Here is a 60,948-nt window from a genome sequence, read left to right on the forward strand (position 1 = left end):
TTTATTTCTATCTTCTTCCTTGCTCAATTTGCTTTCCACTATGCCTGCAGTTTAAACACTGGGAGTTTAAACCATTTTCCCCTCCATAGACAAGGCTGGGAGGAAGCAGGTTCCCCTGGGATTAACATAGCTGCTTATGATGGTTGTACTCTACCAGGGACTTCCAGGGGGTTTATCTAGAACGGAGCCACAGGTCTTGCAGAGCTAGCTAGACGAGGATCCTTCAAACCATGCTGACTAACAAGTAGCATGTCCGTCCTTGGTGGGGTTTTTCCACAAGGCCTTCAGACACTTGTCCTGTAGGCCTCCTGGCATTTATTGGCCCAGGTCTGAAGCTTAAGCATGACCCTGAATGTCCCTTTCCCACTCACCATTCCGGCGTCATCAAGTCTGTGGATTCCACCTCCTAGCTATTGCTTGACTCTGTGCACTCTTGTCTGCCTTCAGTGCCACCAACCCGTCCAGGTCACCCTTGCCTCTATCTGGACCCTGGCGATAGCCTCCCAATGCATCTCCCAGCCTCTAACGTTGCCCGTCTCCAATCCATTGCCCACGTGGCAGCCAGAGTGACCATTTTAAGCACAAAATGGACCTTGCCCTTTCTCTGGCTGGCTTCCTATAATGCCTTCTTGCCTCTACACTCCTGGCCCTCCCTCCCCTCGCCCTGGTGCACCCCACCGCTGGCCTTGCTGAACCGTCCCAGGCACACGCTGATGTAGCCCTCCCTGCCTCTGCCTGGACAGTCCCTCTCGCCCACCCAAGCCCCTCCCACTCCCCTTGCCTGGCTGACTCCTCCTCATCGTCAGGTGTTACCTTTGACATCACTCCCCTTGGTCCCCCTGATCTGGACACATGTGTCTCCTCTCCGTGCTCCCGTCCACATCCTGTGGTGCGCTATCCATGGCGCTGCATTGCGATTGCTTGTCTGATGGTCTGAGGGGATCGTGGACTGCGTTTCTTCGGGGCAGGACCAGAATCTCAACGGCCGCTGTGTCCCCAGCCTCTCGCACAGTGCCTGACAAATAATCGTTATTAGAGCAACAACAGCAGTTGTGATGGTTGCCATTTATTGAGCGCTTACTGCATGCCAGGTGCCGTGTTAAGGGCTTTACGTGGATTACGGCATTTCATCTGTGGGGTGGAGGCTGCGATGTGCTGCCCGGTCCCCCTTCATGCACGAGGGACAAATCCCCACTGCTGGGAGTGCTGCAGGAAGGCCAATCTAGGCTGTCTTTGGGGACTGGCCGGCCCGGCTGAAGAAAACTGCCTTGGCCGAGGTCACACCTCTTTCCAGGGACAACCTGCAGGCAGTGACTGATCTACCAAGGGGCATAAGGGCAGTGACTGATCTACCAAGGGGCATAAGGGCCCATCCGACTCAGGATGGGGCTAACGGGCTATCATAGCTCCCCAGCGCTCCCTGGGGTTGCTGCTGCTTCCTTTGGGACAGATCACAGCTCCACCTCTCCCCCAGCCCAGTCCTGCTTCCTGTGTTGCTAGAGAGAGAATTCCCTGCTGAGGTCCTGCTTGCACACTCTCAGAGTCTGCTTCCTGGGGACACAAACCTGGAACAATGTTCTCGGCACCCTTGTGGGTGGGCGTTATTGGGACTCTCCTTTTACAGACGAAGTAACTGCAGTTTAGAGCTGACACAAAGCTCTTGATTTGTGGAGGTGGGATTTGAATTGAGGCAATTGACAGTTGGAGCCCACGCTATTAGCCAGGCACTCAATAAACGTGATAAGTAAATCGATGGCTTAGTCCCACTAGTCATCGAGGAAAAAAAATGGAAAAAGCTATAATTGAGAAACAAAGCTTTGAGCACATGATTTTTCTCAATGTGGAGGAGACAAGAGCCGCAGCCGGCTGCCCTGGAAGGTCAGAAATCAGCCCTATCAGTGATGTGTCTGAGCCGGGCTGACTCATAGCACAGGTCACAGGCAAGGGACTCAAGCTATAATGATGAGTTTGAAATGAAAATGTCACCCAAAAGTTTCCCGAGTCTGGATGATTTAATCCATTTCTAATGGAACACATGAGCTGGCAGCAGAGAACAGCCAGTTCTCCCCGATCTGTACAAAACGCTGATCGTCCCAAGTCATTTTCGTTCGCCTTTGGGATGTTGTCAGAAATCAGCAAATGCAGCCATGCCCACCCTCACCAGCCATCCCCTCCCAGGGCGTCCTTCCACTGGGGGCAGCATAGATAAGGGGGGCCAGGGCCACCTGGAAATGAAGGTCATGGGCCCCCTCTAACGTCCTGATGACCAAGCGTATCTGGAGAGAGGGGCCAAGGTGGGAGGTGTGAGCACCAAGGGGGATAGGTCTGGCTATCCTGGGGGCACTTGGATGACAAGCTCTATAAATACACCCTGGGGGAGGTGGAGAGGGAAAATCAATACAGTGTAGGAGCAGAGTTTCAGATTGCAGCACTAATTTTGCATCTGTTTGTTATTAAAAGTTAAAGTCTGTGCCTGCTCAAGCCCAGCCTCCCTGTACTCTCTGACCTTGTGTGGCAGGTACATCCTGTAACAAGCATCTGGGCCTTTAATCATAAACTATCCTGTTTTGCTATTTTACTGTCTACTTTCTTCCCTGAAAGGATAGCAGGAGCGGTGGAACTGGGGACTTAGGCATTAGACATTAATTTTTTTTTAATATTGGGCACTCTCAGGTCCTGATGTCAGCAACCCTAGGAAGCATGGGCCATTCTTTCTTTTTTCTTTCTTTCTTTTTTTTTTTTTTTGAGACAGAATCTCACTCTGTTGCCCTGGCTAGAGTGCTGTGGCGTCAGCCTAGCTCGCAGCAACCTCAAACTCCTGGGCTCAAGCGATCCTTCTGCCTCAGCCTCCTGAGTAGCTGGGACTACAGGCATGCGCCACCACGGCTAATTTTTCTATATATATTTTTAGTTGGCCAATTAATTTCTTTCTACTTATAGTAGAGACGGGGTCTTACTCTTGCTCAGGCTGGTTTCGAACTCTTGACCTTGAGCGATCCTCCCACTTCGGCTTCCTGCAGTGCTAGGATTACTGGCGTAAGCCACCACGCCTGGCCGAGGCATGGGTTTTTATTAAACCCTTTGCATGCTTGCAGAAACAGGCTTAGAGATGTTGGCTAACTTGCCCAAGTTCAGCTGATCAGTAGGTAGAACCAGGATTTGAAACCAGGTCTGTCTGATTCCATGGCCTATGCTTAACCACAAGCTACAGCCTTTGGCTGCATCTCCTTCCTCAGTGGGCCCTCGCTGAGCAGCTGTACTGGATTAAATAGTGTCCCCCACAAATTCACGCCCACCCAGAGACTCAGAATGTGACCTTACTTTGCAGGTGTGATCAAATTCAGATGAGGTCATAGTGGATTAGGGTAGGCTCGTATCCAATGACTAGTGTTCTTACTAGAAGAGGAAATTTGGACACAGAGACACAGATACAGGGGAAAACACCCTGTGGGGTGATGGAGGCAGAGACTGGAGTGATGCTTCTCCAAGCCAAGGAACACCAGGGATTGCTGGCAACCGCCAGAAGATGGGAGAGGCAAGTAGGAGTCTCATCTCCACTCTCCCGGAGACAGCATGGCCCTGCCCACTTGTTGATTTCTGACTTCCGGCCACCAGGTCAATGAGATAATACCTTTCTATTGCTTTAATCCACTCAGTTTGTAGTGCCTTGTTACAGCAGCCCTAGGAAATGAATATAGCAGCCATACCAGCAATCTTTATTGCCCAATTCCAATGTCACTTCTGTGATCATAGTAAGAGCCCTCCTTTGAAAGGAGCGCGATTGACAAATTGCCTCATTTTCATCAAGTGCAGAGGTCCAGTGGGAGACTTTCTTGATTCTTCATCTCTCTACTAGGCAAAAGTTAACCCTCTTGCCGTTTGAGCAACCGTCTCCCCTGAATAGTAATAAATTCTCCGCTCATTTGAAATAAAGTTCTTAAATTTACTTTTAAATAAGTTTTTTTCCTTCTACCTATTAAGATCGTCCAAATCTTAGGGTCAGTTCTATCAGTTCTATTACCCCAACTAAATATAAATGAAAGGATAGCTTGTCAAGCGAAAACCTAAATAATTACAGAAATGTAGGAAGGTAGTGAACAATGTCTAGTTACCTGTTCACTCATTCACTCCAGCAAACATTTGAAGCCGGGCTCTGGGATTACAATGGTGAACGAAACGCAGGCTTGGCCCCTTTCATGATTTATTTGGAGGTGAGAACCCTATGAACAGCTAAAGTACCTTACAACCTGGTAAATGCTATTGCAGAGAAACAGATAAAAAGATAGAAATTCAGCCTGGAGAACCTGGGAAGGCTTCAGGGAGGAACGGAAACTTGCATTGAAGAAATATGTGTGAATCAGTAACACACACACAGAATACAGAACTAAAGGTGCTAAAGGGTAGTGTTAATAGTTATTAGTTCACCAGGGCAGCTGTAGCAAAGTACCACAAACTGAACAACCGAAATTTATTGTCTCACAGTTCTGGAGGGTAAAAGTCCAAGATCAAGGTGTCAGCAAGGTTGGTACCTTCTAAGGGCTGCAAGGGAAAAATCTGTTCTGTGCCTTTCTCCTGCTTCTGGTGGCTTGCTGGGCATCACCCCAATTCCTGCCATCATCTTCACATGGCATTCACCCTGTGTGCCTGCCTGGGTCCAAATGTCCCCCTTTTTATAAGGACCCCAGCACAAGTTGTACTGGATTAGGGGCCCACCTTACTCCAATTTGACCTCATCTTAACTAATCACATCTGCAATGGTCCTATTTCCAAATAATGCCATATTTTGAGGTCCTGGAAGTCAGGGCTTCAACATGAATTTGAGGGGGACACAGTTCAACCCATGGTAGGTACTCAGTGAAAAATAAGCCTCCCTTACTTCCTCTGATGTTCCCCCACTTCCCCAGTTCCCTGCTTTAGAGGCAACTAATGTCCCCAGGTTACAGGTGTTCTTCTAGGGGTCTTCGATTCATTTACCAACATATGTGTGCACTTTCTTCTCGCTCACAAATGTTAGCACACTACATGCACTGGTGTCTACCTTACTCCTTTTACTTAACAATATCCCTGTGAGGGCTAGGCGTGGTGGTTCATACCTGTAATCCTAGTAGTCTGATAGCGTGAGGCAGGAGGATCGCTTGAGTTCAGGAGTTCAAGACCAGCCTGAGCAAGAGCAAAACCCTGTCTCTACTAAAAATAGAAAACCTATCTGGGTGCAATGGCCTGCACCTGTGGTCCCAGCTACTTGGGAGGCTGAGGCAGGAGGATCACTTTAGCCCAGGAGTTTCAGGTTGCAGTGACCTACAATGACGCCATTGCACTCTACCCCCCAAAAAACAAAACAAAACAAAAAACAATGTCCCTGTGAAATTTTCCATATCAGTCCATGCAGAGCTTCCTTATTCTTTTAAGTGGCTGTATAGTACTCTACAATTTATTGAACTGATTCCCTCTTAATAGACATTTAGATAGTTCCAAGTCTTCTGCTATTGTTTGTAAACAATGCTGCAATGTACATTTTTGTGCACACATCATTTTGCATGAATCTGTGAGTACATCTGTTAACACCTGGAAGTCATCAGGCCAGTGCATTTTAAAATTTGAGTTATTTTGCCAAATTCCTCTCCAAGGAGGTCAAAGAAGGTCAGCCTTGCAGCAGCATTTTTCAGAGTGCATATTCCCTATGATCATATTGGACTGTGTTAGCTAACATTCTGATCTTTGCCAATCTGATATATTCCCTTTGTGCTTTTAATTTGCATTTCTATTCTTTTTTTTTTTTTTTTTTTATGAGACACAGTCTCATGTTGCTTGGGCTAGAGTGCCCAGCCTAGCTCACAGCAACCTCAAACTCCTGGGCTCAAGCGATCCTCCTGCCTCAGCCTCCCGAGTAGCTGGGACTACAGGCATGTGCCACCATGCCCGGCTAATTTTTCTATATATTTGTAATTTTCCAGCTAACTTCTTTCTATTTTTAGTAGAGACGGGGTCTTGCTCTTGCTCAGGCTGGTCTTGAACTCCTGACCTTGAGTGATCCTTCCGCCTCGGCCTCCCAGGATTGCTTGAGCCCAGGAGTTTGAGGTTGCTGTGAGTGAGACTGACACCACGGCACTCTAGTTCGGGCAACAAAGTGAGACTCTTGTCTCAAAAAAAAAAAAAAGAAATAAAATAAATCTCTCCCTACAAAACACATCCCATTGGTTCTGTTTCTCTGGAGAACCCTGGTTCATACAACTACTAATGGGTTGCAGGATCCTCAAGGTCAGTGGTCCCCAACCTTTTTGGCACAAGGGACCATTTCATTGGAAGACAATTTAATATTTCCATGGACCGGACGGAGGGAGGATGGTTTGGGGATGATTCAAGTGCATTACATTTATTGTGCACTTTATTTTTATTATTATTACATTGTAATATATAATGAAATAATTACACAACTCACTGTAGGTTGGGGACTCCTATTCATGGTGATGTCTGATTGTAACATCAGGATGACTGAGATTCCAACTGAGGGAAGCTTCCAGTCAGACAGAGCTTGAACAGGAACTGTACTGGAGACTTGAGCAGGATTCTGAAGCAAAGTCAAGGTTGACTGGGTGGAGGAGGGAGGAAGGGACTTCTAAGTGGGGAAACACATTTGTAAGGACAAATGTATGGAGCTAGGCCCAAGCAGGAGACCAATCTTGTGGGTCACAGGTGCTCCTAGCACTGGATCTTCTCCATGGCAGCTGTCACAGTTGCAGCTGGACACTTGCTAGTGACAGTATGTGTTCCATGTCTGTATCTCTCTCTTTAGACTATACACTGGTATTTTTTGCACTTATACATTCCCCAGTGCCTACTTAGTTCCATTCTTAGCACAAGTTGGTGTTGAATAAATATTGTGGAATGAATGAATTCACTTTGCCCTCCTAGTGAATTACATAATCTATGGCAGAATTCTCTACCCTATTCTAAAAGGTGTCAAGAAATAGGCAATGATGATTATAAGAATTGCATTTTCCTAGTGGGGAGACCATTTTATTTCTTTCTATTCAAAATATGTACTCATAAATATTTCAGACAATGCATAAAAAAATATAAAATAGAACATCTGTAGTCTCATTGCCCAGAGATGAGATGCAAACGAAATAATGTTAAATCACCATTGACTATAAAATGTTATTATTGACACTTTTTTTTTTTTTGAGACAAACTCTCACTCTGCTGCCCTGGGTAGAGTGCAGTGGCATCAGCCTAGCTCACAGCAACCTTAAACTCCTGGGCTCAAGCGATCCTCCTGCCTCAGCCTCCCTAGTAGCTGGAACTACAGGCACACGCCACTATGCCCGGCTAAATTTTTTCTATTTTTAGTAGAGGTGGGGTCTCACTCTTGCTCAGGCTGGTCTTGAACTCCTGACCTCAATTCCATCCTCCTGCCTCCGCCTCCCATAGTGCTAAGATTACAGGCGTGAACCACTGCACTCAGCCTATTGTCACATTTTCAGATCCTTCCTTGTTTTTGAACCAAGACTGGTATTTATGGAGCAGTTGCTGTGTGTCCAAGGTGTAGGGTCTGAAACACAAAAGTAAACAAGACAGTCAGAGGGCATTCTTTCTTGTCTTCTGAAAGTTTCCAGTTGATTTAGAGAAAGTTCTACAGACTCTGGTGTTTCTGGGTCATTTCTTGGCTGCTGGATATACACTCTTATTGTGGCTGTGCTTGAAAGCACATTTTTCTTTACCCAAGTTGTGGTAAATGAACCTCTCAAAACATTTCTCCAAAGCCATTTCCATTTCATAGAAAATGGGTTGTTAAACTTTGAAGGGCTCTTGTCATTGCTTCCCTTAGACCTTTCTGGAAACTCAGCCTTCTTAGTTTAATGATTTTTCTAAATCGTTGTTGTGTCTAAAGATCACATTCTTTTGCTGGGAAGCAACTATTCACACTGACAGGCAAACTGGCTTAGTTTTATTACTCTTCACAAATAAAAAGAAGCATTGTTATCAGTAAGTAGAAAGGAATATTTAACACTATGTTCCTTGTTTCTGTTTGGGTTTTTTTAAATGTTACAATTTTTAAGCACATAAATAATATATAAAACATATGCTTGTTTGAAAATGTATTTAAATTTTTAAACAATTGTGTAAAGGAAGCATTTTATCCAACAAGTCCTGATCTGGCTTTTTTTTTGTTTTGCATTCTCAAGTTGTTCTTATAGGCTTTTATAGGGTTCTTCATAGGGGCTAGGCCTGAAGCTTAATCTGCTTGCATCTGGGGAAAACTTTTTATGATTTTCCAAAGTTCCTCTGTTTCCCACATTCATTTTATTCAAAACCTGTGGGTTACCCATCCAGCTATCTTGTATTGCTGCTGGCCACAGGATACCAAGCTCTGCTCATGAACTGAGCAAGCAGTCTTTGCCCTCGAGGGTTCTGTAACCTCTGTACCTCTGGGAAAAGCCCAGTGGCCTAGAGACTACTCCAGGCCCCAACAAAGGCTGGTAAAGGCACATTTTGGAAGTTGGGAAAAGCATTTGCTGGTTAGTGCCAGCTCACCGTATGTGCAACATAACAAGGCCAAGTCGTACTCGTGCTGGACTCAGTCACCAGCTTGATGCAGGAGAGGAGGCAGTGATTTAGGTCTTTCTCTTTGTTCTTTCCTTTCTTGTTAACAGAAAGGGCAGAACCAGATTTGGTGATTATAATCTTTAAAAATTTATTGTTTTCTCTCTAATTACAAAAGCAATTTGTATATACTCTATCAAAGTTGGAAAATACAGAAGCCACAGCAGAAAATAAAAATCTCACAAATGGGGATATTTTTTTTCAAGAGACAGGGTATTGTTCTAGGCTGGTGGAGCACAGTGCTGTGATTATAGCACACTACAGCCTTCAACTCCTGGGCTCAACTGATCTTCCTGCCTCGGCTTCCCAAGTAGCTGGAACAACAGGTGTGTACCACAACATCCAACTGATTAGAGAGAGAGAGAGAGAGAGAGAGAGAGATGGGGTCTTGCTATGTTGCCCAGGCTATATTGAACTCCTGGACTCAAGCAATCCTCTGGTGGGAACTTTTAGAGAGACAGGGTTAAGGTTGACATCAGGAAGAGCTTGCTGACTATTAAGAGAGAGCTCCTGGTCACTGGCAGTATTAGCAGATCAGAGGAGTGGATGATCAGCCTCTCTAATGATTTCTGGCTCTGATTTTTGTGACAGGGGCAGCCTGTCCTCAGCCTACTGGGTTCTAAACAGCATGCACCTCCCCCTGGCCACCACCTCCACCACAGAGCAAGGGCAGAGTGATGCAGGGCTCTGCAGAGTGGTGTTTGCAGAAGATGGTTGTAGATTCCAGGGAGGGAATCATCTGTTTGTTCATTCGTTCATTTATCCACTCAGTCTTTAAATCTTTACTGAGTGCCTACTATGGGCTGCACACCACACCAAGCTGTGGGGATATTCTGTGAACAACACAAACCCTAGACCAAGCTCCTACAGGGACATTAAAATTGTATAGGTAAATATTTAATCACAAGCATTAACATTGAGAAGGAGCACAATAAGATACCTTGAGAAATTAATCAGGGAGGGAACTATTGTCTTAGAGGAAGGGAGAAACCACTCCACAGCATGTGGAGGGTCTCCCCACTGCTCCTGAGTAGAGCCCAAGCTCTTCCCAGAGCCCACCAAGCCCATCGCAGTGTACCCCAGCTGGTCTTGCCAGCTTCCTTCCCTCTGCCCTGCCCTGCGGCCCCACCCGCAGGTCTCACCTTCCCTACACATACCCTGTGTGGGTTTCTACCCTTCTCCCTTCTGTCATCTGTAAACTCCATCTCACCCTTCAACACCTGGCAGAAGTCTTTTTGGAGGAACTCCCCCCTCTGCCCCAGGTAGAGGGAGTCATCCCCTCCAATAGTGCCATGGGTGCACTCCTGGTGTAGGCTTATCATGCACTAATTATTTGGTTATCGGTATCTTCCTCTCTAAACAGAGAAGCCAGGCATCAAGTCATGTGTCCTCATTTTTCTTTCCTCTCCCCACCTGTGGACCTTCCATCCAGCACAATGCCTGGTGAGCAGTAGCCCTACTTCCTGAGCTCTGTCCCACCTGCTGTCCCCTCTTAGCAAAGCTGTCCTGACCGTAGCCCTGAGCTAAGGTGCCTATGTTTTGTTCCATCTGAACTTTCCTCCCCCATGTCCGGGCTAGGAGTGAATCCTTGGAAGCCAACATAGGCTTTGGCATGTGACCTGTGATGACTTGAGAAAAAAGATGAACCAAGCCATCAGGCTCTGCTTTTAGGAATGTGAACTAAGAAACATGGGAAGAACTGGCAGGAGCAGACAGGAGGGGTGTGGCTGAGTCACATGAAGAGGAGAGAACAGGCGTGAACTTGGGGTTGCCTGCCGCTGAAGTAGCCAGGGCTGCTGTGGCTCCTCCTCCTCGTGTGACCAACAGGATAGTGCAGAAGGGATGGTTGTGACTTCCAAGGTAGATCATAAAAGACATTGCAGATTCTGCCTTAGTCTCTTGAATCACTGCATCTGGGGGAAGCCAGTGGCCGTGTTGTGAAGACGCTGGAGCAGCACTGTGAAGAGACCCACGTCAGAAAAGCTGAGGCCTCCCACCAGCGACCAGCACCGACTTAGCAAGCGCGTGAGTGAACTACCCCGGAAGTGGATCCACCTGCCCCAGTCAAGCCTTTGAGCACTGCAGACCTGGCAGGCATCTTGACTGCATGACACATTGAACCAAATCCACTGCCTGCAAATTCCTGACCTAGCTGTGTGAGATGATAAATGTCTGCCACTAAGTTTGGGGAGTATTAGGCAGCCTCAGATAACTAATATACTTTTTTTTTCCTGTTACAACAAAAATTCCTTGTATTACCTTGGTGTAACCACTTGCTATTTACTCACTATTGTCTCATGTGGTTGGTGGCCCATCTACATACTAGGGGCAGTTTAATGCCCTGGAATTAGTATCTGCTCCACTAGAAGCATAGAAGAGGAAGAAATCTCTCTCTCTCTTTCTGTACTATGTATACCAATAACAGCATTACATATGAGGGCTGTCCGGACACATGGGTACAATGGCTGGACACTTTCCAGACAGCCCTTGTATGTTTGCTGTGTTACCATTTTTGAAGTGCTTTTCATGCGCATGTCATTTGACTCTCTTAGCAATCGATATGGTTCTACTGTTCTAGATCTCGGATGTATTCACAGCTATACATTAACTTTACACTGAGGACTTTTGCATTAATGCAGGGATAGAGCACATTTTACAGTTCTTTCACTTGTATATAGGATCAATAGGTTCATTTATTCAACAAATACTGAGTTCCTACTATGTATAGGGAGTGTGAAGACATAGAAAGAAAGCAAAAATTAATCTTACCTTCAGAGAATTTATAATTTAGTAGGAACATTAAAGCATGCACATGAATAACTAAAATGCTATGCAGAAATGTCAAAATCCCTAACACCTGGGACTGAGAGTTGGCCTGTTCTGGCTGTTGTACTAAAAGCTTCACATGGATAATCTTCCCTGCTACAATCTGATACCCGTGAGGGCAGGGATTCGTCCTTAACTCCAACACTCAGAGCTGTATTTGGCACATTTTCTTACATTTGGCACGCAGTTAATATTTGTATAATGAATCTCATTGTATCCTCACAACCTTATGAGAAAAGCGGAGTGGTTAGTGTGTAGGTTCTAGAATCCCTCTCCTGGATCTGGATCCTGCCTCCGTTACTTGCTGAGAAATGATTGTGGAAAAAATTACTGTCTCTGTGACTCAGTTTGTGGACATGAAAGATGTGGATAACAATAGTATCTGGCTGGGTGTGATGGCTCACGCCTATAATCACAGCACTCTGTGAGGCCAAGGCAGAAGGATCACTTGAGGCCAGGAGTTCAAGACCAGCCTAGGCAACATATCTACAGCCAGACCCCCATCTCTACAAAAAATTTAAAAATTTAGCCGGTCATGGTGGCACATGCCTGTAGTACCAGCCACTTGGGAGGCTGAGGTAGGACGATCACTTGAGCCCAGGAGTTTGAGGTTACAATGAGCTATGATGATGCCATTCTGTAGCCCAAGACACTGTCACTGAAAAAATAAATAATATAGTACCTAGTTATAGTGCCTAATAATTGTATCTCACAGAGTTATCATGAGGCTGTCGTGAGATACTTTAGGTAACATGCTTAGAACAGTGCCAGACACATGATCAAGACTAAAGTATCAACTCATTACTGTCTCTATTGGGATTCCCATTTTACAGACAAAGAAATGGAGGCTTGGAGATGTTCACTAAGCCATGACCATGCTTTTAACTGTGTCACTCTAATATCTCCAAAAAAGGTGGTAAAGGTAGGCAGACCAAGATTGGTGTCCGAGTATGTTCTTGTAAAATAAAGATAAGGAAGAATTAGTTTTCATCCAAAGATGATGATCAAAGTGGACGACCTCTTGAAAACAGTCTGTTCTAAACCAAGGCCAACTGGATTCCAGCCACAGGTTGCTTTTATCACTTCCCCTCTTCGAATGTTGGCTGTTTCTGGCAGAGAATGCCCACTGGGATGGGGGAGATAGGATTGCTGTTGGCATGGCCATTTTTGCACGGCTCACCAGGCAGTTTATAGCACAATTTAGAAACACCAGGGACAGCAGGATTACTAATCATGCTGTCTGCTGATGTAAACTCTATTTAGGTACAATAATGTTTTTAAATAACCTCAAATACAATTAGCACCCTGAGGATGGGCTAGTTGAATGACTACAGAAATATCATTCAGATAGTTCATTAATCACAGAGCACCGCAAACAGAGCCTACTGCAAGGCAGGGGGTGTGGGGTTGATTCACAGGGCTGAACCCTGTGGTTCACAGGGCTGGCCCCCAGGGGCCAGAAGGGTGCTCATTTCTCTCTCCTCCACCAGCATCACCAGGTGGCACTCTTGACTGGCAAAGAGAGACCCTTCCCTCCTTGCCATCTCCCTAGCATCCATGGGAAAGTATGGCACGGGAGGCCCAGAAATGCATGCCAGGGGCACATGGCTTCCAAAAGCCCCACTCCTCTCTCTCGCTGCTTACTGCACCCACAACCAGCAACAGAATCTCAGAGAGCTCCAACAGGACAGGCAGGTGGCTGGTCACTCACTGAGTTAATGAATCTGTTGTCTTTGCCGTCTTCAGGTGTTGAGCACTGCATGGAAACAATGTTTAGGGACAAAAGGGCCCCCTGCCCAGCTGCCTGGGGAGCACCTGCTGGAGGAGCTTGAGTCCTTACTACACAGGACAGAAGGGGCCACCCTGCCAACTTGGCTGGGTGCATTGCCAACATATGGGGGGTTTAAAAATTGGCTAAGGTTGTAAAAGTGGGACAGGCATGGTGGCTTATGCCTATAATCCCAGCACTTTGGGAGGCCAAGGCGGGAAGATCACTTGAGCCCAAGAATTCGAGTTATAGTGACCCATGTTCTCACCACAGTGCTCCAGCCTGGGTGACAGAGAGAGACCTTGTCTCAAAAAAAAAAAAAAGTTTGTAAAAGTGTTTACAAAGCATGTAGGAGTCCTGTCGCTTTAGACAAGTCACTCTTTGAATCTTGGTTTCTTCATTTGTAAATGGGGTTAGTAGTAGCACTGTCTTCTCAAAGAGTTATTGGAGTCAATGACCTAAGGAATGTAAAGTTTTTAGCATAATGCTTGGCGAGAAGCCAGGGCTCAGTAAATTTGCAGGTTATTCTTGTCATTTGGCTTCACGCACATGCTCACAAAGGGCCTTCGGAGGAGAACAGATTCAGACATCTATTTCTCCCCAGCACGTACCTCTGTCAGCATTCAGGCATCATGGTCATTTGGCCAGCCTTGTGACAGTGCTAAAGACTGACTACTCAGAGTTTTTCTTTGGAAAATCAGTGACAGTAGCATACTATGTCCTGCCTGGCAAAGGTCCCCAACAGCCCCAGGTTAGAATTGGTAGGCCCAGTCTGGCTCGGTGGCTCACACCTATAATCCCAATGACTTGGGCGGCTGAGCGGGGAGGATCACCAGAGGCCAGGAGTTCAAGACCAGCCTGGTCAATATAGTGAGACCCCCATCTCTACAAAAAAATAAGAAAAAATTAGCATGGCACAATGGTGCGAACCTCAGGAGGCTGAGGCAGGAGGATCGCTTGAGCCCAGGATTTTGAGGCTATGGTGAGCTATGATTGTGCCACTGCACTCCAACCTGGGTGACAGAGCAAGACCTATCTCTAAAGAAAAAGAAAAAAATAAGGAAAAAAGAATTAGCAGACCCCTCTTCCTATCTTGTTTTGGAAAAAAAAAAAGCATTCTTTAAGAGAAATATAACTGAGCCTAGCTAGATGTACTACCCTATTTTTCTAATTTCCTCCAAAGTGAGTGCCAGACATTTCTGGGCCAAAAACAGGATTAACATTTCTCAGCCTAGTAAACATACCCATCTGGATTCAGCACAGGGAGCGTCAGCGCTACAACCGTTTCCTGTAATCAGCTTGAATGATCCAGGCTGCAAGCTTGGAAATTAAATTCTAGAAGTGTTTTTTCCATCCTGGAAGCTGTTTCAATTACAGCTTCTTTCAGATGAACTTCAGATAAACGGCAAACTTACAAGCCCTGGCACTGATGTCATGAGTCTGCACAATGGGAGGCTGGCCCTGACACAGGACGAGGCCACCTGGAGGCTGAGAGCACCATGGCTGGACAGAGCAGCATACCTGCGAGGACCACCTGCAGCACAGATGCGTGGTGAGACTCAGAACCACAGGGGAGCCAAACGTGGCCCCATCCTTAAAGACTTATGGCCCAGTGGCAGAGATGCAGTCCCAGGTCAGTTTCACGTGATGGTCCAGGATGGTGCTAAACCCTGGTGCTGTGAAAGCATCGGCTCAGCTCGGGGTTGAGGAAGTGACCCCCTGACCCAAAGCTCCATGATTAAGTATAGCTGTGTGAAGATAGGTAGGAAGGGCATTTCAAGCAGGGGAAAGAGAAAGTAAAGCCCCAGAGGTATAAAACAGGGTGTGTGTGTGTGTGTGTACACTTGCACACCTGTGCACACACACATGCTATCCCAGCCAGTCCACTATTCAAGTGCAAAGAAGGGAGTGCCAGGAGACTAACCGGGGAGACCTTTGCCCTTCATTTGCATTTTTAGCATCAGAAAGTCCTTTGGAAACTGCCCTAAGATCTTGTGTTCAAGACACCAGATTTCTAGAGCTTGAGATTCTGAGCCCAGTGAGCCCTCCCAAGATTTGCAGAGGCCAAGCCTTTACATTTCCAAGCTCCATCTTCAGATTGCAATGCGGCCTTGGTAATAGAATCTGGGTCCAGTAAGGGGGTGGGGCATAGCGGCCAGTCCACGGAGACTAAGGAAACAGAGCCCGGGGGGAAACTTCGGGACACAGCAGTCAATCCCGGAAGGTCTTCAGTCTCAGACGTCATTAGGGCTGTGGCAATGGGTGATCTGACAGCAGATGCCACCTTGCTGAATGCTCCCCCAGTGTGCAAATGAGAAGAGAGGCTCTTTTGGTTCATGAAGCAGGAGCCTGTACCTGTTCATTTCGTATGTGCTCCACGATGTGGGTGAAGGATGCTTAATAAGGGAGCGCTCAACGTATCCAACCTGCAACCTCTGGCCACCATCAGCTCACCTGCAGTAGCCCCAGCGTGGGAATTAGTAGAGAGCCAGGCAGACCCGAGGTCAAGTAAGTCCTGACCTTGCAGTTTTCTGTTGGACTTCAATCACTTAATTTTACAAAGTGCCAAATTCTTTGCTATTAAAACAGGGACAATCAAGCTTAAGGGTTGTTGCGGGTATGGAATGAATGTGCCTGTGAGGTCTGGCATCACAATGAGTGTTTAATAATAACAGGCTTTATCCAGGTGCTGTTGGATAAAAGGTTGCAGCTAGCGGCTAATCTTGAATTTTTCAGGCTACGTCGGAGGGCAGTGCCGCCCTTCAGTGTGGAGGCGTCCCTTACTGTCATGGCGGGCAGCAGGGTCAGCCTGCCCATAATCACACCCGTAGGAAAACCAGGGTCAGCTGTTTCTGAGGCCTCTGACCAGCCTCTCCCGCTTCCTACTGCTGCAGAGCTCTGCCTCTGGGTCTGGATTCCTGACCTCCTTCTCCACACAAGGCTGTGGGAAAGCACCCATGGCTAGCAGTGACACCCCTGGGTTTTTTGTTTTTTGAGACAGTCTCACTCTGTTGCCTGGGCTAGAGTGCCGTGGCATTAGCCTAGCTCATAGCAACCTCAAACTCCTGGGCTCAAGCAATCCTCCTGCCTCAGCCTCCTGAGTAGCTGGGACTACAGGCATGCGCCACCATGCCCGGCTAATTTTTTCTATATATTTTTAGTTGGCCAATTAATTTCTTTCTGTTTAAGTAGAGACCGGGGATGGTGTCTTGCTCTTGCTCAGGGTGGTTTCAAACTCCTGCCCTTGAACAATCCTCCCTCCTTGGCCTCCCAGAGTGCTAGGATTACAGGCGTGAGCCACTGCGCCTGGCCGACACACCTGGGTTTTCATTCACTGCAGTAATGGAACTTGTCACTGAACATTCTCATTACCTGTCTTGGTTTGAAAATCCCAGAAGAAGGGAAGATTTGTAACTATGTAAGAGTTTGTTTTTTATGACAGAGGTAATTCAGATTCAAGGTTTAAGAAAAACCCCACCCCAATGGTATAGGACGCTGAAGTTGAGTTATTTGGCTTCCCCTGGCCTCAGTTTCCTTGTCTGTAAATGAGAGATAATATCTTCTTCGGGTTACTGTGGAGATTAAATGAAGGCATAGAAGAAGTGCTTGGTGCAATGCTTGGCAGAGAACAAGCACCTGATATATGTTAGCAATTATCATTATAGCCATTGTACCTCTAGAGAGGATTTAGAGACTCTTTCTAGAAATATGCCATGCTTATGAGAAGATACATTTACACATGCATGCAAACAGAGAGATGTTACACTTAATACTTTGCAACTTGCTGTTTTTACTTAACAATAATTTTAAGAATGTTTCTATATTAATGCATGTGGATTCCCCGCATTCTTTTTAAATGATTGGGCAGGATTTTGTTGAATGGATGTACCATAATTTATATCACCTAAGGGAAACATTTAAAATATATAATTGTGGGCCGGGTGCTCACGCCTATAATCCTAGCACTCTGGGAGGCCGAGGGGGGCAGATTGCTCGAGGTCAGGAGTTCGAAACCAGCCTGAGCAAGAGCAAGACCCTGTCTCTACTATAAATAGAAAGAAATTAATTGGCCAACTAATATATACAGAAAAAAGAAAATTAGCCGGGCATGGTGGCGCATGCCTGTAGTCCCAGCTACTCAGGAGGCTGAGGCAGAAGAATTGCTTGAGCCCAGGAGTTTGAGGTTGCTGTGAGCTAGGCTGACACCACGGCACTCACTCTAGCCTGGGCAAAAAAGTGAGACTCTATCTCAAAAAAATAAAATAGGCCGGGCGCTGTGGCTCACGCCTGTAATCCTAGCTCTTGGGAGGCCGAGGCGGGCGGATTGCTCAAGGTCAGGAGTTCAATACCAGCCTGAGCAAGAGCGAGACCCCGTCTCTACTATAAATAGAAAGAAATTAATTGGCCAACTGATATATATATATAAAAAATTAGCCGGGCATGGTGGCGCATGCCTGTAGTCCCAGCTACTCGGGAGGCTGAGGCAGGAGGATCGCTTGAGCCCAGGAGTTTGAGGTTGCTGTGAGCTAGGCTGACGCCACGGCACTCACTCTAGCCTGGACAACAAAGTGAGACTCTGTCTCAAAAAAAAAATAAAATAAAATAAAATAAAATAAAATAAAATAAAATAAAATAAAATATATAATTGTGGCTGGATACAGTGGCTCATGCCTGTAATCCCAGTACCTTGGGAGGCTAAGTCAGGAGGATCTCTTGGGGCCAGGAGTTCAAAACTAGCCTGGGCAACATAGTGAGACGCCCCCCCAACCCATCTCTATGAAAATAAATAAAATTTCAAAAATTTTAAAAATGAAAGATAAAATATATAATGACATATTTGTTCAGTAGTTTTATATTTGAAAGTGCATGCAAACAACCATTTGAAGAACTCAAACACATTTTCAAAATTTACAAATGTGACAAATTTGACCCACATTGTGTACAGCCAGCGCTGCTGAGAGACCGCTGGAACCTCAGACGGAGAGCATGTCGGCCGCACTGGACATGCCTCATGAGGCAGGTGAAAAGCAGTGTAGGTTACTATACTTATTTCCAGATTAATTTGGAACAGAATGGAACATTAAAGGAGATGTAATAGTTGTTTGTTCAAGCTTTTAACTACAATATAAAAGGACCAGTGGTTTTACTATTATATTTTCCATTTGGCTTCCCAGTACCTCGAATTAAATCAGTGTCCTGCTGTTCGGAGGTATTTTGAAATGTGCCAAGTCTTAATCGAAGTGGAAGTGCCTGAAACCAGAGTTAATACCAGGAGCAACAGGGAGCCGAATTTATGGAGGTAAACTGTTGCTAGCTCTGCGGTTCGGCTCCTTTTGGCTCTTGGGGCCAATTGAAATTCCGACAGTAGACTGGAGGGTTGGGAGCCCAGCTGGGCTGGGTCAGAGGAGCAGCTCTGGTGAATCTGCAGAGCTTTGGTTTCCCCTGGAACACAAGAAACGAATTGTGCTACACGGTCCAGGGGCCTAGGTCGGACAGCCCCTGGCTTGCCTTCCACCAGTAACTACGAAGCCTGCTGACTGTGCCGGACACTGTGCTGGGAGCTGGAGTCACAGTGGACAACGGGATAAGCGGTCTATGGGTGCCTGATTCTGGCTGGGGACACTGACACAAACAAGCGAGCAAACAAAAACAAATAGAGCTTGTAATTAGTACCATGAAGGAAATAGAGTGACGCATAGAGAGTAAGTAGGAAAATCTACTTTCCATAGGAGACTAAGCAGGGGACCCATGAGCTGCAATTTAGTAGATAAGAAGGGCCCAGCTCTGGGGAAATGAAGGCAAAAGGCGAACAAGAGCACAGACCCTGGGCTGGGAAAGAGGATGGTATATTTGATGAACTGAGAAAAGCCCAGGAGGCTGAGCCACAGTGAAGAAGAGGAGAAGAAACTAAGCCAACAGTAGCTATATCTTGCAGGGCTGTCTAGACCGCAGCAGGAAGTTTGGATTTCATTTTAAATGCCATGAGAGGCCACAGGAGATTTTAAGCTGAAAGTAGCATAGTCCCATTCCTATCTTTTCAAAAAGATCACTCGCTGCTGTGCGGGGAATGCACTGGAAAGGTGGAGACCAGCGGAGAAGGAGGCTGCAGTCTTCCCCCCGAGAACGGTGCTGGTGATGCCGGTGGAGGCAGCAGCTCCAGCAGCAGATGGTCAGCTCAGTTCTCAATCCCTGAGCAGGCCAGAGCACAGACGGTCTCCAGGGACTCCCAACTGACTCGCTCCCCAGCTACCTACTGGACACTCGCTCAGTACAGAGGCAAACGCCTGGTGCAGTAGGGGTCATGGGACACATTAAGACAAGACACCTGTCTCCCTGGGGAGACCAAACACCCCCACATGACAAATTAAATGGTAAGATGCCAGGTCGCAGGCCCTGGTGACCACAGGCACTAGAGTCAGAGGAAGCAGGTGAAGTGAGAAAATAAGCTTTTTGATTGACTTATGGTTAATAACTGGGAATAAAAGGATATTACATCAAATCAAATATTAGGGAAGTGGAAGGGTGAGTGAACAAAGAGGTTACTAGAAAATTTTGTAACCATAATAGTGTTAATTGCTTTAGGCAAGATACCAGGTAAAAACAAAAACCATTAATAAAATAATGTGGGGAAAATGATATTTGCATGCACTCAAATGTTTACCTCACAGGTTACTTACTAATGACAAAGGGTAAAAGGCATCTTTACAAAGGAGAAATCTGGTGGGCATCATTTCAACCAAGTGATCGAACTTAACATCACCAACAATGGGACGATCCAACATCACAGAGCTTCTAATGTGATGAATTGAGGACACGAGGTCACCTGGACAGTATTCCTACCAAAAATATTTGCCCTGAATCTAACCAATTATGAGGAAAAAAGACAAATCCAAATTGAGGGTCTGAACTTTTAATAAGTGCCCATGTAATTAAAGGATAAATACAATGCAAACAAATTCATGTTTTAAAGAAGAATAGGAACACAAAGTTAGTCTAGTTACATTACCGCTGGAGGGGAGACGATGAAAGGAGCATTAGATTGACAGATATTGGGTGTGGGTGATGCATTCATTCTTAGGTGGTGTGGTGGGTTCCTACGGGTTTATTTTATTCTTGACAATGTCAGATGTTACATATGAGAGGAGCATTAGATAGACAGATATTGGGTGTGGGTGATGCATTCATTCTTAGGTGGTGTGGTGGGTTCCTATGGGTTTATTTTATTCTTGACAATGTCAGATGCTATATATATATTTTGAGTAATGAGTTACGGATTACATCATGCTTTTGTTTCTTTTTACATCATGTTTTTAAAAGACATTTTGGGCCGGGCGCTGTGGCTCACGCCTGTAATCCTAGCTCTTGGGAGGCCGAGGCGGGCAGATTGCTCAAGGTCAGGAGTTCAAAACCAGCCTGAGCAAGAGCGAGACCCCGTCTCTACTATAAATAGAAAGAAATTAATTGGCCAACTGATATATATATAAAAAAATTAGCCGGGCATGGTGGCGCATGCCTGTAGTCCCAGCTACCCGGGAGGCTGAGGCAGAAGGATCACTCGAGCCCAGGAGTTTGAGGTTGCTGTGAGCTAGGCTGACGCCACGGCACTCACTCTAGCCTGGGCAACAAAGTGAGACTCTGTCTCAAAAAAAAATGCCCCTTCATTTTAGCCTGAGCAACAGTGCAAGACCCTGTTGCAAAACTAAACTAAACTAAACTAAACTAAACTAAACTAAACTAAACTAAACTAAACTAAACTAAAGCAACAACAAAAAAAGAAATGCCCAAGTTCTACCTTAGGCCTATCACTTCTACTTAGACCTAGTTCTAAAGCAGATGCATGTACAGAGTGGCAATGGCAGGTAAATGGAGTTCCTGACCATTCCCTCAAAACCCCAGTGCAGATAGAGTGGGTAAGCTGGGCTGGACCCATAGGTGCCCTTTGTGTCCCAGTCGATTGGGCCATGACGCCTGCGTACAGGTTCCAAGGTCTAGTGTTTACTTCCCCAATGCTCAGACTTGAGTTTCAGATTTTGCTGCTGTGAGATGGGAGGGAAAGTTTCACACAGGCCCATCACCATCAGGGAGAGTGGACCCAAAGAGCGAGACAGAGAGCCCTAGAGCCCAGTGAAAAGCTGGCGCAGGTCTCAGGAGAGAGGGGCAAGAGGAGGAAAGGCAGGGTGGTCCAGCAGCGTCCAGGGAGGGAGCAGGCTGCCTGTCCCCCTACTCCTGGCAGGTAGTGGGGATCAGGAAGGAGCCACATCCTTATCGAAGGTCCCTTTTACTCAGTTACTCTGCCCCCTGGCAAATGTAGCCCACACCAGAGGTGCTTCTCTTAACCGTGGGGTAAAATCAGGTGTGGGTTGGGAGGAGGACAGGAAGGGACCCTGAATTGCTTTGGGAGGTCAGGCTGCTCCAAACAAGGCAGCTCCAGTTTAATCTTTAAAAAATTAAATTAACACAGTTCCTGGGGCTTAGTAGGTGTTGCTTGCCTTGCTCTCCCCTCCCCTCAAGGGGCCAACCGTCCCCCAGGATGCAGTGTTTCCCGGACCTCTTGGTCATCACGGCAGACAGGGGCGGTGGTCAGCAGGCTGGTGGCCAGCTCCTTAGGGACGGAGCTCCCTCTGCTGGCCCTCGAGCTGGAGCCTCCAGGCCGCTGAGCAACTTCAAATTCTTGTCGTAATAATCTACAACAACCTGTTTATCACCTAGGACGATTGCCAGTCGCTGTAGATGGACAGCGCTGATATGGAGTGCCGAGAGGGCTCTCTAACTCCTGGCCTCGGGGCACACTTCTTAATCTCTCTGTTATCTCATCTTTAAAGTGGATATAATAATGGTGTATGGTACGGTGGCTCACGCCTGTAATCCTAGCACTCTGGGAGGCCGAGGCAGGCGGATAGCTCAAGGTCAGGAGTTTGAAAACAGCCTGAGCAAGAGTGAGACCCTGTCTCTGCTAAAAATAGAAAGAAATTAATTGACAAGTAAAAAATACATATATAAAATTAGCCGGGCATGGTGGCGCATGCCTGTAGTCCCAGCTACTCAGGAGGCTGAGGCAGCAGGATTGCTTGAGCCCAGGATTTGAGGTTGCTGTGAGCTAGGCTGATGCCACTGCACTCTAGCCCAGGCAACAGAGTGAGACTCTGTCTCAAAATAATAATAATAATGCTGTATATCAATCAGGGTCCAGTGAGAAAAACAGAAATTATAAGACAGATGCTCCTCTACTTATCATGGGACTTCCTTCCAATAAACCATTGTAAATTGAAAATATCCTCAGTTGAAATTTTCAGCTGGGTTTATCTGGACCGTACCCCTGTCATAAATCAAGGAGCATACTGAATGCTATCACTTTTGCACCACTGTAAAGCTGAAAAACCATCAACAGGGACCACGTGTAGTTGAGGTAACAGAGAGAATGTGGGGGAAATCATTATCGCGTGTTGGGGGACTGAAGGGACTGCAGGGGTGTTTGGAGGTCACAGACGGTAGGTAACTGCAGGAACCTGGAGAGTCAGAGCACAGAGTTTGTCATCTGCACAGAGTAGAAAGGAAGGCATGAGCCCCTGGGAACAGCTCTCTGCTGCCCCAAAGAAGATAATAGTGATCACAACCGGGAGGAAGGGAAGTGTCAGGGGGACTTATCTGGATAGGAGATGCTGGCCCTGCAAGGGGGTCCCACACTGTGCCCCCCGCAAGGAGTCCTGAGGGCACGGCGAACTGCTGCGGCAGTGCTGGGGAAAGACCTGCACCTGTGTCTCAGAGCCAGGAGGAGCCTCATCTGTGTCCAGCAGGACGCAGGCAGCACACTCGAACCGGGGAATTGAAAATAATTTAATCAAGGATCTACTCACCAAAGTGTAGGCAGGGTTGAATAACAGCAACGTGGAAGGGCTGGCACAGTACTCTGGGACTAGTAACAGCTGGAAGCTGTTAACTACCATTCTTAGGGCTGACTGAGCCTAACTCAGTTAGGCTGAGGGATAATAGGACCTGCTGGGCTGTATGGCGAGGGCTGCCTGGCAGAGGTGGTAACTTGGTGCACAGCCAGCCCACGGTGGCCTCCCCGAAGGCAGGAAGCTGGGGCATGCATTGTCTGTTGATTTTTTTCCTCCTTCTTGCCAGGACTAGGGTTGATTACATGGAAAATACTTACACTAAAAGCTTATTGTTGTTTTTCTGAAATTCAAATTTAGTGGGGAGTCCTAGATTCTATCTGGCAAATCTAGCTGGTCCTCCCGTTGGCTGAGCCCAGACAAAAGCCAAAGCATAGAAAACCTGCAGATGCAGCCATGTAAGTCACACTGAGTTAATCCTATAGGCAATAGGGATAATCAAAGATTTTCAGGAACGGAATTAATAAAACAAATGCTTTATTTAATATTCATAGCAACATTATTCATACTAGCACAAAACTGGAAACAGCCCAAATACAGATTAATAGAAGAATAAATAAGTCATATTGTTTATGTGATGGAATATTATACAGCAATGAAAATCAACTACAGCCATATGCAACAACATGGATTTTTTGGTTTTAATTAATTAGTCTCAGTTTATTGGGGTCTTCTTTGGTATAAATTTCTTAAGTAGTAATATTTAAAATCTAAAAATCAAATCATATTTAATTTGTTTAGGGTATATCTTAATTAGAATTTAACAGATACATAACTTTAAGATAATTACTATATCACAGAATTATTTCCAATCTCTAGGTGTAGTTAATGTATTTTGTAGGCAGCTGTATCCTTGACTTTTGTGTTTCTTCTCAAATAATCATGTAAAATAATCTTTACATGACTGCCTCATTTATTTTATGTTTTCCTATTCATTTTTTAGTATATTTTTATGAAGGTATAATATACATATGGTCATGTAACTATCACAAAATCTTACTATAAAACAGTTCCATCATACCCCTAAATTTCTTAGACCTATTTGTGGTTACCTCCTCTCCCAGCCCTCAGTCCCTGGAAACCACTGATCTGTTTTCTGTCCCTACCATTTTTCCTTTTTCAGAATTTCACATAAATGAAATCCTACAGTATGTAGCCCTTTGAGTCTGGCCTCTTTCACTTAGCTTGGTGCGTTTGTTTTTCCATGTATCAATATTTCATTCCTTTTCGTTGCTAAGTATTATTGCATTGTATTGATGATATACTACGGCTTGTCCATCCAGAGGTTTAATGGCATTTGGAATATGTATCAGTCAGGATTCTCTAGAGGCTCTATCTATCTATCTAGAACAAATAAATGAATGAAAAGAATTTATTTTAAGGAATTGGCTCCTGTGTTTGTGGCAGCTGGTAAGTCCAAAATCTATGGAGCTGTGGGGCAGCCCAGCAAGTTGGTAACTCAGGGTTTCTTTTCTTTTCTTTTTTTTTTTTTTGAGACAGAGTCTCACTCTGTTGCCTGGGCTAGAGTGCCGTGGCATCAGCCTAGCTCACAGCAACCTCCAACTCCTGGCTCAAGCGATCTTCCTGCCTTAGTCTCCCGAGTAGCTGAGACTCTAGGCATATGCCACCAGGCCTGGCTAATTTTTTCTGTATATTTTTAGTTGGCCAATTAATTTGTTTCTATTTTCAGTAAAGATGGGGGTCTCACTCTTGCTCAGGCTGGTTTCGAACTCCTGACCTTGAGCAATCCTCCCGCCTCAGCCTCCCAGAGCGCTAGGATTTCAGGTGTGAGCCACCGCACCCAGCCTAACTGCCTTTTGCCATTTATGTTTTGGTTGCCTGATTTTATGAAAAGTAGGGTCTTTTGTCATCTACAGGACACTCTCAGGACTGAAACCCAATGTGTGGGAGGAAAGGGTTAGCTTTTTAAGTGGTGCAGCCATGCTGATGCTTTTCTTTTCCTATCGATTAATTTTAATTTTTCTCAGATCTATATACATATTTTAAAGAACCAAATATATCTTATTAAGAAAACCAGGCCAGGCATGGTGGCTCACACCTGTAATCCTAGCACTCTGGGAGGCCAAGGCAGGTGGATCGTTTGAGCTCAGGAGTTTGAGACCAGCCTGAGCAAGAGCAAGATCCATCTCTACTAAAATATAGAAAGAAATTAGCTGGACAACTAAAATATATATATATATATATATATATATATATATATATATATATAAAATTAGCTGGGCATGGTGGCACATGCCTGTAGTCCCAGCTACGTGGGAGCCTGAGGCAGGAGGATCACTTGAGCTCAAGAGTTTGAGGTTGCTGTGAGCTAGGCTGATGCCACGGCACTCTAGCCCGAGCAACAGAGTGAGACTCTGTCAAAAAAAAAAAAAAAAAAAAAATAGAAAATCAGAAATTCCACTCCTGGAACTTCTTTTATTTCCTGTTCAAAGAGTCATCTACTCTCAAATCTTAACTGAATTTTTAGTATTAACCTCCCTATCTTTATTTTTATTTTATTTTTTGTAGAAATGAGGGTCTCACTATATTGCTCAGGCTGGTCTCGATCTCCTGGCCTCAAGAGATCCTTCCTTCTTGGCCTCCCAAAGTGCTAGGATTATAGGTGTGAGCCACCTTGCCCAGCCTAACTTTCATTTTTGAGGAATTAATAAATGTCTTATTTTCTGTTCACTTGGTTTTCTATGTACTTATCATTAACATATCCCCAAATTCTCCCTCAGTTGTTTGCTCTCCTTTCAATAAGATTAAATAAATTAGATATTCTTTACATTTCATTTTCTTGAAGAAATCTCTCTGAGACTTTTATTTTCACAGACTAAGTTTTGAAAGAAAAAATAAACAGCCAATTTAAAAATTGCAGTAAAATAATACATAAAATTTACCATTTTAATCATTTTAAGTGTACAGTTCAGTGGCATTAATTATATTCAGACTGTTGTGCAGCCATCAGCACTCTTCATCTCCAGAACTTTTTCTCATCTTCCAAAACTGAAACTCCATACTCATCAAACACTAAGTCCCCATTCCCTGGGAACACCATTCTACTCTCTGTACCCATGAATTTGACTATTCTAGGTACCTAATGTAAGTGGAATCATATAATACTTGTCCTTTTGTGACTGGCCTATTTCTCTTAGCATAATGTCTTCAAGGTTCCTCCATGTGGTAGTCAGAATTTCCTTCCCTTTCAAAGCTGAGTAATATTGCATTGTATGTATCTACTCCATTTTGTCTATCCATTCAACATCCATTGTTGGATACCTGGGTTGCTTCTGCCTCTTAGCTATTGAGAATAATACTGCTATGAACATAGTCTTGGTCTGTTCAGGCTGCTATAACAATACATTAAACTGGATAGCTCTTAGACAACAGACATTTATTTCTCATGGTTCTAGAGGCTAGAAGTCCAAGAAAAAGGCACCGGCATGATTACGTTCTGGTGAAGGTGCACAGACGGTGCTTTCTTGCTGTGTCTTCACTTGGTGGAAGGAGAACTCTCTGGGGTTGCTTTGTAAGGACACTGATCCCACTCATGAGGACTCCACTCATGACCCAATCACCTCCAAAGGCTCCACCATCTAATACTATCACTGTGAAGATTAGGTTTCAACGTAAGAATTTTGGGAAGACACATTCAGAAAATAGCAACAGGTGTACAAATATCTCATTGCAACCCTGCTTTCAATTCTTTGGGGTATATATCTAGAAGTGGAATTGCTGGATCATATGATAATTATATTTTTAACTTTTTGAGGAGCTGTCATACTCCTTCCCACAGCAGCGGCACCATTTCACATTCCCACCATCAGTGCACAAGGGGTCTCATTTCCCCACATCCTCGCCGACACTTGTGATTTTCTGCTTTTTGGACTGTAGCCATCCCAGTGGGTATGGTGCTCTTTCCTTTTGGTTGTTCCTTATCAATTTATTTTAGGGGGGGTAGTTCCTTTTCCTCTGACTTCTCACATGTTGGTGTTCCCTAAGATCCTCAGCCCTATTCTCTTTTATGCCCACCCCAGGGGAAACTTTCTCTAATACTAAGACTTAACTACACCTACAGTTTTATTACTGCCGAGGCCTGTCTAGGCCTCTATGTGAGCTCCACAGTTCTATATCCATTTACACACTGGGCAACTTTAAATACAGGCCCCATCAGCCAGTACCAAACCAAACTAACTTTCCCTACACTCTGGTCTTTCTCTCATATTCCCTGAGTCAGGAAAGGTCTCATGATCTGGGCAGCCAACCAAGCCGTTAACATAGGAGTTCTCTTACTTTCCCCTTCTCCCGTCCTTCTGCCCTGTCATCTCGTATCCATAACCTTCTGTCTTTTCTCGTTGTTGCTGCCTAAACCCACTCCATATATACCTTCTTCTCTCTTGCCTAGACTATCGAAATTATGTCCCAGTAGCTCTCTCAGCCTGAAAGCTTTGATCCCTATAAAACTCCTTACTACTTCTTGAGTTATCCCAGGACTATACAGATCTGGTGTTACTCCTCTGCTTGAAACCCCTGACTATGTATGGAAGAGTAAGGGACTAAGACTAGCCAGGACACTCCTAAAGAAGAGCAGGATGAGGACTTATTATAAAGATTGGGTTCGATACTGGTACAGGCATAGACAAGTTGGCCAATGGAGTGGCACAGAGAGCCCAGAAACAAACCTGCGCAAACTGTGATACGTGACTCTGGTGGCCAAGAAGCTGTGCTGCTCAGAACCTGCTGCAAGGAGTGTGGTTAGTGGACAGCCTCCAAGTTGCTGCCTCTTCATACCCATGGCAGCATTCATACAGAGACCACACCAGATCAACTGGGAAGGGGCAGCTGTTCAATAAATAGAGTTAGGAAATAAAGGTTATCCATATGAAAAAATACAAAATTGGATCCATACCCTACACATACAATTTAACTCCAGATAGATTCATGGCTCAAGCATCAAAAGCAAAGTTTTAAAAGTCTTAGTAGTTATTATGAGTATCTTCTAGAGTTTATAATTTAAACCTTGAGGTAGAGAAATATTCCTTAAACAGAGACACACACGCACATACACACAATGAATAAATCTGGCCATTTTAAAATTAAGAACTGTCGTTCATCAACCCCCCTCCTCCAAAAAACAGAGACAGACAAGTTACAAACTAGGAGAAGAAATTTGCATTGTATATAACTAACAAAAGATTAGCTTCAAGAATTCCTACAAATTGGCCAGATGTGGTGGCTCATGCCTGTAATCCTAGCTCTCTGGGAGGCCAAGGTGGGAGGATCACTTGAGCTCAGGAGTTCAAGACCAGCCTGAGCAAGAACGAGACCCCGTCTCTACTAAAAATAGAAAGAAAATTAGCTGGACAACTAAAAATTATATAGAAAAAATTAGTCAAGGATGGTGATGCATGCCTGTAGTCCCAGCTCCTTGGGAGGCTGAGGCAGTAGGATTGCTTGAGCTCAGGAGGTTGCTGTGAACTAGGCTGACGCCACTGCACTCTACTCAGGGCAACAGAGTGAGATTCTGTCTCAAAAAATAAAACATAAAATAAATAAAAATGAAAATAGAAAAATTAGCTGGGCATTGTGGCATGCGCCTGTAGTCCCAGCTACTTGGGAGGCTGAGGCAGGAGGATTGCTTGAGACCAGGAGTTTGAGGTTGCTGTGAGCTAGGCTGATACCACAGCACTCTACTCAGGGCAACGGAGTGAGACTGTCTCAAAAAAAAAAAAAAAAAAAAAAAAAAAAAAAAAAAAAGGGCCGGGCGCGGTGGCTCACGCCTGTAATCCTAGCACTCTGGGAGGCCGAGGCGGGTGGATTGCTCCAGGTCAGGAGTTCAAAACCAGCCTGAGCGAGACCCCGTCTCTACTATAAACAGAAAGAAATTAATTGGCCAACTAATATCTATATAAAAAAAAAAAATTAGCCAGGCATGGTGGCGCATGCCTGTAGTCCCAGCTACTAGGGAGGCTGAGGCAGTAGGATCGCTGAGCCCAGGAGATTGAGGTTGCTGTGAGCCAGGCTGACGCCACGGCACTCACTCTAGCCTGGGCAAGAAAGTGAGACTCTGTCTCAAAAAAAAAAAAAAAAAAAAAAAAAAAGAATTACTACAAATCAATGAGAAAAGCACATATAACCTAATAGAAAACTAGGCAAAAGATATCAACAGACATTTTTCAGAGGAAACACATATGGATAATAAAATATGAGGAGATGTTCAATTTCACTGATTAGGTAAATACGAATTAAGATCACATTGAGCTAACACTTTGATTGATAAAAATGTAAAAAACCTGAGAAACCCAAGCACTAAAGAGAATGTGCATCCACTTATAGATCTTCCTAAACAATGCCCATGGGAGTACAAATCCATGTATCCACTTTGGGGAAAATATTCACTAAAACTGAATATTTTCACTAAAACTGAAAATATTCACTAAACTGAAACCTTGTAATGTGACAATTTTGTCTTTAGGTATAGACCCAAATACACCAAAGAAAAGCTCTTGCACATCTATAACTGAAGACAGGTACGAAAATGTTCATAGCAGCATTATTCACAATAGTAAAAACCTGGAAGCAACCCAAATGTCCATTAATGAGAAATCAGGCAAAGTGTGGTATATTCACACACTGAAATATCATATAATAGTAGAAAGGAATGAACTATATATATAAAATATGGTTGAATCTTATTCATGTTTCGTGAGAAAAAAGTCTCAAAAGATTACAAAGCATAAATTGTCTTTGTAATAGACTTTATATTTTAGAGTAGTTTTAGGTTTACAGAACAGTTGTGCAGAAAGCAGAGTTTCTATATACACGCTCCTCCATTACAAACAGTTTCCCCTATTATTACCATTTTACTTTAGTGTAGTGCATTTGTTGCAATTGATGAATCAATATTGACACAGTATTATTATTTACACTAAGATGCACTCTATGTTGCACAGTTCTATGGGTTTTGACAAATGCATAATGTCATGTCCCCACCCTTACAGTATCATACAGAATAGTTTCACTGCCCTAAAAGCTCTCTATGCTCCACCTAATTCATCCCTCCTCCTCCCCTGGAACGCCTAGCACCACTGATTTTTTTATTGTCCATAGTGTTGCTTTTCCCAGAATGTTATAGTTAGAATCATAGAGTATATAGCCTTTTCAGACCAGATTCTTTCACTTAGTAATAGGCTTTTGAGATTATTCCATGTCTTATTGTGGCTTGATAGCTCATTTCTTTTTATCCATTGTATGGATGTTACCACTTTGTACTACAGTTTATCCATTCACTTAATCAAGGATATCTTGGTTGCTTGGTCGGAATCAATTGCCCCTTGAATTTGGGGCAATTATGAATAAAACTGCTGTAAAGATTTGTGTGTGGGTTTTTTTTTTTTTTTTTGAGACAGAGTCTTGCTTTGTTGCCTAGGCTAGAGTGAGTGCCATGGCGTCAGCCTAGCTCACAGCAACCTCAAACTCCTGGGCTCAAGCGATCCTTCTGTCTCAGCCTCCCAAGTAGCTGGGACTACAGGCATGAGCCACCATGCCCGGCTAATTTTTTCTAAATATATTAGTTGGCCAATTAGTTTCTTTCTATTTATAGTAGAGACGGGTCTCGCTCTTGCTCAGGCTGGTTTCGAACTCCCGACCTCGAGCAATCCACCCGCCTCGGCCTCCCAGAGAGCTAGGATTACAGGCGTGAGCCACCGCGCCCGGCCTGTGTGTGGGTTTTTATGTAAACATAGGTTTCAACTCATTTGGCTAGATACCTAGGAGTTATGTCTAGCTTTGCAAGAAATTGCAAAACTGTCTTCCAGAGTGGCTGTACCATTTTGCATTCCCACCAGCAATGAATGAGAGTTCCTGTTGTTTTACATCCTCATCAGCATATGGTATTGCCAGTATTCTGGATTTCAGCCATTCTAATAGGTGTGTAGTGGGCATATTCTTTTTATTAAGTTAAAAAATTCAAATGCACATGTGTATAAGGCACACACTGTTTAGGGCTATATATATGTATATGTGCGTGTGTGTGTGTGTGTGTGTGTAATAAAACTTTGTAAAAGAAAAGCAAGAAATAGTGAAGACAGGATTCAAGATGATGGTTAGCCCAGATGAGAGGAGTCAGGAAGATGAGTTAATGTGTGTAGGAGGCATACCATATATGTAAACTGCTGTCACTATAATGTTTTTAGGGTGGTGGGTTTATAGCTATTACTACAATATTAAAAGTAACTAAATTAATAAAAGTGGGTGAAGTAAACTAGATAATAACCCACTAAAGATGTCTATGTTCTAATCCTCAGAACTTGTGAATATTATGTTATGGTAAAGGAACTTTACAGATGTGATTAAGAATTCTGAGGCCCGGTGTGGTGGCTCACGTGACAAGGCAGGAGCATCACTAAGCTCAGGAGTTTGAGACCAGCCTGAGCAAGAGCTAGACCTCATCTCTACTAAACATAGAAAAATTAGCTGGGTGTTGTGGTGTGCCCCATAGTCTCAGGTACTTGGGAGGCTGAGGCAGGAGGATCACTTGAGCCCAGCAGTTTGAGGTTGCAGTGAGTTACGATGATGCCACTGTACTCTATCAAGGACAACAGCATGAGACTTTGTCTCAAAAAAAAAAGGTAATATAATAAATTCATGTTGTTTTAAGCCTCTAACTTTGCAGTAATTTGTTACAGCAGCAACAGTAAACTAATAGAATGGTCCAGGTATGGATCAATGAATTGGATTATGATTAAATCTAGTTGTACACGTAGGTCCAATTAAAAAAACAGATAAAACCTCATTGAAGGCCAGTTGCGGAAGCTCACGCCCCTAATCCTAGCACTCTGGGAGGCAGAGGCGGGCGGATCGCTCAAGGTCACGAGTTCGAAACCAGCCTGAGCAAGAGCAAGACCCCCGTCTCTACTATAAATAGAAAGAAGTTAATTGGCCAACTAATATATATAGAAAACATTAGCCGGGCATGGTGGCGCATGCCTGCAGTCCCAGCTACTCGGGAGGCTGAGGCAGGAGGATTGCTTGAGCCCAGGAGTTTGAGGTTGCTGTGAACTAGGCTGATGCCACGGCACTCACTCTAGCCCAGAGAGAGAGACTCTGTCTCAAAAAAAACACAAAACCTCATTGAATGGTTCCTCACTGTCTAGAAGATAAAGCTGAAACCCTTCAGAATGATATAGACCCTTGACAACATAGTTTTACAAGGCCCAGGCCCCCCTCTCTAGCTTTAGCTCTCAAGACGCCTATTTCATGCTGCACCCCCTTCGCCCATACCTTTTAGCCATAGGTCTTGTCTTCTGAATCCTTTTGCTATTCCCACTGATTCTTAAGGGGCTCAACTCCTTGGCAATCTCCATGGTATTCCAGGTTGAAATCTCCTCCTCGGCAAATTGACATTAAACCTCCTGCTGTGTGGTTGACTGGGGCTACAAGATTGGATTCAGTAGTACCTGCTGCACAGCCACTTGCAGGGTAGGTCCCCAGTACGTTTGCAGAACCACCTCATAAGACATTGTTAACTGGGGCTGTTAAGCTCTGGCAATAGGCTGGAAGATCGTTCTTTCCCCTCACCCTTCACCAAGCTACAAGAGTAGATACGAATTCAATAATGTTCTTCTCAAGGTGCTTGGGGTGGGGGGAGCTTAACACATTCTGCAGGGCTGCAGAGCTAGTTTCGCTTTCCACAGCTTCAGGCACAACTGCATTCCCCATCCACATGGCTGATGTAAGTGCAAACTTAAATCTCTGCTCGTTTCTGCCCAGCGATTTCTTTTTTAATTCTAAGAATTAAATAAGGGGGCAAGGGTAGGAGGGAAAGTCTTTTTTTTTTTTTGAAACAGGGTCTCGCGCTGTCCCCCAGGCCAGAGTGCAGTGTCATTATATATAGCTCAAACTCCTGGTGATCCTCTCACTCCAGCCTCCGGAGTAGCTGAGACGACCAGCCCGCGCCACCACGCCCCGCTAATTAAAATGTTCTCTTTGTAAAGCCGAGTAAGGCTTTGTTGCTCAGGCTGGTCTCTAACTCCTGGGCTGCAGCGATCCTCCCAACGCGCTGGGATTACAGGCGTGAGCCACGGCGCCCAGCCTGCAAGTCACTTTAATGGAGGACTGCAATTTTCAGCCCCTTATCCGATGAGATAATGGACAGGGAAACATGAAACTTGTAAAGCAATTTACAAGCAGGGTAGCTAGGCTAGGAATACATTTGCGGGGAGAAAGCGCTCAAAAGATACAGCCGGCCCTTGGCCCGAAGTCCGCTCCAGCCCCTGCCGGTCCCCACCGGGCCAGCCTCTCTCCCGCCCGTCGCGCGAGGCGGCGGTTGATGACCGCGGGCCGGCCGTTCCGATTAACACAGGAGGGCCGGAAAGGCCTACAAGCTCGGACACCACGCGGAGGCCGAACACTGCCTGAGCCGCAGTTGAAGAAACCGCTCTTGGGCTGGACGGAGGCGGAGCAGAAGCTCAGGCTGAGCCAACAGAAGAGCCTTAAAATGCGGGGAGCAGTACTAGGACAGCCCCCAGCGCGAGGCACTCTGGGACTTGTAGTTTACTTCCCGACGGCACCTTCCCCACTTCGTCTCCCCGCCTTTCAACGTCGCCTTTATTCTTCCTTTCCCTCCCACACGCTGACTTCACGGTCGCCGCACGTCCTCACGTACGCCTACACTACCCAGAAGTCTCTTCTTCGCGTCCCAGCGCGGGCGGGCGCCGGCCGTCTCCTTTGGACTACAGTTCCCAGAAGTCCTTTGGAGAAGTGCTTCCCTTTCTCACTTCGAGGACCACAATTCCCAGAGACTTCGGCTTCCCGGCGTTTCTCGTTTTACCCGATCTCTTCTGGAGCTGGCTGGGCTTTGGCCGGCCACCAGGCCCACGGCGACGACGTGGCCCGTCGTGACCAGGCACAGGGTTTCCTCAGCGCCCTGTTTTTGTCTCCCTTCAGTTATCCCCCTCGCAGGCCGTCGCGGCCAGCCTGAGCGGTGACCTGGCGGGCCGCGCCTGCGCTCTGCCCCGTTTCCTGCCTGGCTGGTGGCGGCGGCCATTTTGTTCATCCTCCTCCTCCTCCTGCTCCTCCTGGTTGGAGCGCAGTGTCCGGAGCGGGCTGGGGGGAGAGAGCCCGAGAGCAGGGTTCGGTACCTTTTCCTCTGTCCCCAGCCGGTGCCCGGAGCCCCCCTCCCCTTCCTCCCCACCCCCTCCCCTCCCCAGCCCTGCCCTCCCTCTTGTCCCGGGATCGCTCCGTCGCACCCACCATGATGGAAGACGACGGGCAGCCCCGGACTCTGTGAGTACCTGAGACTGGGGGTGCCAAGCGCCGAGAGGCCCGGGCACCGTGGGACGCTAAGGGAGGGAGCAGGAGAGAGTGGGCCAAACCCGGGACTCTAGGCGGCTCCCTGGCGAGGGTGGCGTGGACGCTAAGTGCATTCCTCATCTGTCCCCTTTTCCTTGGGAAGGAAGCCCTCCCTTCCCCCAAACAGTCACTTCCTGGGGTCTGGGGCTTGTCTCGACCTTTTTCTCTCTAGCCTTTCTTTGCACACCTTCCCTAGACCAGGTTTCTGCACGGCTGAGGCTGTCAGGCCCAGGAGAGCTCCCGCTCCCCCTCTGCTTTTGGGGGGGCCTGGGCTGGGCCCGGAGCTGCCGGTCCCTACGGGGCAGGGCCTGGTGGGGGTGGGACCGGGGGTGGGACTGCGGCTGCATCCCCTGCGGGCCGAGGAATTAGCACTGACACCCTCCACGTCCACAGCTCGGGTTGCTCCCAGCTCTTCACCCAAGCTAAACTCTCCAAGGAAGCCGGGCACTCTTCCACTCAAGCCCCTTTTCTCTTTCTGCCCCACGTGCCCCCGCCCACGCTGTCAGGAAAACCCGCCTAGCGCCCGCTACTTTTGAAGTGCAAAAGAGATGCCTCTTGCCGCCCGAGCATCTTTCCCTTCTTGGATAACGAAGTTTACTTTGAGCGCTCCCTACACTAAATTGACAACCAGTTGTTAAACTCCTTTTGCTCTCTTGGTGTTGCCTCTTCCTAATCTGTTTGTGCGTCGAAACCTTCAGAGTTGGCTGAAATGATGTTTTCATCCGCTATTCGATGTGTGTCCTTTGGGCGCTTTTTCTCCTTGTGTTGCTGTTGCTTTTTACCTGAAGCCCAATCTAATGAATGAATTTCATCTTCCAACCATTTAATTCGAGTTTCCATCCTTTCCCAATGAAGAGTGATGACTCAGCATTTGTGTTCCTTTCCGGATAGTGTGGCACTCCTTTCTTTCTCTTGCATTTTTTTTGAAGTCTGAGTAATTTCTAATTAAATGTTTAAATTGGGCACCTTCAGTTTTCCCAGCCTCTCGAGGCTCAGCACTCCTACCTTTAAGCACAAGGAGTCAGATCGTTGCTTTGTTTCTCTTGCCTCTCCTGGTATTGATATGATCATAGTTCACTTGGCTCTGCTGTCTGATGGGGAAATTACTTTTTTGGGGAGTAAACGAAGGTGGATGGGCACTCAGGCAGTTTGAGTAGCTTCTCATCTCTTCACTCCTACCAAAGAAAGTATGCTCAGTAAAGAAGATAGATGTTCAATATTGATACACATTTTTTGTAGCCTTGAACTCTTTTTATTCCTGTTTCTCTAATGTTCTTACTAAAGTATTTGCTATCTTGTTTTGAGAATTTAAGGCCACCTTAAGCACATCAAATGCTTCAATGAAAAGCTTGCTTAATAGAGCTTTTATATTTATGTTTTATGTTGTCTTCTATTTCTGCCCTCTCTTCCAAGAAAGGAGAGAATTGGGACACACTTGAAATTTGTCCTTAAACATCTGTTGAAGCTGAGGCTTGGTGTTTAGTTAGCAATGTGTACTTTAATGGAAGCATCTGGGAAAGCTAGATTCAATGCCTAGCTAGCATGTATTTAACAAAGATAAAAGTTACATTGTATCTAAAAATCTGAAATGTCATCATTGCATCATAATAGCTACTGAATAATTGATAAATTCTCATGGCACATGTCTCATTAACTGTATCTATCTGTTCTTTATAAAGAGGAATTTCTGGTTTTGTCATGCAAAATAATATGCTTTTCCAATATTCTTTGTCTATCTTTGCATCTGCCTTGTCTTCATCTCTATCAGATCTCCAGTAGACTAATAAACTAACTTCTTTGTTACTTATTCCCTACCTCTGTCTTCTCCAATCTCCTGTTCTTTTCTTTGAAACACTTGTTTTCTATGTTTACAATTGTCTAAAAATGTGACAGGTAAACGAGTGAGTAAATAAACATCTTAAGCTCTGTTGTTTCTGTATGTCAGTACATGTTTACTATTGTCTTCCTTTTTCCTTCTCCCACTCTTCTCCATGGGAAAGGTTTTCTTAAGACAAGGACTGCTACATCTTCCTAGGTCTTACCCCTGCAGCACTTAGTTCACTGCCTGGAACATAAGAGGTACTCGAATATTTTTACAATGATTATACTTCTTTTGTTAAATTAGTATTAAGACCTTTTTTAAAAATCCTGATTGAATTATGATTATAGGCAGACATACTGTCAAACGTGTTGCAGTCTGTTGATTTTTATATATTTTTTAAACCTTCAAATGAAAAATCTTGAGATAAGAGCAAATGTTTCATAGTTGGGATTTTTATCATAGAGTTTAATAAAAAATAATGCATAGTAGTTTTTTTTAAAGTATACCTTTTATATATTACTCCTCAAAGGGTTCCTTTAGTTACAAGTAACATGATGAAAACTTTGAACGTGATTTTAGAGGTTGATACCCAGTAGAGTTTTGTTTTGTTTATGGAGCTCCTATATTTCACATTGTGACCTATGGATTAGGTTTTCAAGTGGCTAGTATGTTTTAAAAGAATGTACTCTTAACAAAGCTTATCTTAAATTGTTTCCTTAAAATGCCTGTGTGTTACTAGTGAGGTTTTTTTCCTGCAGACACACACAAGCTAAGACATATGGTTCTATCTTCAGAAAACAATATGGTGTTTATAGCCTAGGTAGGTCTTTAAATATTCATTACCTACAGTATTACTAATTTATTTGATGGTATTTAAAGTGGTATAGAATTGCTTTGATGTTGAGCCTAAATTTTTATTTGTCATATAGCTGCTTTAAAGATCTGTTTTCTGATGTTCTTCATTCTCATTTGACATTTATTTTGGGGTATTATGTATTGAGTAACTTATGATCTAAAAAAACAAACAAACAAGATCATGCTGTGTAATACTGATGTTGGAACTGGACTGCCTGACACCTGCCTTGTGGGACACACGCTTCAGGCTTGTGTTGTGTGCAGCTTTGTAGTGCAGTGATTTGATCCATGGTATATCTGAATCTACAATACAACACTAAATTGTAATAGTGTTCTTTAGCTGCATACCAGGTTAAAAAAAAAAAACAAAGAAAAATTGTAGTGTTCTATTGTAGTTTATTTTATTTTATTCATCTATCTGGTAGAACAAAACCAGTAGGAATTGGGATAATACCATGTTACGCAATGCCTTCCTTTAAGGCTGTTCTTTCTTCCTGATAGTCAAAAGGAGGAAATAAACCAATGATACAGAGTAAAAGCTGAACATCTAGCAAAGCAGAAAAAAAATACCATAAAATCTTTTAAAATTGATTAGCTATACCATGGATTTGGCTATATTGTGGCTATAATCAAGCCCTTTGTTCAACTTAATCATATTTTTTGTTTCTTAAAGTGTGTGTATGTGTGTGTGAGTGAGAGAGAGAAAGAATATATCTCCTATATATTAATTTATAGTTGGTCAACTCAGTTGTACCTCCTGTACCTTTCCTCCACCCTGTTTCCTAAAATGAAGTACTATACTGACAAATCAAACAATTAATTAGAGGTCTATTGAAGAATATTGTTGCAAAATCTCCTCTTGTATAGGAACTTGTCAAAAACAAAAGCAAGAATGTTACTGTTATGGAAATTTAGCCATAGTATTTTGTGTAATAGAGCTGGTAATTTCAGCCTTGATAGGGCTACTCTTTTCAGAGTGAGAGCACATTCAGTGTTGAAAAAGTATCATTAGTCTTCTGAAAGACATGTTCTTAACTTAAAATTCTGCCCAGTTGGAAGTAGTTTGGCAATGTGAACTTTTGCCTCCTGTGAAACTGCTAAGTTTCTAGTCTCAAATTGGATTTTTAACCCTGATGTTAGGGATAAAGGTGTGATTTCAGTTTTTAATGCATTAGTTCCTACAGTTCCTGTTCTTAGAAGACAAAATAAACTCTAAGGTATGCCTTTTCTTTTTTTTATTTTGTCCTTGACGTAAAAATGGTTTTGGAAGTGTTCACTCTCTGACTTGACTTCTCAGTCTAAGAATTCCAGTCATTTGTCTTTTTTTCTGTTTTTTGGTATATGTCCTTTAGGTAGAAATTATATATTTAAAAACTTGGAACTTCAGAATAGGTTGACTACCTCATAACCAGAGCAGAGAGTTAAGTGTAGAAACTATAATTTGGGGGGAGGGGGGGAATCAAAGATACTGATTTTTATATCAATATACTACCAAGAGATGATCATCTTACTAGGCCCGGCATTGACCTTTGTCTTAAATATTTTTGTATTTAATTTTGGGACAGATTATTTTATGATAATGTAAAGGTACTTAAACACTATACTACAGTATTTTAAAAGCTATAAAAATGTGTCTGTATTATGTGTTGTGATACATGAAGGCAAATGTAAATACACGAGTTATAGAACTGAGAGTAAAGGAAAAGCAATCTGAAATTTGGATGTTAGAAATGAGCTAACCAGTCCTTTAGGCGAGATGAGCATAATGTGTAGATGACCGAGATCACTTGTCCATTTTCCTTATAAATAGGTCCACCCTGTACAAAAAGAAATTATTCCATAGATAACAGGCTCATTTCTATGAGGTAAGAAGGGACCAACAGTTGTCTATGGCTAGCTCGTAATACTATAACCTTTCACTACTGCTAGAAAAAGTGTGTCATTGCACTGGCCTACTGACAGGTCAGTTCTTTAATTATGAGGAAAAGATGGCATAGTGGCTGGCGAGAATTCTACCACTGAACCACCAATGCTGCCAGCATAGTGGATTTAAACTAGTTTGTCCCTTCTTTATGCTTCTATTTAATATTAGGCATGTGTTTTAATCTTAGAGCATGTACACTGAGGTTATTAGTATTCATTGAATTGAAATTCTTAAGTGGAAAATTGCTACTCATTCTTAATTGAATCTTTTTGGTTTTTTTACTTAATGTTGGCTTTCTCAAGAAGTTTTTTCCTTTCAGAGTGTTCCATCTTATATATTTAAAATGGCAACCATGTTGCAAGGCTTATTTTGGTCTTAGTACTCAGTTTCCAGATGTTATATATTATAGTTAGCAAAATAAAACTTATATCCTTTTACTTTCCAGAAGAAACTGTGTTAACTTTTACAAATATTGTTTGGTTGATGAGGTTGTTCATAACAGATGCAAATTTGAGGAATTATACCCCGAGTACCAGAAAGACTTAAAATTTGGCAATTTATTGAGATAAATTAAGGTAAATTCATAATACAGGATATAAACCAAGGTGGTCATGTCTAGGTGGTGAAGTAGTGTTTTTTCTTTTCTTTTTTTTAACTTAACTGTATTTAAAATCTTCATATACATTTAATTTGTAATTAAAGAAAAAACCCAAATCTTTAAATACCCGTAGTCAAAAGTATATCTGGATTTGTATTCATTTTTCTCCAAATTTCTAAAGAAATCTCTATATTTACTTTATTTGTTAAATATATAAAGATGTATTTTGTTGATTCTGATGCATTTTTAGACTAGGAAATTTTAATATTTTACTCAGCTCTCCTAAAACAAAACAATGAAGACATCATTGCTAACAATCTTACTAGCCAAAAACAAAACAACATAAACCCAGTACCTTCTGTGTGTTTTGCTGTAACTTTAATTCTGTTCTTCATTCATGTAATTGCTTTGGTTGGAAGTCTTAAGATAAACTCACTTTATATCTAATACCCTATTATGATCAGGTGTTTTAATGAATCAGCATTTGTGTGTTTGTGTGTGTGTGTGTGTTATAAATTATTTAGATTTAGAAAATACAGTTACTGAGACTAGTTTAAATTTTTAACAGTTACAATAAGATGAGAAAATATCTAGGGTACAGAATAATATACCATTGGGGTATCCCAAGGTCGCATTGATTTGTTCTTTATAATGTCTTTTGAAGTGGTATTTTAGTGGCCTAAGAACAATGGTTGGTTTCTTGATTGAGTTAATCTTATTGTCACAGGATCAGGCTTAATTGGAAAAATTTTATTAAAGACAGGAAGTTAAAATGAAATAAAAGGTGATGAATTAATTGATAATGCATTGAAGCTACAGCTGAAAGAAAATTGTTGATAATGTGTTTTTTTTTCTTCTTGTACAGATACGTAGGTAACCTCTCCAGAGATGTGACAGAAGTCCTTATACTTCAGTTATTCAGTCAGATTGGACCCTGTAAAAGCTGTAAAATGATCACAGAGGTAAGATCTTCCCAGTTACATGTGCTGTCAGTTAGCATGATGTTTAACATTTCAAGATACCTGGGTAGATTTGCAGCATTTTAAAAACTCATTTTAAGCCTCAAGTTATTTGGTGGAGAGATTTGTGTTTGTTGTGTTGACTTATTACTTTGATTTGGCAGACAAACTAGGCTTAGAACGGAGTTTTATTTGAGAGGGCAAAGTTTCTGTGCTGTTAATCTCAAATGGTCATTCTTTATAATGTAATTATCTTCACGTGATTTTGCTTTTTAAAAAGTTGTTAGAGCTCATTTTAGAGCGGTGAAAAACTTGATTGTATTTCATACAATTTCAGTAAGAATGTTAACAATTTAGAGTGCACATTTAAAGTTTAGGAATTGATGTATGAAAAACAACATTAGGTTATTGTTGTCATAGTGCAGCAGCATGCATCTTGTGTGTCTATAGTAGATACTAAGGACTGAGCAACTTTATGTAGATAGGCATTTCAATTGTTAGAGTAATAATTTTGTTGTCTACTTTTCAAAGAAAACTTACTTTTTGTACTTTTCCTGGGTAAGACTTTGTGTGTAGCAGTGCCCAATGACTCATATTTTGGTGGTTCTTTTTTTCCTTGTCTTTTTGTTTATTTATTCATCACTATTTGTGTGTGTGTGTACTATTTACCGTGTACCAGATAACTACGGTAAGTGCTAGGGTTATAGTGGTGAATAGGGTAGTTCTTAGCCCCATAGAATTTTAGTCTGGTGGAGAGACAAAGAAGTTAACAGGCACTTAGGATATAGGATAAATGCTTCGAAAGCAGAAAGCTTAGAGTGCTGTAGGAGCACATGTGTATCCAGTGCAGTCTTAGATCAGGGGAGGTGGCTTGGATGACTCAGAGCCAAGACTAAAACCTAAAAGGATAGTAATAGTAACTGACTAGAAAGAAATTTGACAAAGAAAGAATTCCATATAGAAGAACATTAATCCAGGCTGGCAGAACAGAAGTGTTTGTGAGAGAAAGAGAAGGGGAAAATAGAAGCTGTAGCATGGATGGAGATTAAAATGAGGTTAGTCATAAGAGATGACAGGAGGATGAGGCAGGACTGTTTGAAAAGGACTAGAAGCTATGCTAAGTAGTTTGTTTTATCCTGAGGTGTGAATTGTTAAAAACCTGGCCTTTGATCATCTTTCCTAAGTAATGACAATCATCATTCTGTTCTGGTATATCATATTTTTCCTTCTTTCCTTCCTGTCTTTGATTATTTATTCATTCATTCTTTCATTAATGAAAAAGTTCCTTTGCCCTAGGCACTGTTCAGGTACTAGGGATATGATAAATGGAGAGCCAGACAAATGAAATCCCCAAGCAAATAGGGATAAGAGGCATGAAGAGGATAAAACAGAGCTCTGTGATAACTGGACGGTTGGTGCTAGATAGGCTAGGTGGTGAGGGAACGTGTCATCTCTTTGAGCTGAGACAGGAATAATAAGATGGTACCATTTATGTTAAGAGCTGGAGGCAGAGGAAACATCAAGTGCCAAGGCCTTAAGTTCATAATGTACTTGTGTTTGAGGAACCAAAGATCAGGATGGCTAGAGTCTGCTTGAGTGATGAAGGAGAGTGGTGGGAAATGAGTCGGCAGGATTCAGAATCACACAGGGCAGTGTGGGCCAGGACAAAGTTTAGGTTTTACTCTGGTTGCAGTGGCAGACCAGTGGAGGAACTTAAGCAGGGGCCTGAGGTGCCCTGATTTGCATTTTTAAGATTACTGCTTTGTAGATAGTGTATTGTGTGGAAAATGGATTGTAGGGGGCAAGAAATGGAAAGAGAGAAACCAGCTGGGTTTATTTCACTAGGTAAGAAATGATGAGGGCTTTTTCTTTAGAGTAGTAGCTGAACAAGTAGAGGTAGATAGATTTGGGATTATATTTTGGAGATAGAATTGATAGGAATGGATTGTCAGTGGGACATAAAGAAAAGGAAGAAATAGGAAATCCCCTAAGCATCTTGTTGATGTAATTGTGTGGGTGGTGATGCCATTTACTAAAATGGGATAACAGGGAGGCACAAGATGGGTAGGGTAGTGGTGGGAACGAGGAGTTCTGCTTTTTGGCAATGTTAAATTTAACATTAGACGTCTAAATGGACGTAATATGTAGGTATTTGGATAAACTAGTTTGGGACTCTGGAGAGACCAGTGCTGAAGCTTGCATAGTGTTTGAAGCCATGGAACTGGATGAGGTCTGCTAGACAGAGTGATGGGAGAAGAATGGAGGGACTGAGGCTGAGCCCTGGAGCAGATTAACATTTAGAGTTAGATTTAGAGTTTGCATCAAGGAGGAAAGATCCTTCAGTGAGGAAACAGAAAACCAAGAAAGTGTAGTAGGATCAAAAGAAGAGAATGTTTAAAGGAGGAAGATAGTGGTCAACTGGTTTGAATTCTGCTTGTAAGTCAAGATAAGGACAGAAAAGGGATCACAGACATGGCAGAGGTCATTGGTGAGCTCGACATGAAGTTTCAGTGGCATGGTTGGCTTAGAAACCAACAGGAGTGGGTTTAAGAGAATGGGATGTGAGAAAGTGGAAAGAGTCACTAGGAAGTTTGAGAAACATTTGTCAAAGATTTATTTTAACAGTATTTTTTAAAAAACTATATGTGTATATAGCCATTTGATAGGTGGAGGTACTTGAAGTGAATTTTCATAATTTATCCATATTCTAGAAGTCCTAGATTTGAACTTATAAAATCTCATATTTCTCCATCTTGACATTTATGTCATTCAACAAAAATTGGTGACAACACTAAGGTAATGACATAATTTATTTTATTTTATTTTATTTTTTTTGAGACAGAGCGAGAGCTTGTTGCCCAGGCTATAGTGAGTGCCGTGGTGTCAGCCTAGCTCACAGCAACCTCAAACTCCTGGGCTCAAGCGATCCTGCTGCCTCAGCCTCCCGAGTAGCTGGGACTACAGGCATGCGCCACCATGCCTGGCTAATTTTTCTATATATATTAGTTGGCCAATTAATTTCTTTCTATTTATAATAAAGACGAGGTCTTGCTCTTGCTCAGGCTGGTTTCGAACTCCTGACCTCGAGCAATCCACCCGCCTCGGCCTCCCAGAGTGCTAGGATTACAGGCGTGAGCCACTGTGCCCGACTGACATAATTGATTTTTAAAGTGTCACTTGGTGGTGGTATAAATAGATCCCCAAAGGCATGAATGCTAGTACAGAATATCTAGCATCTAGGCATTTATTTTTCGTTCATAAATTTCATTTCAGTATATGAAAAATCGTTTTTCCCCCCTGATTTTTTTTAGATGTTTATAATGGATTCTACCTTTTCTTATATAATAAACGTATAATATTCTAAGGCAAACTTCAAAAATATTTTAACACCTCTGACAGTTGAGGTGTGACTTAAAAATCAGTGGGGTCTTAAGTTAGAGGAGAAATGTATTGTGATGTGAATATAATAAATACATGTGATGTAGAAATTTATGTATATATATATATGCCCACACAAACACATGTGCATGCATTTATACATACAGTGAATAGAATCTGGCCTACTATTAGATAAATTTGAAATCAGTATGACTGAGTAGACTAGTTTCCTAAAGCATGTATGATTATCTTAGATCTACCATTAGACCCCAGTATGTTTTGCTATAATTAGCAGTGTTTTCCTTAGAGGGCAAAAGGGGTAGGAGTGAATGGGAAAATTGACGAGTACAATTTTAGCTTCTTACTTACTTGTAAGTCCTTCAGTGAATGTTTCCAGTAAATGTTAACTCTTTCACAAGAGGAATTTAAGTGGTATATTTTTATTTGAAATCTTTCCCCTCTTTCCTTTTCCTACCTCTTAAGAATAGAATTTCATGGCTATAGCAATAGGATTTTGTATGGGAGCCCATAGTTTTTTTGTCAATATTAATGATCCCACATTTTTCCCTTGAGGAAATGCCTTCTGAGTGCTTCGCCATTATTGATTAGACATCTTATTTTGGACTTTTCTTCTAAAACTTTCCTGGAAACGAAAAACAACGGTTGTTGAAAAGATCTTTATTCTATCTGGTATTTTTATCCCTTGAAAGTCTGACTAGAATTCCACATTTTAAATTTTATTCTTATAGGGCATTTTACATTGAACAGTGATGAGTGTTTCTAACCTTACATAAAAAGTATATTTGTACAGTTGTGCAGCTATTCAGTATAGGTTATAATTTTATGAAAACTCATTTCCAATTTGGTTGTTAGGTGGGAATGTTGCTAGAGCTCAAATAGCATACTTTCTCACCATCTTTATAATTATGTTTTTGCCAACTATTATCCAGCATAGTGTTGTAAAGTACATTTAATAAAAATTTTTTATATTGGGTTTTATTATGTAAAATTGTAGCTTTGTCCTAGAATATTTTATTCAAACTCATTTTCTTTCTTTTTTTGAGACAGAGTCTCACTCTGTTGCCCCAGCTAGAGTGCTGTGGCGTCAGCCTAGCTCACAGCAACCTCAAACTCCTAGGCTTAAGCCAGCCTCCTGCCTCAGCCTCTCGAGTAGCTAGGACTACAGGCATGTGCCACCATGCCCAGCTAATTTTTTCTATTTTTGGTAGACAGGGGTTCTCGCTCTTGCTCAGGCTGGTCTCGAACTCCTGAGCTCAAGTGATCCACCCGCCCCACCTTGGCCTCCCAGAGTGCTAGGATTACAGGCGTGAGCCACCGCACCCGGCCCAAACCCATTTTCAAAAATTCTTTTCTTGATCAGTAGTGTATTTCTCTGGTCTTTGAAAGACCAAATTCAAAGTATACAGAATCTTTAATACATTATACTATTTTGGAAATAAGGAATTCATTTCAGTAGCCGGTTACAAATCTTAAATTTTCCTGTTTTTAATCTTATTTTTTTCTTATGTAGAAAAGATATATAATCCAGTCTTTGTAGCAGTACAAAAATACCATCATTTGTAGTACTGATTCTAGTTTTGACTCAGTAAAGTTTATAAAGTTCGTTCATTTCTGAATTTTTAAAAGTTGGTTTATTCTGTATTTCTGTATCCTGGGATACAGTTTATGAAGGATTATGATACATAGGTAGAATTTATTGTTTTCAAAATTATGTTGGAAGACGAGCAGTGATGAGTGGTTCTCATCAAATCTGAGTTTACGGTTTTGTTTGATCTAATATAAGCTTCTATTTTTATTTAACATACTTCACCAGAATTCTGTGTTTTCATTTCTTTTTTTCTTTCTTTCTTTCTTTTTTTTTTTTTCCAGAGACAGGGTCTGGCTGTGTCACCCAGGCTGGAATGCAGTGGCACAATCATAGCTCACTGCAACCTCGAACTCCTGGGCTCAAGCAATCCTCTTGCCTCAGCCTTCTGAGTAGCTGGGACTACAGGCGTGGACCACCACGCCCAGCTAATTTTTTTCATTTTTTAAAATAGAGACAGGGTCTCACTGTGATGCTTAGACTGATCTTGAACTCCTGGCCTCCAGCAGTCTTCCCACCTTAGCCTCCCAAAGTGCTAGAATTACAGGTGTGAGCCACTGTGTCCGGCCTGTGGTTTCATTTAATATTGATGATCATGATTCTATACTGCTTTTATATTTCTGATTGAGTACAACAGAATTCTGAGGTGCAAAGTCAGGTTTAACTTTAAATCTTATTTTTAAAGTGTTAGGCTTTCATAAGCTTATGCAATCTCACCTTGTACGTTCCTAGCTATCAGTAATGTTTTTTCCTGGATTTTCTTCTCAGCAACCCGATAGCAGAAGGGTCAACTCTTCTGTTGGATTTTCTGTTTTGCAGCATACAAGCAATGACCCATATTGCTTTGTGGAATTTTATGAACACAGAGATGCAGCTGCTGCATTAGCTGCTATGAATGGGAGAAAAATTTTGGGAAAGGTAAGATAATAGAATGATGGTACCTTATAAGTACTCATATTTGCATGTTAAATTAGTTCGTGTTCTTTCTTAGCAAGTTTTTAAACATATTCAGCTGCTGAGTGATGGTTTTACTTTATTCAGCCTAATGCTTTTTCAAAAATAATCCTGCTTTATAAATGATTTTATAAGTGGCAAGTGTTATAACTCATGACATGCCTAATAATTTTATTAAATATAATCTTTATTTTTAGGAGGTCAAAGTAAACTGGGCAACAACACCAAGTAGCCAGAAAAAAGATACTTCCAGTAAGTACTCCTGCTGCATTTTACTGTGGAAGAGATCTGAAATTATCCTGGCAGCATCACCAGCTTAAATAGGGTTTTTTTCCTCCTTTTGTGTTGCCTAAAAAAGGTTTAGTAGCTGACAACTTCAGTATTTGATTACCAAATGCTTTGATTTCAGATCACTTCCATGTGTTTGTTGGGGATTTGAGTCCAGAAATTACAACAGAAGATATCAAATCAGCATTTGCCCCCTTTGGTAAAATATCGTAAGTATCATAATCAGTACTACACTTAATAGTGATAGGCAAAATTGTATATGATTAACTTGTAATGAATTAAGATTTTCTTTCTCTAGTTAGTGTGATTTTTTTCGGTTTTTGTTTTTTTTGTTGTTTTTTTTAATTTGTTTTCTTTTTTGAGTAGTAGATGTTGTTGAAAATGTTAATGTCATCATTTCAATGTTTTAGGGTCTTGTTTTCATCTAATCCTGTGTATAATATGTTAAAAAAGATTTTAAGTGATTGTGTTTGTTATCTTTGAAGCAAATGATTGAATGGTATAACTTATAAAGTCCAGCTTTTTGTCAAATGTTTAAAACTTGATGCTTAAGGATAATGGGTTAATCAAAAGTAAATGTATTTATACTGTTTATTAAAAGTAAATGTGATTTATACTGAGGAATTTGTGAATGTGGAAAAGTAGGTAAATCCTTGGATATATTGTGATTAAATTGGAAATGTTCATGTTTTATTGTGACAAATGTGTTTTGATATTTTAGCTATAAGTGAAAAGTAGTACTATTATCGTATTAAAATGTTTCAGTGTCTGAGTCATAAATGTGGAATTAATCAGTAGGTTTTTTTGTTAGTGGTATTTGATTCTGGTAGTTAAGGGGAAAATGTGGTTTGATTTTTAACAAAACAATGCTTAGATTTTACTGTTGTTAACTTGATCAAATATATATTGGATCTGAATATATATATACTGAAAGTGTTTATAAGTTTTATAAGATGCTTATCACAATTTATCTTTATGCTTAAAATCAGTTTATTTTGTATATTTCCTGTAGATTTAAATGAAACGTTTTAATACTACTTTATAGGAGTATGTTTCAACTAAGAACAACAATATTTTCTCTATACAATTTGTTGTTCTATAGATTTAATTTATTTGAAAGATTTAATTCTTAATTTTCTGTTTTAATATTTGCTTTGCTTTTTAATCTAAATATGGTAAGTAATACTATTTTAAAAATCAGTATTATAAATAATACAGGTTACTGTTTTCAATCTTTATTTATACCTGAGACCTGCAGTTTTTCTAAAGTCCAAGTCACAATTAAAAGTAATAGCATTCTGGTTATTTTGCAGAATTGCTCATAAGAATGGACAGGATCTTGAAGGCTAACTGCAAGGAACTGTGCACACTGGAACTCAGTTGTAGATTTTTTTTCTCATTTCTATTTATTCTTATTATACATTATTTATATATACATATTTTAGTATTTACATTTTAACATTCTATATTCAGTGGAGTTCTATATTTCCAATCATTTTAACTTACTCACTAAAATTTCTGTGTAAATTTGTTGTTTTCGTACTGGTGTGCTTAGCATTGTTGTTAGTTTTTTATTCTCCTTTCTTAAATTTCTGAAAATGTCAATTTTTCAAAATTTACAGCTGCCCAAACTCCAAAATGATGGTAGAGAATTGACCAAGAAAAATAAAGAAATCTGTTAACAGGCCATGTATGCCTTTTTAATTCCTATTTTTTCCTCTTTTTCAATTTTTTAATATTTCATATATTTTGTATCACTAGGCAGAAGACATTTAACTATTTAGAGATTGCATGGTAAAGTAGTTAGTATTGTTACAGTAATTTATAGAATCAGTAAACCTTAGAGGACACTAGAAAATAGAATATTAGAAAAGGAAACTATTGTTCCTATTAATCTTCAAATTTGAGCATTTAATTTAGAAAGTACAGGCTATTTGATTAGGTTGCATGTTTATTACATGTTTTTGTCCTGCTTTTTTCTAACAGGTAAAGAAGCATTAGGGAGAGTTCAGGAATGGCTGTAGTTAATTAGGGCTAACTGGAATTTTATTTTAAAAATGCTCACAATACAGTGTGTGTGGTTCCTTTTAGTTTTTATTTTGAGGGTGACTCTTACTTCCCTCATTTAGCTGTGCTTCTTTTCGCAGGGATGCCCGGGTAGTTAAAGACATGGCAACTGGAAAATCCAAAGGCTATGGTTTTGTATCTTTTTATAACAAACTGGTACGTTCTTCCAACTCAATTTAAATTTTTTAATACTGAATTTAGTCATCAGTTAATATACTAAATCTGAAACTTGAATGTGCTTGCATGTTAACTACAAACACAACTTTTATGTAATTTTGTGTATGTTTTAATAATAGAGTATAATTCTTTCTTCATAAACTTCAAAATAAATAGCTGGGAAAAAGATAGGGTGATTATATGGAAGAATATTAAAATTGTATTTGTGCATTGTTGAAAGTAAAGATGTATTGGAAACAAAGCCCAACTCTAGGGCAAACAAGCTAATCTGAGAATTTGGAAGGTGGTAGGTAAATTATAATCAGTTTTATTAGTAACCATGAAAAATCTCATTTTTAACTCTAATTTTAAATTATTATTTAACTTTTATAGCTGAGATGTTAATGACTATAGCAAATTATGTAAATGAAAATGTAAGCAATTCATCTTGATTTTTGCATGTATTCTTTAAGAGGTACCAAAATATCTAAGCATTTGTATTAACTGTAATGTTAAATAGTAAAGTGGGCTTTGATTTTAGAATAGTTTCAACAACTTAAAATTACCTATATTTTTAAAATAGGTAACTTAAATTACCTGCATTTTATTGAAGTGGTAAAATGCCAGAATTGTAGTGTCTTTGCTTAGATTATTGCAAATTCACATTGGTTTGGGTAATCTAAACTCGTTTTTTATCAACAGTCATTTTACAGCATTCTAAATTATAATTCGGAAATTTTCTGTCTTAAAAGAAGTTTTAAATCTTTTGTCATAGTCATGATTCATTACTGATTTGGAGGAGTGGGCAATTTAGACCATAATATTAAAGTTTTTATATCTTATTCAGCAAAAGTTACATAGCAAGCACAAAATTAAGATATTTGATAATGACTTTGTCTTGTGTGAGTTCTGTTTTTCTTTTTGTTCAAATGTGTATGTTTGAGAAACTAAAATAATTTTTTTTGTATAATCAGGATTGTGACTTTTTCTTACATATTTGAATTATGATAATGTCCCTTGCACTGCAATGTTGGCATTTTGAAATCTATAAATAAAAATAGCTTTTATGAGTCACTCAAGTTCAAATCATTTTCTAGTTGGTAATAGTTCAAGTGTTGTTTAGGATGTTTAGTGACTTCATCTACTGATGAGATTTATTGGATCCAGCAGTGCCGACATTTTATTTCATCTTGCCAGATCTTACCACTATTTTCTTTGTGATTGTTCTTTCTTTCTCTTTTTTTCTCCATAGGATGCAGAAAATGCAATTGTACATATGGGAGGTCAGTGGTTGGGTGGTCGTCAAATCAGAACCAATTGGGCCACACGTAAACCTCCTGCACCTAAAAGTACACAAGAAAGTAAGATTTGTCTGCTGTATGTGTTAAAAGTATGGATTCTTCACAAAATTATGTACTAGTATAGTCTTAATTTCTTAATATTTAAATTAGTATTGCAAGACTTATTTTGTATTTCATTATGTAAAAATGGCTATAGTATAAGTATTTTGGAGCTGTGAACCACTTGATTTTATAGATCAAATCTATTTCATATCATAGCATCAAGAAAAAAAATTATGTTTTCTCCTCCCATTTAGGCATATCTTAGTTGAGGCATATCTTAATAGTACATGGTGATTAATAAAAGATAGTTTTATAATAACTGTATAACAGTCAACATTTTTGTTTTCTTTCTGCATACAGATAACACTAAGCAGTTGAGATTTGAAGATGTAGTAAACCAGTCAAGTCCGAAAAATTGTACAGTGTACTGTGGAGGAATTGCTTCTGGGTTAACAGGTACTGTGCTTGATTTTCTGATTGGCCTTCTCTGGGGCACTTCATCATACTATTTAGTATGAACTTTATGATATACACCAATCTTAAGTATTTTATTTGCATGTTTTTATTTTATAGATCAGCTTATGAGACAGACATTCTCACCATTTGGACAAATTATGGAAATAAGAGTATTTCCAGAGAAGGGCTATTCATTTGTCAGGTATTATCCTACCTGTAATATCATTATTAGTCTTACATTTGATTCATTTCTTAATTGACTCCCAAGGTATCTGAGTTTGTTATTTTGGTACTTTGTAATATAGAATTTTACCTACATAATGTACTTCAGGGGAAATACCAACTTACAGGTATAAACTAATGAGTTTCTGTATTATTTACTATGCTAAGTTCTTAAAAAATAAAAGACAAACCTTATAATTTTTTTCTCTTAGATTCTCAACTCATGAAAGTGCGGCCCATGCCATTGTTTCGGTGAATGGTACTACGATTGAAGGACATGTGGTTAAATGCTATTGGGGTAAAGAATCTCCTGATATGACTAAAAACTTCCAACAGGTAATTGGATTTTTCACAACACTTTTTAAGGTTTCCATCTTACAAATCTACATAAAAGCTTTGGAAACTCTGTAAAATAAACAATAAAATAAAATAAAACATAGCTACTTTCAGTTGATTGTATTAATGCTGTTTCAATATTGATTATTTTGCGGTATTAACTGAATCTTAATACTTTCTTTTCACAGGTGTCACCACCCCAATAAACTTAGACAATGATAAATAACAGAGTCCTATTCACATAAGGGTGCTTACTTAGTTTTTCTCTTCCTTGTCTCCCACTCTTTCTTCAAATACGGTGTTTCTTACTTGTTCCCTGAAACGATAATTTGCTTTTTCCTAGGTCGACTATAGTCAGTGGGGCCAATGGAGCCAAGTGTATGGAAACCCACAACAGTATGGACAGTATATGGCAAATGGGTGGCAAGTACCGCCTTATGGAGTATATGGGCAACCATGGAATCAACAAGGATTTGGAGTAGAGTAAGTTGTTTGAGTTTTTTCAGTATAGAAGTAGATATGGTTCTGACAAAAGAAATAAAGTGTGTTTTCCTAGGGAAGATTTATTTAAATTATACATATTGACCTTTCTTTTTTTTGAGACAGAGTCTCACTCTGTTGCCCGGGCTAGAGTGCTGTGGCGTCAGCCTCTAGCTCACAGCAACCTCAAAATCCTGAGCTCAGGCAATCCTGCCTCAGCCTCCCAAGTAGCTGGGGCTACAGGCATGCGCCACCATGCCCGGCTAATTTTTTCTATATATGTTTTTAGTTGGCCAATTAATTTCTTTGTATTTTTAGTAGAGACAGGGTCTTGCTTTTGCTCAGGCTGATTTCAAACTCCTGACCTTGAGCAATCCTGCCATGGAGGCCTGCTTCGGCCTCTAAGAGTGCTAGGATTACAGGTGAGAGCCACCACACCCAGCCTATTTGCATTTTAAGCATTATAAAATAATCTAATGAAATGTGATTTATAATGCTAAAAAATTACTTCTCATTACCTAGGTGAAAAGGGAGGTTGGGGTAACATTTGGTGCCTCCTACTATCCCTATAAGCAGTTGGTAGAATTATATTTCCATTGCACTATTTTTTTTTTTTTTTTTGCATGTAAAAGATCTTTGTCTATATATGTTCAGAAATTTGATGATTTTATGCCTGTTTGGCATTGTGGGAAATGTTAGAGATTTATGTGATACAAAATAACTGGCTTCCCCCTCACAACCTTTGTTGTTAGAGTGGGTTAGTCCCTTGTAATTTTTTTGCCCTGGGTCAACCCAGACCTTTATTTTCACTAGTTGATAGACCATGTGTACAATATATGATGGGTAGATAATATATTGAGGCATTTATCATTATTTTAAAAATCAATTTTCATATTCAGAGATGTCATTGTGCTAAGTTGTTATCTTAACAAATTTGAGACTAATAGTGGAATATGTATTCTATACTTGTATCATTTATTTGATCTACTTGTTGTAAGTTTGTTGGTTTCTAGTTATCTATTTTGTGGTTAGGCTTTGTGTAATTTTTGGATAACTGTGTAGGTGATATTTTTTTTTCTTGTGTTTGCTGAAGATTTTTTTTTTTCCTTCCAAGTCAATCACCTTCTGCTGCTTGGATGGGTGGATTTGGTGCTCAGCCTCCCCAAGGACAAGCTCCTCCCCCTGTAATACCTCCTCCTAACCAAGCTGGATATGGTATGGCAAGTTACCAAACACAGTGAGCTGGGACTCTAAAAAAATTGTAATTCATGATAGGCTTCAATTTCCTGTGACACTCTGAAGACATGAAAGTAGACGTCGGAAAATGAAAATATTTATTTTAAAAATTGAAATGTTTGGAACCTTTAGCACAGCTTTGCTTTGGTGAAGAACACATGTCTTCTAGTTCTGCCTTTTTAAGTTTTTGTTCATGATGGATATGAACATGATTTTTCTTTGTGTACAAAAACTAAAATAAAGTCAATAAAGACAATTCTGACTACAAATTTTGATATAATAGGAGAAATGGGTAATACATTTTGATTCTTATAGATACTATTCCATTTTTATCTTGCTGTTCAGTATTTTAACTCACTGTGTTTTTAAAAGAGCAAAAAAGGGAGGATCGTGAAAAACTGGGAATCACATATAAGTTCATCCTGAATCCTGATACTCCCCTCCCCTACCCTGAGGTGGACCACATTTGAAGTCAGCAGAAAAGAGTGTGATATTCAGAAGAAATGCATGATTTTGGAGTCGCTTTGGAGGAATTATTTACTTTATGCCTAAAGAAACTGAAGCCAGACTGAAATTTTGCACCCTAAATAAGGAACAGCATTGTCCGAGTTACTTGAGCCAATGTTGGTGGTCCACGTTAAGACATAATTTTTAAAACTTCCAAAAGTGTTGATTATTAAAATTGTAGTACATTACATTTCATTTGGGGGGGGAATATTCCAAGTATGGTGTTTGTATTAAAGTCAGACAGGCATACTTGTGCTTTTACATGAAGTTTAAATGATATACATTGTAAATATTGAATAACTACAGTGTTTAAAAAGCATGCTTCAACATAGAAGTAGCAGCAATGTAATTATTTGAAGTAACACTTAATACACTTCACTGCATTGAATGCAGTGGGTGGTTCAGAATGTTCAAGACTGACATTTCCAAGGTTGGCTACTATGTAAAATTAAAATTACACAAATTATGCAGAAAAAGCCTTAATTTTAATTTCATACAAATCTTTGATGCATTAGTACATTCTAAAATGTCATTGGAAATAGGGGTTTTGTTTTTAGTTTTGGGGGTTTTTTGCTTTACATTACTTGGTATGTAAATACCTTGATTAAAACCTTGTAAACCAATTTCAAGGTTACTATTAATATAAGTTGTATAGTACAAGTGTTTTTTAAAAATCTTGGGGTGTTTATAAAAATTAGATATATTTTGCCCAAGAATTTTTTTAACAAGATTGCTAAAACATGTTATTTAGACAGTTCAGTGTACCAATTTATAATTGGATATTCAGTTTAAATAGTACACAGAGTTGTGACTTTTATTTTTAATTAATTTTTTTTTCTTTGTGGGTAGTGTGCATGGGATGACAAGCATGAATAGAGGCTTAAGTTGTATGTGTGCAGTTTGTAAATGAATCAGTTTGGAAGATGCAGAAGATTGAAGTTTGCTTTTGAAGCATTTTTCAGGCTATGTGGATAAAATCTGCCTCAGATTTCTATCAAACAGGAATGTGAAATAGATAAAATCCCATGTATTTGAATTGTGAGAACTAGGGGGTGCAAATGTTCTGGCAACGTATTTAAAATATTGTTAGCCTGAGCACCAAAATGAGAAAGTAGCCTTTCACAGTTAAGTAATAAGATGCAACTGGCACCCACAAATTAGTATTTTTTAAACCTTTGAAGTCTTAAAATTAGCTTTAAAATAATGATGGTTTTATAAATTGTTGACCACAATAATTTTGGTATTACTTTTCTTCTTTCTCCACTTTGAAATATAGCCAAATGTTTTCAACATAAAAATTCACAGAGTCTGAAGTTCATCTTCAGGCCAAATTTTTTATGACACCTTAATTTTAACCGTTAGAGTCATCTATTGCACTCTTCTGTTATAAAGTAGTATACCCTTATTTCTCTTGTTCATGGTATCTTTGGGGATATATTTTATAGGGAGAATATGCAAGCAATTATATATTAATTATGCCCCCAAGTTAAAAATTTCATGAATATATGTGAAACTTGAACAACTAAAGACTTTTTTTTTAATTGACAAAAGTTTATTAAATTCTCAGTTTGCCTTTTTTGGTCTGCCAGTAAATTAAGTAGCTTGCTGAGAAAACTAGCAGCTAACTATAGCTGTAGTGTTTCCTGGTGTGTATTCTATGATTTAATAAAATTATACAGACTAGTTATATTGCCATAGTAAGCATGTGACTGAAGTGTCCTTCGTCTTAATTTGAAAGAGAACAAGATTTCATTATGAGTTCAGTTAATGGAAGTTATTTCATATTAAATGGTTTTTAAAATATAAAGCTACTTATCCAAATACACCATTTAAAAAATCTGTCAAGCTAACATAGATTCAGAGGATTTTATAACAAAAATGAAGTGAGTGCTATCTTGATCCAATTTAAGCCTAAGAATCGTTCTCCCTTTTCCTTTCCATGTTCATTAATAACAGCAGCAGAGATTCTTTGGCACACAAGGAAATGTTTCCTGTTTCATAATTATTTTGAGATTTATTTTGGTGATGTGTTTCTAACTGCCATCTTCTTTGCTCTAATAATCTCTCTACTAGTATTTCCCCCTCATGCCATTCCCACTTGATTTTTATGTCTGCTGGCAGTGATAGGCTAAAATGACTGGCCAACTTAAGCCAAAGCTGTAAACCACAGTTGAAGTAAGTCTTTCAATAAAGACTAGACTATATTATAAGTTGCTTTTTCTTATTGTCGTTTATTGCATAATTATTCCTTCCAGGCTGCCATGAAATAAGCAATTTGGTTTTCTTTTACCAGTAAGGTGTATGGAGTACATGTATACTCGAGACTTATTCCTATGTTCTATGTAAATGTTATAAGTCCATTAGCTTTGTTGAATTATAAATTTTTTTCTTTTTAAAAATTTTAGTAGATTTAGGGGGTACAAGTTGAATTTTGTTACATATATATATTGCATAGTGGTGAAGTCTTGGCTTTTAATGTACTCATCACCCAAATGGTGTACATTGTACCCCATAGGTAATTTTTTCATCCCTTACCCCCTGCTTTGTTGAATTAAAATTTAATCTCTGGATATGGAGTAGAAATTTGTATTCTAAAAATATGCTGTATTGAATATTAATATAGTAAAATCTCATTAATTTGAAGTACCCAAATATGGAAATTATTATGTCTAGGTTGAGCTTTGGTAGTATCTATAAAGATTATGCTTGAGAAACAGAAAAAGAGTAGGAAAAGAACTTAATAAATGTCTGGACACTTCTAATCGGTATGCCCAAATTAAATTTTCCCCATTAATTAAAGGTCAGCATTTGGGCTTCTTAATACATTATAAACACTGACTTTGCATTTTTAGTATGCAGTGGTAAGATGCAAAAATTATTTCTTTTAGACTTTGACTATTAATAATTCTATAAGCTTTCACTCTTAAGTGATCCAAATGAGGGAGGTTTTGCTTAAATGTGTATTCTGTTTAGTAGTAGTAAAATATCCTAATGATTATGATCAAATCAGTTACTATGAATTAGATTGCCATCTATTTTTAAACAAGGAAATTATGATGTGACTAATTGTGACTGAAATTATGTTGTTCCAAATTGCAATTAGTATCATGTTTAAATGCTATATTAATATGAAAGCTGGGCTACCATTTTCTACTTAAATTGACCTTATTTTGAAAGATAGTGCAGATAGGCTATAATTCATAAGCTACTTTGTGCAAATATCTGTTTTTAGGGGCAAGGATGGCATTTGGTTTTAGAATTGCCTAAATGTGAAAGAAGTTCAGTTTATATCTAGGAAATAGGGTTGGGAGGAACTATATTTGTTATTTTTACCTTAAGGGGAAAAGAAAGGTCCTAATAACAATTGACCCTTTTATACAATTAGGCTTTTGTTTGGGGAAAGAGATTAATCTACATAACTTTTATGATGGTTTTGAAACAAAAATATCAATTAGACTAACAGTTGACAAAGAAGTGTATCCAATAAATGATTTCCTTAGTGTTTTAAACTCAGTTCCAACTCATATCCTAAATTTTAACTTTTCTAGTTTGTTGTACTTTTAAAAATTCACTATTGTTTCTGTGAGATGTTCCTCTGGGAAAGTGATCCACATCTAATGTCTTGAAGTTGACTGTGAATGTTGGCAAACATGAATAAAACTGAAGTGCTTTTGGATAGCTGTTAGAGGACAGCCAGGGCAATTGTATGCCGAAAAATAATCTCAGAATTGAGCTGTCCAGTTGATTTTGCAGTTGGGCTTAACTTGCCTGTGGACCTCCTCTTTTGACTATCCTTTCTTCATTCTTGAGAACTGACAAGGGTTTTGCAAAAAGTCTGTTATGTGGTGCTGTGGAATTGTGGCATTTTTAAGGTAAAATAGATTTTGCTATATATAGCCAATAGATACCATAGCTTGCCCAACTGTGATTTTTTTTTTTTTTTCTACTTGTTCCTCTGTCTTTCTTCCTTGGGTTTGAGTATACAAATGAAGTCCGAAACCATCTGGACAAAATGGGCATGAAATATGTAGCCATATGCAACTGTGCATGTTCTGAGAATTGATACTGTATAAACTTCAGGTTTTCACATTCAGTTCATTTTAATGGTTAAGAGTTTGTGAATTTAGTTGTTCCATATGTGGTTTACATGATGGCTTTTGCTTACAAAAATAAAGCTAATGTGTAAGTCTTAGCTAAGAAAAAAGCATCAAGACTACCCATTTAATCTTAGTTTGCTTCCTTTGACTAGACTTGAAAAACATTTCTAACTAGTTTTCTTTGGCTATGTTATATTTTTAGCATTATGGCACACCTCACATCATGTTTAATGAGAATTCGGATTGGAAAAGGAGTGGTGACTCAGGTAATGAAGGAGGGGGAGCCCTGATTGAGGAGCGCATTGACGTGAGACTGGTCACTAGACAGTCCTGGGCAGGTGCAGTGAGCCATGCACGTAGAGTGGTGTTGGGTGTTGATATGTAATATTTTATCAAGAAGACTAGGAGGCTTATCAGGTTATTGAAAATAAAATATTACCAACATCTTTGGTGTTAGATGGCCCTGAAAGTTTCTTTTCAGTTTCCTTTAGAGTATGTTTTTATTTACTAATGTGGGTTCTACGTGTGTAATAAAATGTTAGGCAAATGCTACCTTTTTAAAATACCTTTTAAATACATTTAATTAATTGTACCCAAGGGTATATTTTATTTTTAAACATGGATAACTTCATTCCCTGATTGCTTCATTATTTTTATATCTTTGGTATATGTCAGTTTTAGGATGAAAGCTGTATGAGGGCAGGGACTTTTTGTCAACTACACTAATTCTAGGACCTATAATCCTAAAATTATAGGCATGTGGTATTTCTTGGCATGTGATAGATGTAAAAGTCGAATGCATGAATGTGATTGAGGAAGTGAAAGTAAACATGTATTTTCACTCCCTCTTAAAACCAGAACACCACCTGGCATTCTAATTGAATAGAACTTGATCAGGTTAGGTTCTTGTTAAAATGCAGGTGTGGGTGATGGTAGTCTGAAGTAAAATTAATTGGCTGCATTCCTTTTTTCTTCTTCCTGGCTTTGACTTAGGAGAAGAAAACTTCACTGGCCATGGTTACACATTTTCCACAGAAACTAGTTTTTTTTGGAGTTAATGGTCACTGTGTCTGCCACCCAATATAGTTTGCCAAGCATCTTTCAGAAGTACCAAGTAGAAACCACAGCTGCCTCTACATAGCACTCTTCAAGAATGTGGGTGACACTGAGCCATGGTGTCAGACAGCTTTGGGAGGCACATTTTTTAAGAATAGGGTTTTTGGATAGGAGGTATCTAAGTCTAACAGATAAAAATGGAACTAGTCATGGGAAGTGACACAGTTGAGATTCTTGAAGTGCCAATTATATGGACATCTAAAGTCAGGGTGTGCTTCAGCATATTTACTGATAAACTGGTTAGAATAGAAGGAAGTTGCCCAATTGTTTAAGTGAGAATGAAGATAAGTTACAAAAGACTTGTAGCAATCCTGCGAAAATAGGAGGTAGTTTATCAGTGTGGTCTTTCACTGTTTGATATCCCCCATGTGAAAGCCCAATTAAAATAGTGTGTCACCTGAAATTTGGTTTGTCATGTCATGAAGCTTAAATTCTGTATTCTTTGGTTGGGTCCTGAATGTGTGCACTGAAACTATTTGCGCTGTCAGATGCAAAGATTTTAAACTTTAATATATCTGGAAATTACTTACATTTACTCACAGATATTTATAGCCTTACTCAAATTTACAACCTCTTTCAAGCAAATGCTTTGTTTTGGCATTAGATTTGCTGACAATTTTATTATACTCACTAGACTGGTGGCAAAATGCAAAATCAGAAACAAAAAATCAAGATATGTCACTTTATAGATCCTCTATCTACTCTCTTCCTACCCTCGTCTAAACCAACATCTTCCTTCATGTGGACTACTGCAATATATTCCTACCTGGCCTTTACCATATGTATACTATAAACTAAAATATTTTATAAATTAAAATATCACACAGAAAAGTACACATCTGTGTACAGCTTTGAATTTTCACAAAGTTGACTCATGTAAAGCACCCAGATCAGGAAGTGTGACCTTGTCAGAACCCAGAGGCCTCGTGCTCTCTCCTAGTCTAACTTCCGCTGTTCCTAAGATGAACACTAGCCTGATTTTATATGACCACAGATTAGTTTGCCTATTCTTTAATTTATGGATGTAGGCAGTACATTTTCTTTTGTGCCTGGCTTAATACAGTGAGTTTCATTCTTACTGCGTGTAGCTGATGGTATTCAGTGCTATGGTATTCTCATGTGAACGTGCTACAACTTGTGCGTTCTACTCTTCATTAAACACTTGGCTTTCCATTTAGAGGCTATTATATATAGTGCTGTTAGGAATTTTTTTAAGTGTCTTGAGGAACGTATGTACATATTTCTATTGAGTATCTACCTAGGAATGGAATTTTGGGTTCTAGGATATGTGTCTAGTCAGTTTTAGTAGATGTTGCCCAACAATTTTCCAGCGTGGTCGTATGAATTTACACTTGCATGCAGTACTGTATATGAAGTGCAAAATTCCTCACGTCGCCAGAACCGGATACTGTCAGGTTTTTCTCATGTTAACTGTTCTGGTATCTTACCTAAGCTTTTAACCTTTTCAGTTTTTTCTATACAAGTAGAGTAACTTTTTAATTTAATTTACTGTTATACAGGTAATTTTAAAGTGTGATACACAATTCAAAAGGTACAAAAAAGATACACAGTAAAAACTTGTTCCTCCCACGCATCTCTCTTAGCCATCTAGTTCCCATCTAAAGAGGCACCGGTGTTACCTGCGTCCTGTATTTTTCCAGAGATATTTGCTCATATGTAAACATTTGCATTCCCTCCCTTTCCCAGAAATGATAGCATGTTGTACATTTCATTTTCACTGACTAAGTCTTAGAGATTATTGTATAAATAATTACATTAATTCTTTAAAAACATCAATCTACTAACACATCTAGCCCCCAAATTCTTCAGTGACTTCCCATTGCCCCAGCAAGTCCTTAACGTGGCTTTACAACCTTGCATAGCTGGGTGCCCACGACCTCCAACTGTCTTTTCTCCCCATCTCCTCCTTTGTTAACAAGCTCCTGTCAGTTACTTCTATTCACTGAGCCTTCCCAATCTCAGGGCCTCAGCCTAGAGAAAAGCTCTTCTCACACCATCTACCTAGCTATTCTCATCAGCTTGTCATTTTTTTTTCCCTTGAAAAGTCTTCCCTGAGTCTGCCCATCTCCTCATCTAAA

At 40.8% G+C, this 60,948-nt stretch overlaps 1 protein-coding gene across 7 annotated transcripts; it reads left to right on the top strand.

The window, feature by feature from the left end:
• Window positions 1-33,854: 33,854 nt before the first annotated feature.
• Window positions 33,855-53,385, top strand: TIAL1 (TIA1 cytotoxic granule associated RNA binding protein like 1). Of its 7 annotated transcripts, none has more exons than XM_012739162.2 (13): window positions 33,855-34,383; window positions 37,030-37,091; window positions 40,514-40,610; window positions 46,360-46,509; window positions 46,743-46,797; window positions 46,955-47,042; window positions 48,981-49,056; window positions 50,309-50,417; window positions 50,760-50,855; window positions 50,973-51,057; window positions 51,290-51,413; window positions 51,757-51,896; window positions 53,008-53,385. In XM_012739162.2, exons 3-13 carry the CDS (start codon window positions 40,599-40,601, stop codon window positions 53,132-53,134), a joined length of 1,062 nt encoding a protein of 353 aa, XP_012594616.1. In that variant the 5' UTR covers window positions 33,855-34,383; window positions 37,030-37,091; window positions 40,514-40,598; the 3' UTR covers window positions 53,135-53,385. The 7 variants fall into 7 exon arrangements, with proteins under 7 accessions (XP_012594616.1, XP_020136309.1, XP_012594614.1 ...); XM_020280720.2 differs by having other exon boundaries at window positions 46,411-46,509; XM_012739160.2 differs by lacking the exon at window positions 37,030-37,091.
• The last annotated feature ends 7,563 nt before the right edge of the window (window positions 53,386-60,948 follow it).

Source organism: Microcebus murinus, chromosome 14 (assembly GCF_040939455.1).
Source record: "Microcebus murinus isolate Inina chromosome 14, M.murinus_Inina_mat1.0, whole genome shotgun sequence".
NCBI classification, from domain to species: domain Eukaryota; kingdom Metazoa; phylum Chordata; class Mammalia; order Primates; family Cheirogaleidae; genus Microcebus; species Microcebus murinus.

Coding starts and splice junctions, on each gene's coding strand:
- TIAL1 (XM_012739160.2), top strand. CDS start 34,352: ATGATGGAAGACGACGGGCAGCCCCGGACTCT. Junction 50,856..50,972: donor AATTGCTTCTGGGTTAACAG/GTACTGTGCTTG, acceptor TTTATTTTATAG/ATCAGCTTATGAGACAGACA. Junction 51,058..51,289: donor AAGGGCTATTCATTTGTCAG/GTATTATCCTAC, acceptor TTTTTCTCTTAG/ATTCTCAACTCATGAAAGTG.